Raw genomic sequence first — 60948 nt, 5'->3', positions numbered from 1 at the left:
ACCTCAAGGAATTTCTATACTGTGACATAGAGGATTCCATATTTTCTTGTTTTCTTCTCTTTCTTATGAGCAGGAGCAAAGACAAAAGCATTCTTGTTGAGGCTGATCCTGAACCTGAAAGGACCTTGAAGCGAAAGCTAAGAGAAGCTAAGGCACAACTCTCTGTAGAGGACCTAACCGAATTCTTCAAAGAAGAAGAACACATGGCAGCCAAAAACAACAACAATGACAACAATGCAAGGAAGGTGCTGGGTGACTTTACTGCACCTACTCCCGACTTCTATGGGAGAAGCATCTCTATCCCTGCCATTGGAGCAAACAACTTTGAGCTTAAGCCTCAATTAGTTTCTCTAATGCAACAGAATTGCAAGTTCCATGGACTTCCATTGGAAGATCCTCATCAGTTCTTAGCTGAATTCTTGCAAATCTGTGACACTGTCAAGACTAATGGGGTTGACCCTGAGGTCTACAGACTTATGCTATTCCCTTTTGCTGTAAGAGACAGAGCTAGGACATGGTTGGACTCACAACCTAAAGAAAGCCTGAACTCTTGGGAAAAGCTAGTCAATGCCTTCTTGGCAAAGTTCTTTCCACCTCAAAAATTGAGTAAGCTTAGAGTGGAAGTCCAAACCTTCAGACAGAAGGAAGGAGAATCCCTCTATGAAGCTTGGGAAAGATACAAACAGTTAATCAGAAAGTGCCCCACTGATATGCTTTCTGAATGGAGCATCATAGGTATTTTCTATGATGGTCTCTCTGAACTGTCCAAGATGTCTTTGGATAGCTCTGCTGGAGGATCTCTTCATCTGAAGAAGACGCCTACAGAAGCTCAAGAGCTGATTGAAATGGTTGCAAATAACCAATTCATGTACACTTTTGAAAGGAATCCTGTGAACAATGGAACCAATCAGAAGAAAGGAGTTCTTGAGATTGACACTCTGAATGCCATACTGGCTCAGAATAAAATATTGACTCAACAAGTCAATATGATTTCTCAAAGTCTGTCTGGAATGCAAAATGCACCAAGTAGTACTAAGGAAGCTTCATCTGAAGAAGAAGCTTATGATCCTGAGAACCCTTCAATAGAAGAGGTGAATTACATGGGAGAACCCTATGGAAACACCTATAATCCTTCATGGAGAAATCATCCAAATCTCTCATGGAAGGATCAACAGAGACCTCAACAAGGTTTCAACAATAGTAATGGTGGAAGAAACAGGTTTAGCAATAGCAAGCCTTTTCCATCATCTTCTCAGCAACAGACAGAGAGTTCTAAGCAGAATACCTCTGACTTAGCAACCATGGTCTCTGATCTAATCAAAACCACTCAAAGTTTCATGACTGAAACAAGGTCCTCCATTAGAAATTTGGAGGCACAAGTGGGTCAGCTGAGCAAGAAAATTACTGAACTCCCTCCTAGTACTCTTCCAAGCAATACAGAAGAAAATCCAAAAGGAGAGTGCAAAGCCATCAACATGGCCGAATCTGGAGAGGAGGAAGAGGCAGTGAACGCCACTGAGGAAGACCTCAATGGACGTCCACTGGCCTCCAATGAGTTCCCCAATGAGGAACCATGGGAATCTGAGGCTCAAAATGAGACCATAAAGATTCCATTGGACTTACTTCTGCCATTCATGAGCTCTGATGAGTATTCTTCCTCTAAAGAGGATGAGTATGTCACTAAAGAGCAAGTTGCTAAATACCTTGGAGCAATCATGAAGCTAAATGACAAGTTATTTAGAAATGAGACTTGGGAAGATGAACCCCCTTTGCTCACCAAAGAACTGGATGACTTGTCTAGCCAGAAACTGCCTCAAAAGAGACAGGATCCTGGGAAGTTTTCAATACCTTGCACCATTGGCACCATGACCTTCAAGAAGGCCTTGTGTGACCTAGGGTCAAGTGTAAACCTCATGCCTCTCTCTGTAATGGAGAAGTTAGGGATCTTTGAGGTGCAAGCTGCAAAAATCTCACTAGAGATGGCAGACAATTCAAGAAAACAAGCCTATGGACTTGTAGAGGATGTTCTGGTAAAAGTTGAAGACCATTACATCCCTGCTGATTTCATAGTCCTAGAGACTGGGAAGTGCATGGATGAATCCATCATCCTTGGCAGACCCTTCTTAGCCACAGCAAGGGCTGTGATTGATGTTGATAGAGGAGAATTGATCATTCAAGTGAATGAGGAATCCTTTGTGTTTGAGGCTCAAGGATATCCCTCTATCATCATGGAGAGGAAGCATGAAGAGCTTCTCTCAAAACAGAGCCAAACAGAGCCCCCACAGTCAAACTCTAAGTTTGGTGTTGGGAGGCCACAACCAAACTCTAAGTTTGGTGTTGAACCCCCACATTCAAACTCTAAGTTTGACGTTGGGAGGTTCCAACATTGCTCTGAGTATCTGTGAGGCTCCATGAGAGTCCTCTGTCAAGCTACTGACATTAAAGAAGCGCTTGTTGGGAGGCAACCCAATGTTATATTTTATCTATTCTCTTTTGTTATTTTATGTCTTTTGTAGGTTGATGATCATGAGAAGTCACAAAATCAATGAAAAAAGCAAAAACAGAATGAAAAACAGAAAGAAAAATAGCACACCCTGGAGGAGAGCTTGCTGGCGTTTAAACGCCAGTGAGGCTAGCTGTTGGGCGTTTAACGCCCAGTCTGGCACCATTCTGGGCGTTTAACGCCAGAAAGGGGCACCAGACTGGCGTTAAACGCCAGAAAAGGGCAAGAACTTGGCGTTAAACGCCAGAAATGGGCACCAGCCCGGCGTTTAACGCCAGAATTGGCTCAAAACGCAATTTTGCTTGCCATTTGGTGCAGGGATGACTTTTCCTTGACACCTCAGGATCTGTGGACCCCACAGGATCCCCACCTACCCCACCACTCTCTCTCTTCTTCACCCATTCACCAATCACCTCAACACCTCTTCCCCAAAAACCCTTCACCTATCAAATCCCATCTTTCTCTACACCACTCACATCCATCCTTCATAAAATCCCACCTACCTCACCATTCAAATTCAAACCACTTTCCCACCCAAACCCACCCTCACTTGACCGAACCCTACCCCTCCCCCACTCCTATATAAACCCTTCTTCACTCCTTCATTTTCACACAACCTAAACACCACTTCTCCCCCTTTTGGCCGAACACAAAGCCACTCCCTTCTTCCTCATTTCTTCTCCTTCTACTCTCTTCTTTCTTCTTTTGCTCGAGGACAAGCAAACCTTTTAAGTTTGATGTGGTAAAAGCATTGCTTTTTGTTTTTCCATAACCATTTATGGCATCCAAGGCCGGAGAAACCTCTAGAAAGAGGAAAGGGAAGGCAAAAGCTTCCACCTCCGAGTCATGGGAGATGGAAAGATTCATCTCAAGGGTGCATCAAGACCACTTCTATGAAGTTGTGGCCTTGAAGAAGGTGATCCCCGAGGTCCCTTTTTCACTCAAAAAGAGTGAATATCCGGAGATCCGACATGAGATCCGAAGAAGAGGTTGGAAAGTTCTTACCAACCCCATTCAACAAGTCGGAATCTTGATGGTTCAAGAGTTCTATGCCAATGCATGGATCACCAAGAACCATGACCAAAGTGTGAACCCGGATCCAAAGAATTGGCTTACTATGGTTCGGGGGAAATACTTGGTTTTTAGTCCGGAAAATGTAAGGTTGGCATTCAACTTGCCCATGATGCAAGGAGATGAACATCCTTACACTAGAAGGGTCAACTTTGATCAAAGGTTGGACCAAGTCCTCACAGTCATTTGTGAAGAGGGCGCCCAATGGAAGAGAGATTCAAGAGGGAAGCCGGTTCAATTGAGAAGGCATGACCTCAAACCCGTGGCTAGAGGATGGTTGGAGTTTATCCAACGCTCAATCATTCCCACTAGCAACCGGTCCGAAGTTACTATAGACCGGGCTATCATGATTCATAGCATCATGATTGGAGAAGAAATAGAAGTTCATGAGGTTATAGCTCAAGAACTCTATAAGGTGGCGGACAAGTCCTCTACCTTGGCAAGGTTAGCCTTTCCTCATCTCATTTGTCACCTCTGTTATTCAGTTGGAGTTGACATAGAGAGAGACATCCCCATTGATGAGGACAAGCCCATCACTAAGAAGAGGATGGAGCAAACAAGAGACCCCTCTCATCATCAAATCCCTGAGATGCCTCAAGGGATGCACTTTCCTCTACAAAACTATTGGGAGCAACTAAACACCTCCCTAGGAGAATTGAGTTCCAACATGGGACAACTAAGGGTGGAGCACCAAGAACACTCCATCATCCTCCATGAAATTAGAGAAGATCAAAGAATGATGAGAGAGGAGCAACAAAGACAAGGAAGAGACATTGAGGAGCTCAAGCACTCCATAGGATCTTCAAGAGGAAGAACAAGCCGCCATCACTAAGGTGGACCCGTTCTTTAATTTCCTTGTTCTTTATTTTCCTGTTTTTCGAAAATTATGCTTATGTTTATCTATGTTTGTGTCTTGTGATCATTAGTGTCTTAGTGTCTACGCCTTAAAGTTATGAATGTCCTATGAATCCATCACCTTTCTTAAATAAAAAAATGTGCTTAATTGAAAAAGAAAAGAATTGCATGAATTTTGAATTTTATAACAGTTTGATTATTTTGATGTGGTGGCAATACTTTTGTTTTCTGAATGTATGCTTAAACAGTGCATATGTCTTTTGAATTTGTGGTTCATGAATGTTGGCTCTTGAAAGAATGATGAAAAAGGAGACATGTTACTGAGGATCTGAAAAATCATAAAAATGATTCTTGAAGCAAGAAAAAGCAATGAAAAAAAAAAGAAAATTTCGAAAAAAAAAGAAAGAAAAAGAAAACGAAAAAAAAAAGAGAGAAGAAAGAAAGAAATAAAGTTGTGATCCAAGGCAAAAAGAGTGTGCTTAAGAACCCTGGACACCTCTAATTGGGGACTCTAGCAAAGCTGATTCACAATCTGAAAAGGTTCACCCAATTATGTGTCTGTGGCATGTATGTATCCGGTGGTAATACTGGAAGACAGAGTGCTTTGGGCCACGGCCAAGACTCAATAAGTAGCTATGTTCAAGAATCATCATACTTAACTAGGAGAATCAATAACACTATCTGGATTTTGAGTTCCTAAAGAAGCCAACCATTCTGAATTTCAAAGGATAGAGTGAGATGCCAAAACTGTTCAGAGGCAAAAAGCTAAAAGCCCCGCTCATCTAATTGATACTGATCTTCATAGATATTTTTAGAATTCATTGCATATTCTCTTCTTTTTATCTTATTTGATTTTCAGTTGCTTGAGGACAAGCAACAATTTAAGTTTGGTGTTGTGATGAGCGGATAATTTGTACGCTTTTTGGCATTGTTTTTAGTATGATCTAGTTAGTTTTTAGTCTATTTTTATTAGTTTTTAGTTAAAATTCACTTTTCTAGGCTTTACTATGAGTTTGTGTGTTTTTCTGTGATTTCAGGTATTTTCTGGCTGAAATTGAGGGACCTGAGCAAAAATCTGATTCAGAGACTGAAAAGGACTGCAGATGCTGTTGGATTCTGACCTCCCTGCACTCGAAGTGGATTTTCCGGAGCTACAGAAGCCCAATTGGCGCGCTTTCAATGGCGTTGGAAAGTAGACATCCTGGGCTTTCTAGCAATATATGATAGTCCATACTTTGCCCAAGATTTGATGGCCCAAACCGGCGTTCAAAGTCACCCTCAGAAATCCCAGCGTTAAACGCCGGAACTGGCACCAAAGTGGGAGTTAAACGCCCAAACTGGCATAAAAGCTGGCGTTTAACTCCAAGAAGAGTTTCTACACGAAAATGCTTCAATGCTCAGCCCAAGCACACACCAAGTGGGCCCGGAAGTGGATTTTTATGTCATTTACTCATCTCTGTACACCCTAGGCTACTAGTTCTCTATAAGTAGGACCTTTTACTATTGTATTTTCATCTTCTGATCTTTGGAATCTTTTGATCTTTAGATCTTTTGATCATTGGGAGGCTGGCCATTCGGCCATGCCTAGACCTTGTTCTTATGTATTTTCAACGGTGGAGTTTCTACACACTATAGATTAAGGTGTGGAGCTCTGCTATACCTCGAGTATTAATGCAATTACTATTGTTCTTCTATTCAATTCCGCTTGTTCTTGTTCCAAGATATCACTTGTCCTTCAACTTGATGAATGTGATGATCCGTGACACTCATCATCATTCTCACCTATGAACGTGTGACTGACAACCACCTCCGTTCTACCTTAGATTGGGTGGATATCTCTTGGATTCCTGATACACGCTGCATGGTTGATCGCCTGACAACCGAGTGCTCGCCTGACAAACGAGCCAGCCATTCCGTGAGATCAGAGTCTTCGTGGTATAGGCTAGAACTGATGGCGGCATTCAAGAGAATCCGGAAGGTCTAACCTTGTCTGTGGTATTCTGAGTAGGATTCAATGATTGAATGACTGTGACGTGCTTCAAACTCCTGAAGGCGGGGCGTTAGTGACAGACGCAAAAGAATCACTGGATTCTATTCCGGCCTGATCGAGAACTGACAGATGGATAGCCGTGCCGTGACAGGGTGCGTTGAACATTTCCACTGAGAGGATGGGAGGTAGCCACTGACAACGGTGAAACCCTTGCTTAAGCTTGCCATGGAAAGGAGTAAGAAGGATTGGATGAAGACAGTAGGAAAGCAGAGAGACGGAAGGGACAGCATCTTCATACGCTTATCTGAAATTCCTACCAATGAATTACATAAGTATCTCTATCTTTACCTTTATGTTTTCGTATATCATCATTCATATCCATTTTGAGTCTGCCTGACTAAGATTTACAAGGTGACCATAGCTTGCTTCATACCAACAATCTCTGTGGGATCGACCCTTACTCGCGTAAGGTTTATTACTTGGACGACCCAGTACACTTGCTGGTTAGTTGTGCGAAGTTGTAGTGATCACAATTTCGTGCACCAGGCGGCATAGCTGGCGTTGAACGCCAGCCAAGAGCATAGTGTTAGGCGTTCAACGCCCATAAAGAAGGGCAAGGAATCTGAATTTCCTAGCCTCTCAGGACCAGTAGGTCCCACAACATCTTTACCTACCCCACTTCTTGTCTCTTCTTTTTCACACTTCCCTTTACATTGTTCGCTATAAACCCTAACCCAATCACATCTATATCACTTCCCCAAACCATCATCATAAGTCCCACCAACCCCCACCCACTTCAAAATCAAAATTTTCTCCCATTTACCCCACCCATGACCGAACCCTAACCTAGCCCACTCCTATAAATACCCCCTCTTACTAACCCTTCATACACACACTTCATACACTCTAAAGCTCCCTTGGCCAAATTCCTTTTCTCCTTCCATTTCCATCTATTTTCTTCTTCTTCTTCTACTCCATTCTTCTCTTTTGTTTATTTTTGCTCAAGAACGAGCAAAGTTTTAAGTTTGGTGTGGAAAAAGTGTTGCTTTTTGCTTTTCATTACCACTTATAGCACCCAAGGTTGGAGAACCCTTTAGAAAGAGGAAAGGAATGGCCGTAGACACCACCTCCAAATCTTGGGATATGGAGAGATTCATAACCAAAGCCCACCAAGACCACTTCTATGAAGTAGTGACAGAGAAGAAGGTGATCCCTGAAGTCCCTTTTAGGCATAAGAAGAATGAGTATCCGAAAATCCGAAGAGAGATCCGGAAAAGAGGTTGGAAAGTCCTAACCAATCCCATCAAAGAGGTTGGGATCTTATGGTGCAAGAGTTCTATGCTAATGCATGGGTCACAAAAAACCATGACATTAGTGTGAACCCAAATCCCAAGAATCGGAGCACCATGGTCCGAGGGAGAATCTTAGATTTTAGTTCAGAAAATATGAGGTTGGCGTTCAACTTCCCTTTGATGCAAGGAGACCCACATCCTTACACTAGAAGAGTCAACTTTGATCAAAGACTAGATCAAGTGCTCTCAGACATCTGTGTGGAAGGAGCACAATAGAAAAGAGATTTCCGAGGCAAACCCATTCAACTAAGAAGGCTTGACCTCAAGCCCTTAGTTAGAAGATGGTTGGAATTCATCCAACGCTCTATCATCCCTACTAGCAATCGGTCAGAAGTGAGCATTGACAGAGCCATCATGATTCAATGCATCATGATTAGGTGTGAGGTGGAAGTACATGAGGTGATACCTCAAGAATTGTACAAGATAGCTGAAAAGCCTTCCACCAAAGCAAGGTTAGCTTTCCCTCACCTCATTTATCACCTACGCAATTCAGTTGGAATTGTCATAGAGGGAGACATCTTCATTGAGGAGGACAAGCCCATCACTAAGAAGAGGATGGAGCAAACTAGAGAGCATGCACATGTGCCTGTGCAACCGCCTCAGCAAGAACTCCCTGGGATACCTCAAGGGATGCAATTTCCTCCTCAAGGCTATTGGGACCAATTGCATAATTTTCTTGGAGAATTGAACACTAATATGGAGTAATTGTGGTTAGAGCATCAAGAGCATTCCACCATCCTCAATGAAATTAAAGAAGATCAAAGGGCTATGAGGGAAGAATAAGAGAGACAAGGGCGTGACATTGAAGAGATCAAGCACTACATTAGATCCTCAAGGAGGAGTAGTAGCCGCCGTTATTAAGGTGGATTCGTTCTCTTAATCCCCTTTTCTTATGTTATTTTTTTGTTTTCTGTTATGTTTTATTGTCTCTTCTCTTGTTCTTATTGCATGATCATTTCTATCTATGTCTTAAAGTTATAAAATGTTCCATATATCTCTCACCTCACTTAAAAGAAAATTTTATTTGAAAATAATTGAGAGATACATGAATTTCAAGTTTATCTTAAGAATAGTTCAATTATCTTGATGTGGTGGCATTGCTTTTGTTTTCTGAATATATGAATGAACAGTGCATATTTGAAATTGAAATTAAGAATGTTGGCTCTTGAAAGAATGATGATAAAAGTGAACTATTATTGGTAATCTGAAAAATTAAAAAAAATTGATTCTTGAAGCAAGAAAAAGTAGCAAAAAAGTAATAAAAGAATATATATATATATATATATATATATATATATATATATATATATATATATATATATATATGCTTGTGAAAAAAGAAAGAGAAATAAAAAGCAGAAAAAGCCAATAGCTCTTTAAACCAAAAGGCAAGAGAAAAAAGCCAATAACCCTTTAAACCAAAAGGCAAGGGTAAAAGGATCCAAGGCTTTAAGCATCAATAATTAGGAGGGCTTAAAAGGAGTAAAATCTTGGCCTAAGCACTCCAAATGGACAATGTCCCTAACTATATGCTTGTGGTGTGAAGGTGTCAAGTAAAAAAGTTTGAGACTGAGCAGTTAAAGTCGTGATTCAAAGTAAAAAGAGTGTGCTTAAGAACTCTGGACACCTCTATCTGGGGATTTTAGCAAAGCTGAATCACATTCTGCAAGGGTTCACCCAGTTAAGTGTCTGTGGCATTTATGTATCCGGTGGTAATACTGGAAAATAAAGTGCTTAGGGTCATGGCCAAGATTCTAAAAAGCTGTGTTCAAGAATAAAAAAGAACTGAACTAGGATAGTCAATAATATCATCTGGATTCTAAGTTACTAAGGTGCCAACACTTCTGAGTTTCAATGGATAGTGAGATACCAAAACTATTCAAAAGCAAAAAGCTACTAAGTCCCTCTCATCTAATTAAAACTGAGCTTCATTGAAAATTCTGAGATTTATTGTATCTTACTCTTCTTTTTATCCTACTTTGTTTTTAGTTGCTTGGGGACAAGCAACAGTTTAAGTTTGGTGTTGTGATGAGCGGATATTTTATACGCTTTTTGCCATCATTTTCATATAGTTTTTAGTATGTTTGTTTAAGTTTTATTAAGTTTTCATAGGTTTTAGTACAAAATCCATATTTTTGGATTCTACTTTGAGTTTGTGTGTTTTTATGCAATTTCAGGTATTTTCTGGCTGAAATTGAGGAGCTAAAGCTAAAGTCTAATTCAGAGGTAGAGAAAGCATTGCAGATGCTATCAGGATCTGATCTCCTTACACTCAAAAGCACTTTTCTGGAGCCACAGAAGTCCAAATGGAGCGTTCTCAATGACTATGGAAAGCTAACATTCACTGCTTTCCAGAAATGTATAATAGTCCATACTTTGCTTCAAAATTGAAAGCCCAAAACTGGCGTTCAACGCCAGCTTCCAGCCCTAGTCTGGTGTCCAATACCCAAGGGAGAAGAGACCAGTGGTCAACGCCCTAGAGGCCTCCTAGCACGTGGATCTCAATCAAGCTCAGCCTAAACACTCACCAAATGGGCCTTAGAAGTGGATTTTAGCACTAAAAGACTATTTTACCCTTCTTATGTAATCCTTAGTCATCAGTCTAGTATTTATTTGAGAACTTTTATTCTTTTAGGGGATTCGGTCATGGATCTTAGACACTTTACATGTTTTTCATTGTATTTTATATCAGTATGAGTTTCTAAACCTCCTAACTTGAGGGGAGGAGCTCTGCTGAGTTTTATGGATTAATAAAGTATTATTGTTTTATCTTCAATCCATGTTTGATTCTCTATTCTAAGATGTATCTTCGTTCTTCATCCTTATGAATGCATTGAACTGGCATAATGTTATCTCATTCTACATGGGTTCAGAGTGAGTCTTTCATCGGACAATGATGAAACACTAGCTTGATTATACATCTCTTAGACGGCTAATCCACGACTTCGTTGGGGACTTCTCGAGACACCAGTTCAGCCGAGGTATGGGGAGATTAGAGTCTTTGTGGTAGAGGCTAGAACCAAAGGCGCAGCATTCTCTGATCCGGAAGATTCAACCTTGTTTGTGGCGTTTTGAGTAGGATCACTAAGGGGAATAGACTGTAGGAGCTTCACCCTCAATCAAACTGGATCCGCACTAACCCTGGAGTTCAGATCTCACTACAAGAAAAAGCAATATTTGTAACAAAAAAATAGTTACAAAAAATCGAAATTTTGAAACAAAAGGATTTTGTAATAAAAAAAAGGGTCGTTGCAGTATGTCCCGTTACAAAAAGTTTTTGTAACAAAAAACAGAACTGTTACAATTCAAAGTGATATTTTGTAACAAATTTTTCTTATACAAAAAATCAGAAGTCATTACAAAAGTGGTAACAAATTTTGATGTTCAAAGTATTTTTCGTGACAATCTATTTTTTTCTATCATAAAATTTTGTTACAAAATATAACTTGATTTTGTAACATTTTTTTCTTTAGTTACAAAAGTAAAATAATTATTTTGTAACAATTTTTTAATACAAATTGCATGCATAATTTACTAAATTATTTTTTTAATTAACTAATATATTAATTATTTTACTAAGCAAGTCTACATTTATATAATATGTAAAAACATACTTAATTAAAACATGTCTCATTTAGCTAAAATTGTTTTAAAATAAAATAACATTAGTGAGTACATTGATTAGTTCTACAAGTTATATGTCTTGCACAAGTTCAACCAAAAGTTAAAAGTTCTAACATAGATTAGTGTCTCTATAAATCAAAATATTCTTGAGTCATCAAGGTAGCATGTGGTCACCATTTCAGCACTCCTGTAAATAAGAAAAACCGAAACAAAAAATTAGAAACAAGATATAACACTAATTATAATTTTTTTTCATTAAGTTTTATCCAAAATATTTAAAAAATTTTAGGCAAAACCTTTCCTAAAACTTGGATATTTCTACCATCTACGGTTTCAACAAAAACAACCAAATTTATCAAACCAAATAATAAGACATTTGTCATTTATCAACTATGACACAAGTAAAATGTAATAAATAGAACCATGAGTAATGCATAAACTAAGTTTTGCCAACATTCAACACTACAAAAGCCACACAAAGTTATAACAAATTACTCAAAAAACAGTATGACTAAGAAAATACTAGTTCAAAGATTAGACACAGGCAGCTAACATAAACTGGCCATGGCTAGGTGAGCAACCTTGAAATTTTGTAGAATGAAAAAAAATTACAAACACTAGTATGGATTGGGTAATTTTGTTATTGTCCCTTTCCCTTAGCCACTCTCCTGTTTATGATGTGTCATTTATTCCCTTCCATCATCACTACAACTGTTGAACCATATCCCTCTATTTTGAGAGAATAGATGATAATCAGCAAAAGAAAATACTGTTGAGGGACAGCACCACACCGCAACTTCTCAACATCATAAGGTTTAAACAAAGGGGAACAAGACTTCAAATGACAAGGTAACAAGGGAAAATAATATATCTCCATTTTCCTGATTAGAAATTTGAACTTAAAGAGTCACAAAACTAGACAAAAAGCAAATAGAGCTTCAAATTAATCAACAACAAATGCACACACAATGCAATCACTATAAACACAAGTAACTATTCGAAAGGTATTTAGGTCATTTCCAACAACATATTACACCAATTGAAACTATGATAACATTAAATGAATTCAAGGACTGAAACCATAAACAATTAACTTTAGAATCAGAAGTTCAGATCTTAACACCATAATCAAATTATTTACCCCAAAAACAGGCACTATTGAGAATGATATATACAAAACACTAGTATTTGCTCTCGGCAGTAGTGGGCTTTGGTGATGGCTGAGCAACGGGCAGAAAAAATGGAGACAGAGCGAGTTGTACGAAACCTGAATAGCAACCCCAGCAGCCCGCTCTGGCAGCAACAGTAATCGCAGTTTCGATAACTGACAAAGAGTGGAAGGAAACAAGGTAGCAGAAATAGGATAACATAGCGTAAAAGTGGAAGTAGAACAAGTTAAAGGAGCGAAGGACCTAAACCGAAAAGGTAGCAAAGACACCTCCATCAGTGACTCCATAGACAGCGCGAAGCTCAGTGGTGGTCACGACAGCTTCCAACGAGCCCAGCAATGACAGTAGCAACGGTGGTAGCCTCCGTCATTCTTCTTCGCGTCTCTTTTTGTCTCATTCTACTTCTTGACAATGACAACGCGGGGCAGCGGCGAAGGCACAAAGAACACCCCTCCTCCTCTTCTTCGCGGCTGAGACGAGGCCTTCGGTGGCATTAGCGGCGTTGGAGGCTTCAGTGGCGAACGAAATGGCCTTCTCCTCCTTTCCTCATTGCGGCTCCTCTCTCTCTCTCTCTCTCTCTCTCTCTCTCTCTCTCTCTCTCTCTCTCTCTCTCTCTCTCTCTCTCTCTCTCTCTCTCTCTCTCTCTCTCTCTCTCTCTCTCGCACCGATGCCTTCTCCATGGTGGAACTCAACAGAGACGACGGCGACCTCAACCGCATCGGCTTGGTCGCGATGGAGGCGGCCCCCTTCCTCCCTCGTTTCCCTCACGCTCTTTCCTCTCTCTTCCTTCCTCTTCTCCGTTCTTCTAATTTCCCCTTTCTCCCTCTCTCTCTCTGAGTGTGCGTGTGTTAGTGGATTTAGGGCACAAATTAGAGATTTTGTGTATTAGGGTTTGAATTAGAAATGTTCATAATAATTTTATAAAATATTTAAAATAAAATACTAATTTAAAATTTAAATATGATATTATAAAGATTATTTTTAAAAAGTATAAAATTTTATTTATCAATAAATCAATATACTTAAATAATTATTTTTAATTTAAATTATACAGTAAACATACTGATCACATTTTACAAAATACAATTTAAATTTGAAAATGTCTTAAATTAAATTATACAGTACTTTTATTACTGAATTTTAATTTCAAATTATAAGAAATAACTAATAATAAGATCTTTAATAATAATTATATAAAAATATTATTTAATTATAAATTTTTAAATTATTTTTAAATAAATACTCTAATTTTAAGAATTAAAGATAATTAAATTAATTATTCTTCAAATGCTATTTTATTATTGATTTATAAATTATTTTTAAATAAACACTAATTAAGATAAAATTGGAGATAATTAAATTAATTTTTTTATTCATAAAATTAAAAGTATTTAATTTAAAAATTTTAAATATTTAAATCAAATCATATAAAATTTTATATTTTTTTCAATTACTAAAAATTTCAAAAAATTTATTTTGAATAAATATAATAAATTATAAATGACTTATTATTTAATTTTTGAAATAATTTTAAACTTAAAGTATGTTAGTTTGACTTTAATATTTTTAGTAAAATAAATTTTTGAATATAAAATCTTAAATAATATAATAAATTATAAATTATTCATTATGTTAATTTTCAAAAATTTGAATTCTTATATTTAATATGTTGAAATAAAATTTTTTATTAGTTACAAAAATTTTTTGAATTTTGTTACAAATAAATAACTTGTTACAAAAATATTATATTTTGTGACAAATTAATGTTTTGTTATAAAATATTTAGAGCTTTTGAAACAAATATATATTTTGTTACAAAATATTTTGAATTTTTGTAGCAATATAATCTTTTGTTACAAAATATTATAATATTTTGCAACAAAACAACAATTCGATACGAAAGCCAACATAATTTGTAACAAAAAAAATCATATAGTTACAAAATATTAAAATATTTTGTAACAAATTTTTTTGTTGTTACAAAAAAAATCATAATTTGTAACAATTTTAAATTTCATACAAAATTTTTGTTACAAATGCTCTATTTTCTTGTATTCTGGAGGAGCATTGGTGACCTCTCAAGAAAGGCGTTGATCACATACAGCCTGTCATAGAAGAAATCATTTACAGTTGGAGGAGACAGTGAAACCGAATTGATCTAGAAGAACAAGGCATCTCCAAGCCTTAACCATCTTTATATCATTGCATTCACTATCAACTGAGTAACGTTTTATTTATTTTCTTTTTATGCGTCTAAACAATCCAACAACTTTTCTATCTGTCTGACTAAGATCTACAAGATAACCATAGCTTACTTCAAATCACAATCCTCGTGGGATCAACCCTGACTCACTCAGGTATTACTTGGACGACTTAGTGCACTTGCTGGTTTAGTTGTGCGAAGTGTAATTCCGCACACCACATTGTTATTAGTTTCATATTGAAAATTGGGTTTCCATGGTGCAAAAGGTTATTAGTTGTGGTATTCTTTAGTTTTGCTGGAAACTTTTATAAATGGCATAACTATTTGTTAATATTTGTTATTTGTCCAAGTTGCAGCATAGCTAAAAGAAGAAATATAATTATCAGGTAGTAGTAAGTAGTAACTTTTGGTAAATAGAGAGTTTGCACTTACTAAGTTAGTGCTTTGTCTCATGTATCCTGTGTTCTTTATTTTAGAGGTACAAAAATATACAAAAATGTATCATGTATCATGTGTTCTTTAAATTTATTTTATTTTCAGGTACATATGTCTGTGTATGTGCAACTAATAATCTACAATTCTACATGCATGCTTACTTGATGCCTTCACAATTTCACCTGTCATTTCCTGCATGCGCTAAATAATACTTATCCACATAAATCAATTTTCCTAAGTGCATTGAAAACGATTTTAGTAGAAGGACTCATCTTTTAAATATCCTTATTTAATGATTTTTCCTCATTTTAAATAGATTGATACAGTAACCTTTCCCACAAGAACCAGAATTTAATGGCCAACGAGTGGTTACGTTTCACTATTAGAGAGACTTCATATTCTTCCGACATTATCGGTATGTATCCCTTTATATTAGACTTTTGCTCTGCCTCTTTAGCCCATTCTGTCATTCCATATACACACCACATATATACCACTAACAATATTTATTTTTCTCTTAATAATTTTATTTTTTAATTCAATTCCTATATTATTTTTTAATTTAATTCCTAACCAAAATTTTGTACTAAAGATATGATTATCCTTCCTATCTGCTTCTGCCACATTGCTTGTTTAAATTTTTAAATTCTGACATACATTTTCATCGAGATACGGTTTTAACAAAAAGGAATATATATGTATGTGCATATCCTATAACTATTTCTCATACAAATTATATAAATCATCTAATAAAGTCTTTTACTAGCCTTGCTTCAGGCTCCTTTGATCTATGCACTTACTTCCTTTGAATTTTCAGTTATTAATCTGTAAATAAAAATTGTTGAATATACCTTGTTACCTACTTACTAATTTGCTTATGAAAATTGTCTCATTTGTGTTATTTTCTGCTTATTAATCTATAGAGAATGGAAGAGAATTATCGACCTAATTCAAAACAAGCTAAGCGTCAATGGACACCACATGAAGATGCAAAACTAGTTCAATGTTTAGTGAAGCTTGCAACTACTTGTTGAAAGTGTGACAATGGCACATTTAAATCTGGTTATGGAAAACATTTGAAAAAAATGCTTCATGAAAAGATCCTTGGATGTGATCTTTAGGTACAGTTTTTTTTTTTTTACATAATACTTGTTTTCTTTGTTTATAATTGTATAGTTGTATTATAATTGTATAGTTTGTTAATTAGATAATTTGAATCTATTTATTAGGTAAATCATTTATAGTTTGTTAATTTATAATAGAAGAATGCCTTTTTGTTAATTCAGTTTATTGAATTTAATCTTAGTAGTAATAATTCTAAATTGTTATGCTATGTTTAGGTTAATCTACACATTAAATCAAGGGTGAAATTGCTAAAAAAGATAATATTTTACAATAGTTGAGATGATGGGCACGGCTAGGAGTGGATTTGGTTGGAACGACAAAGATAAAATGATTGTGGTGGAGCGACAAATTTTCAATAAATGGAAAAGTGTAAATTCTAAATAACTTTCTTAATACAAGTATATTTATCTTAACCTTTTAATATGTATTGCTTATTTATTTTTCTTTTAATTCCAGTCCCATCCTAATGCTAATTGTAACAGTCCAGACCACCCGCTAGCACGATATTGTCCGCTTTGGCACACAAAGACTCACAGTTTTGTCTTTGATGATAGGGATGATAGCCAAAACCCCCACATTCACTCGTCAAAATGCGTCATGCTGGGAGAGGTATCCACACCCTTATAAGGCATGCTTCGTTCTCCTCCCCAACCGATGTGGGACCTTACAATCCATCCTCCTAAGGAGCCCAGTGTCCTCGCGCTCTGATACCATCTGTAATAGCCCAGACCACTCGCTAGCACGATATTGTCCGCTTTGGCACACAAGGCCTCACAGTTTCGCCTTTGATGATAGGGATGATAACCGAAACCATACACACTCACTCATCAAAACACGTCATGCTAGGGAGAGGTATCCATACCCTTATAAGGCATGCTTCTTTTCCCTCCCCAACCGATGTGGGACCTTACACTAATGGCTTCTGCAATAAACCATTTCCACATTTTGAAGAGTTAGGAATAGCATTTGGTAGAGATAGGGCTCAAAGAGGTAGTGCAAAAAATGTAACTCAAGCAGTTGCTACAATGGAGGCTGAGCACAAAGCAACCTTGAGTAATCGGCAAGTGAATGAAAACACCCAAGTAAATTTGGAAGAGACCGGAATGGAATATGAAGCTGATTCTCAAGTACGTAAGCAATTGACTTTAAATCATGTACATAAATTCACTTATTGTTGACCCTGCTGCTGTGTATTTTCTTGGATTCTTAAGTGATTGTTCATTAGTTCAATAGTTACTATTTTTTTTTATTCTTCATTAGTTCAATAGTTACTGTTTTCTTGATTCTTGATTCACTTATTCATATATTATTCATATAATACTCGGTTACATTTACTTTAACCTGTGACTGTGACTAGCCTTAACTATTTCCATCATTTTGAGCATTTAAATAGAAATACTGATCTTCATTTCTGTTGAGTATAATAACAAAAAAGAAAAGAAAATGAATGCAATTATGCAAACAGAATTAGAATCAGGGTAGTTAATATTCTATTAGGTTCTGTTTAGTTAGTTAGTGTTGTTAGTCTTACTGGCCAAGGCAGAGGTAACACTTGTATATACAAGTATAGAGCATGTAAAATCAGTTAGGCTACTTGTTCTTCATTTCTACCAATATTTGAATAATCTTCTTCAAGTTTATAGTTTTATCATCTCGAGCTTTCTTCTTTCTTTCTTTCTTTCTTTTTCTTGCAACATACTCATCCGTGTTGCTTTCAATTTTTAAGAGCCTCTAACTCCTGGTGTTCCTACTGTTCTCGGTGTTCCTGCTGCTCTCGGTGCTTGTGCTGCTCCTAGTTTTTCATCTATAGAAAGGAATAAAAGAAAAATAGGGAGCAAAAATAAGGAAGTGATTGACATAGTAGTAGAATCAATGAGAAATATGAAAGGTACTTATCAAGAACACACAACCGTTTTAGTTGATATGGTTTCTTGTTTTAAACATGAGAAAGAAGGAATTGAGCGCATAATGAAGCTAATGACACTGTTGAGAGGGATGTTTCTAGTTTGAGCATTGATGATAGAATGAAGGCTGACCTTAGCATTATAAGGGACAATAGTCTGATCGACATGGTGTTCCAACTTCAACCGGAGAAACTTTTGCCATTTTTAAAGAAATTGATTTAAATCTTGCTATTTTTGAATTTTTATAGATTATATTAAATTTCCGATTTTTAAATTTTTAATACATGTGTTTAGATGTTGAGATTTGTTTTGTATAAGTTTAATTATGAATTATGGATTTTTTGAAAATTTAGATAAGTATTTTGTATTAATTTAATTGTGATCTTTGTTATTAGGGATATTTTAGTAAATTTAATTGTGATCAAATTAATTTTAATTAAACATTTGTTATTAGGGGTATTATAGTAAATTTATTAGTAGAGATATTTTTGTAAATTCACAAAACATTTCAATGTAAAAAAAATCGATTAGTTTTATATTTAATTTTTAAAAAAAATTAAAAAATTTGATATTAGAGATATTTTTGGAAATAAAAATAAATATTTTTATCTTAAAATAATTATATTGAATTTTTCTTGAAACATTTTTATATGTAAATTTTTTTATGTATTTATTAAGTTTAGTTATTAACCTTTTAATTTGAATGAGTAAAAGTAATTTGACATATTAAACATATTTAATATTAGGGATATTTTAGTAAATTTTAAAAAATTAAAATCAATAATAATTTTAACTAAAATTTACTAAAATATTTAGTTAAATATTTTAATTTTTTTAAAATTTTTTAAAAATACCCCTAATAATTAAATTTACTAAAATATTTTTTTTAAAAATATTTAGTAGATTTTAATAAAAATTTAAATCAATAATAATTTTAACTAAACATATTTATTATTAGAGTTATTTTAATAAATTTATTATTAGAGATATTTTGCAAATTAAAAAAATCAGTGTAGCAAGTAATATTTAATTAACTTTATATTTAATTTTTAGTTATTAATATTTTAATTTAAATGAGTAAGATTAATTTTAATATACTACATAATATGACTAAGAAATTTAAACTCAACCAAACAAAAATTTATTCATTCCTAGAATTATTACATAATATTTCAAAACATTAAATTTTATAACCAAATATAGAAATATTTCAAGTAATATTATTACTGAGCATTATATTCCTAAGAATAATATTTTTAGTAATAAAATTTAATCTTTCAACCACACACTTAATATATATATGTGTTTTGACAGTTCATAAACAGGCTCTTTTTTTTATATGGAAGTATAAGTAGTGATATATCTTAACATTATAATTTTTGGTGTTTTTTAAAAGTGTGGAAGATACACAAATTAGAGGGTCCGATTTCTATACTTCAAATTTTTTTATTTTTTTTAGTAGAAATCCCTCGATCCGATTTCTGTTCTCTCACAAATTTCTCGGTCCAATTTCACAAATCTCTTGGTCTGATTTCTGTATCCTTACAAATCAGACGGTCCGATTTCGGTACTTCTCACAAATCAGACGGTTCAATTTTTATTTATCTAATTAAACGGTTCCATATTTAAAAATAACATTCTATCAATCCACATTTTAAAAAAATATCATTATTACTCTAATATCAAAAACAAAATCTGTCATAATCACACTTGTCAATTTTTTAAATCTTTTAAAAGATCATTCTATTGAAAACAGGTAGCATTTCGGCACCTATTTACCTCTTTTTTGTTTTTTTTTTAAAAAAAACCCTAGCTGAACGAAGCCCCACCCAACCCCCAGCTTTCTCACTCGCTCGCTCACACTCTCTATAGTCTCTAACGGAGGCAGAGCTGGGAGTTCAGCTCGGTTCACCGCCATCGAATGCTCGCAGCCGTCCCCGCGCGTCTCGCCGGATCCTCCACGTCATATGCTCGCGTCTGGCCTCTCTCCTCCATCTGAGCTCGGCTGCTTGTCCCTCTCTCGCCTCCGCATCTGCTCGAGCGGTGCTTCCTGCTCGTGTCGTCGCCGCGCCTCCCTCGCCTCTCTCCCTCCTCACATCTCTGCTCGAGCTTTGTGGTCCCTCGCGTGCTCGTTGCCGGCGGTCTTGCTCCCTATCGTTCATATTCTGCTAGTTCTCCGCGTTGTAAACATAAGACGGACTGCCGCAGTGCCGCCAGCTTCTCCGCGTCACATCCTTGCTCCTTTTCCTTCATGCTCTTCTTTTTGGAAGACCACCGAAGGTTACTTAATTTTTCTTGCTTACTTTTTTCGTTTTTAATCGGTTGTTCATAAAAAAAATGTGATTTGGTGAATTTAGTTTTTAATGTGATCAAAATGATTTAGTTAAAAATAATTAGTTAATTTTGTGCGTGTTTGTGACTGATTTCTTATGATGCTATATATGTAATGTAATTGACTAATTGCTTGGTTATGAATTTATGATGACACTTGAATTTGTCAATTTGTTGAATGGTAGAATTGAATTTGTTGAATGGGAGGCTTGCTAATTACTAATTTAGTTATGCCGCCGAATGCTGATTTTGAGTTGGTCTGCTAATTTTGAATTTGGAAAGAAAATGTTTGGAGATTGGTATTTAGTTATTTAGTTTTACTTTGTGGTTATGATATTATGATTCTTCTCATAAAAATAATAGGGATGCACCTTATTTTCAATTTTAATTTTGAGGGCTCTGAAATTGTCATATTAGAATTGATTGTTAATTGCCTAATTGATTGTCAATGTGATAGTGTGATTAGAATTAGATAATAGGCTTTGTTAGAATTGATTGTTAATTGCTAATAAAATGTTAGAGTTTATTGTTAATTGCCTAATTGATTAATTGTTAAATGTTAATAGGCTCCAATGCTGCAGTGTGATTGTTAATTGCTTAATTAGAATTGATTGCTAATTGCCTAATTGATTGTCACTATTATTGTGTCAAATTAAGATATTATTGTAGTATTGAGTAATAATGTCTATTTTCGTATTAGTTATTTTAGAAATTGTGACTTGATTGTTGTTAAAGTGTTGGTGAAGATATACATTTCAAAATTTAATTTTATTTAAGTAGGACCGGGTCAGTCGGTTCAACCCGTAACCTACTGGTTGAACCAATGACCCAGTAGTCTGACTGGTTTGATCACCAGTTCGGTTCTGGCAACTATGGTTATTTGTTTGGTATCAATATATAACAAAAACTATATGGAGTTTATTTTATACAAGTTAAATATATTCATGAATAATTTAAATTTATTTTAGAAATATATTTCAGACATAAATACAAAGAAATAGACATTCTTCGTTGCACGGGTACATTGTTTAGTAAAGTAGCAGTAGTAGTAGTAGTAACTAACAAGGAGGCAGGTGTGATGCTAAACAGAGTGGTGAGCTGCTATCATTTCCACCTCATCATGCCTCATGTGATGCTACTCAACGGCGATGATCGGCTACAAAGTTTGTAGCTACCACCACCACCACCACAAGCACGTTGCTTTCCTCAGCCTCATACTCTTTGGGTTTTCACTTCTCCATCACCTTTGCCACGGACCTTGTGATTCATATGAACATGTCCCGCAGTGAGTTTATCTTTCATTGGATTCAAGGTTTGTAAATACTCCTTTTATGCCTCAATAGTGTTTGTATTAATGCTAGTGAATGTAATAGCTTTTTTGTTTGACTATTATCTCTAGAGATTTATTTATTTATTATAAATATTAGTGTGAATGTGCTGATTAATTTTAGAGTCACTATTTCTGATTTGGTGAGTTAGTTTTGTAAATATCTGTAAGTATTGATGATGCTATTGTACGTTTTGATTCATGATTATGAAGATTTGAAGAAATTTGAGGTATGGGGATTTTGAGCTTCGTTACCCATGTGGATGAAATCATTCAATTCTGGCGTGTTTAGTCGTTCGATAAGGATGGTTTGGGCTTGGAGACAGTCCAAAATTTTTTTTATGATGGTTCTTTGTGAAAATGGGATGCGGATGCCCAATTGTTTGTTCTCTGTTCTCAAATGTTAAGTTAGCACTTTGTAACGAGATTTTGTAATCTTTGGGATCTCAATTTACTTCCTTGACTTTCGAAATATGTTGATATCGACTGCCGGCTTGTACTTTGTACTTTGTAGTATTTTATTTTCTTTTCTTTTCAGTGGATTTGGTACTGTTTAATATTGATTAATTGTAGTGAGAAAGTCTATGTGTGCACTGTGTTGTGCTTACTTTTCCATATTGGAGATATCCTTTACATTTATTCCAATCTTAGTAGCAGGTAGCACTTCTAGTAATGCTAAGACTTTGGGTTAAGCAGGAGTATTATCATAAGTAAGGCAAACATCATATGATTTGTAAATTGGGTAAACAATTTTGGGTCCAAGAAGTCTTGTAAACAATTTAGTAACAGAAAATTTACCATGTCATGGTTTACTTTTATTTCTATGAAAATGATTATATAAGTGTTCGTCTGATTAGAAGATTATCAATCATAGATTTTGTATTATTTTGGCGGAAGTTACCACTTAATGCAATGATGAAACAACTTTCAATGAAACCTATGGTGAGTTACTAACTATTGGCAAATAACAAGATAGTGGCCTGATGCGTGTTATGTGCTGTGCACTTATTTGTGTTTCTTATTTTACCTTATTGCTTCATATTTTGGTGCGAATCATGCTGTTGCATTTGGTTCTTCCTTTGTATCACGATTCACAAATTTTCTTGAGAGTGGGACTATATATTCTGAATGATTCTTGCATGTGCATATATTTAGGAATATCTGATTTGCTCCAAGGAATAAGTCTCTACATGAATGAATGGTCTGTTACACCCTTTGACCCATTTTCATGGATTACACCATTTCTTAGTTCTTAAATTATCAAATTATTCACTGATGCGAATAGTAATAGTAATGCCAATGCCGAGACCCAAGAGAAACAAGAGCATGGGCCTAATGAAGCCATTATGCAGAATAACCCAAGTAACAAAAGGGTGAGGAAATTACCCATATGAAAGACTACGAGAAGTCAGTATGAGTGCGTCACAGGGAATTATTAGCTTGTGCTGAGGTCAGAGTTAGTCACAACAGATTGGAAAATGGGTTGTGATATAAAAAGGGAATTATAGTGTAAGAAAAGAGGTTAGATATTATGTTGCTATTTGATAGTGCAGACCTCCCTTGAGCTTAGGGTGGTATTGGTATACTGTTTCATTGATTTTTGCCTTATATATCAATTGAGTACTTCATTGGTCAATTAAGTACACTTATTTTACTTTGCCATATTGCTGCCGTGATTGTTGTGATTTGTGAATTGCTATGAATGTTTGTGGTGACTATTATTCACCCAACAACACTTTATCCTCCCTTCTGCTTTTCTCCAATTCACACCAATTTCTCATACTTCTCAGTGTTTAGAACCTTACATCAAAACACAGTAATCTAATCATGTATTGCCACATTAATCAAAATATTTAATTTACAATAACCACGTTAAAGGTGACATAGGATATAATCAGCATACGAAAATTAATCTCTTAAATAATACCTTGTATTTATGTACACATAGATTAACTTTTTTCAATATACCAAATTATTTAAAGCAATCTTGATTTTGCAATTAAAGGAGTAATGCTTTTCTGATAGTGTTTCTGATATGAGATTTGTTTATTTTCACCTTTACAGATATCTTAGTGGGTTCAATCTATCTAAACTAAGGTAGACTACAAATTTCATGGCAGGCAGTGGCCTGACATCTTTGGGTCGTGTGAAGCTCACTGATTTAGTTCCTTTGGAAGGGTTGCCATCTGATGCCTATAAAATATCAGTTTCAATTTTGTCACAATCATTGGCTCAGTTTTCAGCTGTCATTGTCCAATTTCCAGAAAGTGACGGGTCTCTTCTAAGATCTGGTTTAGAATCTGCCCGCCTCTATTTCCATCAAAGAGAATCATACCCCCCTGCAGATATAATCCATACCGCTGAGTCTCGGGAGTGGTGCAAAACATCTGGTTATTATGCAGATCCTCATTTGTGGCAAGAAAGCTATGATTATAGACCGGGATTAACTCCTTCAGAACCAAACAACTCCATTGAGTTCCCTCCTGCTGGTTTGCAAGATATGTTTGCTTCATTTGGAAAAGCAGCAAGGCATATTCTGGACGCAATTAGCTTCCATTTGAATTTGCGTAGCTTTCCGTTTGCTGAAATACTGGATAATGTTCCCCTTAGAAATAGGGAAATTTCTTCTTCAGTCTTATCTGTTTGCTGTCATGCTAGGCCATCATTTCAGGAGCCACAGCATCATAATATAGCTACTCAAGAGGATGGCCAAATTGTTATGTATCCTGACCAGGATCACCATGTTGATAAAGGCTTGATATCTATTGTCAAGTCTGACAAGGCTGGTTTACAGGTAAGAGACTTTCAAGGTCGATGGATTCTTGTGGATGGAGATCTTGGACCTCAGGAAGCTGTTGTTTATCCTGGTCTTGCTCTCTATCAAGCCACTGCAGGGTATGTAAGCCCTGCATTGCACAAAACTGAGATTAACATGGAGCCTAATATGTATGGACGATGTTCTTTAGCCTTTAAACTTCTGCCTAAATCAATGGCCAATCTTGATTGTTCAGAAATGAGAGCGGCAGGTTATGGAATTGAAGCTCAGTTCCAGCTCCCCGTTCCAGTGGATGATTTTATGCAAAGATCTCATCAAACTGATCATATTTTTAATAGGCCTGGTTTCCAGTGCTTCAATTTTCCACCAACAAATGATGGTATGTAGCATTATAACTATTTGTAATCTGGTTTTTAATTTTCTTTTTAATATACATACATACATACATACATACATACATACATACATACATACATACATACATTGTTTATATTCTTCAAAGCAATTTAAGAACTTGCTCAACTTTGAATTATTTTACTTTCATTTTGAAAAGGTTGCCAATTCAAGCTATGCTTTCCATTTTCAAATGAGATTGTGCAAAAATATGTTGATTGCATTTCCATCCGCACTGGAGGAACTTGAATGAGTGAATTGAAAGGGCATGCATAACATATTTTCTGGGAGAAGTAGCATAGCAAAATAAATTGTTCTTAGGCTGTTTTTCTATTTTATTTTATTTTTTTTAAATATAATCCACAAATATTGCACTTTGGTTATTATACTTGTAGAACTTTATATCGTCATTAATAGTTGGTCTCAAATATGAACATAGGTGTCCAGATTGTGTTTCTTAAAATTTATTATTATTATATTATTATTTATTTGTGACAGAGTTTGACTGTATTGATGTTGATATGGTGTCACTTCTGCTTTGCAAGTAGCCCTTAGTTGAAGGGTTTTAACAGTAGGTCAATTAAATGCTGGAACAGGATCCGGGAAGACTATAAGGAGGAGGAAGCAAAATCCTAAAAGCAAACCTCTGCCACCTTCCAAGCGACTAAGGCTTGAGGCACAACGAGTTTTGAAAGAAAGGGTCCAAGATATTGCAGATAAAAAAGGCATCAAGCTGCGTTTCTGTAATCTCAAGGAATGTGAAAATCACATCCATGCCTTAGACAGCCCATGTGCGAATATACGATTGGAGATAGGGTGGCCACCTGGAGTTCCATTTGTCCACCCCCATGATTTGCCTAACAAGGCAAAGTTGGGTTTTCTTGAGGCATATGAACCTGGTTGGACAGAAGCCCATCAAAACTTGGACAGGCTAGTCAACACTCGGCTAACTTTAACAGTAACTCTCCTTTTGCGATTTTCATGTCTGGATGCTCATGCATATTTTATCCTGTACTGCATCTGTCAAGTAAAGTGTTTCTGGTGCATTTTAAGCTAGTGACCTATATACATTATCTTCATAATAATCAAAAGGTTGAGGGGTTATTTTTCTTTTATTTTTTTATTTTTTTTAAAAAACATGAATGAATAATTCAGGTAGCGGGAGTGACCAGAACCAAGCAAGGGATGATATTCATAACTAGCCCATCGTCGTCATTAATTAACCCCTCTGTAGTCGAAGAATCAAACTTCTAGCAACATAGAAGCATGTTGAGAACAATTATTAGATGTAAAAAGGAGCAATGGACATTAGGAATGAAAGTGTTGGATCAATGCAAAGACCAATAGAAAGATAGACTCTTATCTCTCTCTTGGTTTGTGCATGTGTTTCCATGGTTTGTCAGAGGTTTGCTAATCCTTTTTCATGTCCTCTTCTTTGCTTAAGTAGTTATATGATTAATATTTTCATGAATGATATATTTGCAAGATATCTTGTCTTTTGTTATCTGGGAGTGCACCAATTGGCCCTGGATTAATATCTCCGTATATGGAGCTAGAAACATCAAGTGTGTGTAGACTATGGAAAGTGAAAGATCAAAAACAGCCAGTGGAAGCCTGTATATGAGCAATTGAGATCTGTTATATAATGTTCAATGACCGATGGAACTAGCGCAAATGTGGTGGTACAGTAACTTTGACATGCATTAACTAGATTTAAATTCAATGGACGGCTGTCAGTATGAGCACTATCTTAGGATTCTGAGACAACTATGTTGCATTCACTTGAATCATTGCAGTTTGAGACATGAAATATTGCAGTTTCTTGAACTTTTATAGATTAGTAACTGTTGTGATGTATTTGATGGTGTTTTTGAGGTCTACTTAACATCTTCGAAGTTTACAAGTTAATCGATCATCAAAGTTATGTTGTATTTGGTTGATACTGACATTTCATGTTCATGTTCATGTTCTGGTGTATGCAGGAATCAATCACCCTGATTTCCAGCATATGGGGAACATGTGATCAGGTTGTGAGGTTCTTGGGAGGATAATAAGCTTTTAGTTCTCAATGCTTTGCTGGATCCATTTTTGGCTTGGTTCAAGTTTTCAAGTGGCGAAAAATAAATGACCATTTTGTATCTTCCTAAACTAAGAAGTGGGTATCCAAAATATTTAACTATTAATTAATATGTACTGACTATGTAAAATTATTTCACACAATTAATCAATGAAATTCAAAGATTTAAATGATAATATGACGGTATATATAAACAAATTCAGAGGCTCATTTTTTTTTATATGAGAAGCATGTGTGTGTTGTGCATTATTATGGAGGATGTAGGTGTTAGACATGGATGTGGAATAGTTTTTTCTGAAACAAGGAATGAAAAAATCGGTCTATCCAATTTTTTTATTAAAAAAAGATTAAGCCTATTAATTGGACAGTCCGATTAGTGTGGGAGAGAATTTAAATTTTGGCAAAAATAATCGGATTCTCCGATTTGTATACCCAAAAATTGGATGGTTCGATTTTTACTCCTGACACCATAATTGCGCAAAGTACTTATACACTTTATAATTGTGTTTTACACTATTTCTTTTTCCACATTTAAATTAAAAAGTGCAAATTCAGACATTGGTATTTCACAGATGTTGCACGCGTGAAATAAAAATATAAATACATTACATAGAAGATAATAATAAAATGAATTAATTAAAAGTCAGTACTCACACTACTCAGTAATGCAGTGCTTCTATGACAAAAAAAAAACGCTTAAAATATGCGACGTTAAAATGTACAAAAAGATAATAGAAATGAATATGCATTGAATTGACTTATCAATTATCATGATATACACATGATGTATCTATATTATACTATACGGAAAGTGTTCACATATGGCAGTGCATTTGTGCGGAACGTGATGTTCCGCATTCTTGAATCGTTCAGATATAGTATAAAATAGTGGCATGGTTAAGATTAGGGGCACTAGGTATTTGGTGAAAAAGGGTCTGCAGTACTCACGGTGGGGTGTCAACGGGATGAAAAGTTATTCATTCAATAAGCAATAAGTTGGCATTTATGTCCAAAGGTGAGCTGTTGCTGAGAAGTTATAATGGCGTGGTATGTGGAAGCCGAGCCGAGTGGAATTGGCTTGGGCCAATAGATTTTTTTTATTCCTTTTTCGCATGGTTTGGGTCTTATTGCATGGTTTGGGTCAGTTAAATTTTATAAAAGAGAAATGATGTGTTGCATGGTTCTAAAAATGGTGCTTCCCAAAAATTAGAATGTGAACATGGTTTTATTGTTGTTGCTATTTAGAAAAAGACTACGTAAAATTGGCTTAGCTAGTAAGTGTTTTTGTGCTGTTATTATTTATTGTCTTGTAATTAGTTCTTAAATAATTATTAGTGCTTAAATAATTAGGAATATTTAAAATAGAGTGATTAATACACAGTAAAAAATTATTTCGTTGAGTTACCATCAAATTTTGGAAGAGATGGGTGGTTAGTATGAACTATATTGAATAGTGTGAGCCCATAATAAAAATATTTTGTTATTTTATGTTAAAGCCAATTTTTTGTAATGTAATTGTATTATGATAAAATTTGTGAGTGACTTATGTATGTAATATGCCTATATGCATGTTAAAAATTTGGTTAAAGTTATGAGAAACAATTTTTTCTTACGAAAATAATGTTTTAAGTATTGTATGGAAAAAATAAATTTGAAATCCAAGTTCTGTCCGCAGATACACACCGTATGGAGTCCTTCACACATCAACAACCCTCCGCTGGACCAGCATGATCTCCCTCTCACTCTATTTTACCATCTCTTACTTTGGTGTTGCACAAATATTAAAACAATTGTGTTACTGGGCAGAAAAATGGTTTGGGCCCAAGCCTCTAGAGTTGCTCTATCATTACCCTTTAAGAAGCCACTCACCAAGTCCAAAAAAAAAAAAAAACAAAAGGAGCCACTCACCTTTTGTGCATTTTTTCATAGTCATTTTCAAAGTTATATTCGTCTTTTTATCCTTCACTAACAAACAAAATTCAAGAGAGCTACTTAATCGTAAGCTGAATTTCATGTTCCGCACTTTTTGACCGACATATGGGATAATTTTCCTATACTATTTATTTGTTCATAACTTGGTTGCCAAACCTAAAATAAGTGAAATTCAATTAATATATAAGAGCTTTATTGACTTTACGGGGTCAGATTCGACGACCTCATCATCAGTCCTATTTATTTGAATTAATAACTAAATTTTACAAGGCTATAACTTTTTTTATTCATCTAAAATGGAAATTTTAATAATTTTTTAATTAAAAAAATAATTATCAACTATTAAATATGGAACTATTTTAAAAAATGGTTATTCACTTTACATCTATATTTATAAAATACTTTACAAATATCACTCTTATTTTTATAAAAAAATTAGACGTCGGACAAATCACCTAAAAGTATTTAGACATTACGTTATTATATCAGCAAAAAACGTTAGACAAATCACCAAATTGTTTAGAATTAGACCTTATATTCAAATTTAAAACAATCCAATTTTAGATAACTCTCAAAAGTCAAAACACTACTATATATTAATTTTATCATTTTTTCATATAACTTATTTTTCTTATTATACTTCTATTGCAAATCTACGTTACACTGCTATATGTAATTTTAAATTTTTATTTTAATAGTTGATTACTTAGATAAAAATATCTCTCTTAAATATTTAATTAAGAATAAAATACATTTTTTTCTGAAATTAAAAAAAATAAAAATATCCTTAATTTTTAATTTAATTCAATTTTGTATCAATATCAAAACAAATTTTAATTTTATCTTTGTCATCAAATTTGTTATGGTCAAATATTAATCAACCATTCCTTTTCCATTTTTGCACTTAATCTCATCTCATTAAATCATCATCCATAAGGAAAAGTATATGAAACCAACTAATAATCAGCCAAGAATAGAACAACATAATTAATTATAATTAGTTTTATTAATTTATAATTTAATTTGTTTTTTAAATTATTGTTGACCACGTTCAAAACATGAGAGAAGATATACTAGTGATAGGAGAGAATCACGAAACAGATGCTTTGATCATTAATTAGTTGGTTCCATATAAATTATGTTTTATTAATGCGTAACACATAAAATATAGAAATCATATCTAAAACCATCCAATTTACAAGAAACATCCGTGTGCCTATCAGTAGCAACATCCGGTTAAAGTCACCGGTGCCTCTGATTTACCAGTTGGCTGATTCTTAGCTTATACAGAGTTGTTGGTTGCCTAGCATTATTGCATCCATAAATCACCGTCTCCTACTCCCCCAACCCCATCCCAGCATCCCTCCCATCCCCATCTCCTACCCCTAACCCCAACTGATTCCACCGCCACCAATCACCACCTCTCATCCCATTGTCATCTCCCTCAGCCCCAATCACCCGCTCGTGTCTCATTGTCACGGGCTCCAACTCCAACGGCTGTTGCTACCATTGTCGCTTGTGGGTCTTCCTTGCTACTGCTGTCTTAGCCAACCAATACACAGTCTTAAACGCCATCTCTCCTTCTCTGTTCTTGATCTCTGGATTGTTTTGAAAATTTTAAATTGAGGGATTTCGGTTGTTGAATCCTCCTTTTCGCTGTTGTTGTTGGTGATGTGGTGGCGGTTGTGGTTGTGATTGAGTGACGCGAGGAGAGGTGGGAGTTACAGATGGGCTACTGGCGGTGGTAATATGGAGAGAGAGAGAGGATGAGGCATCAGAATTTGGGGATGTGAGAATGTTGATGGTGATGGTGATGTGGGAGTGAGAGATGAGGCAGTGAAGTGGGGTCGTTAGTGAGCGTGAGGGTGGAGAGAGGACGATGAGTCACGGGTATGGAGGCGGAGAGATGAGTTGCATAAGGTGGTGGGGATAGGTGAGGGCTGGTGAAGTTGATGTTGGAGACAAAGAAGTGATGGTGGTCGGGGTGGAGATGGGTGAGGGCATCGTAGAGTTGATGATGTGAGAGTCGGTGAAGACACGGTGGTGTTCATGATGGAGACAACCGGGGGGGGGGGGGGGGGGGTTACTACCGTTAACAGGGGTTAATGAATTAAAAAATGTCCCCTTTTTTTTGGGGTACTTAGGCTGCACGAATTGGATTAGATATATCCTATAATTCTATTTGATTCGTATTGCACTCGTTGGATCGGATCGAATATAATATCTACAATTTTTTTTTAAGTTAGATCGAATCGGATATTGGGTATATTCGCATAATTCAAAAAAATTGTTTTAAGGCTCTTTTTGACTCTAGAAAATCTATTTTTTTCAAAGTTCTGAAAATCCGACCGGATCGGCCGGTTGAACCGGTTCAACCAGAAATTGACGGTGCAAGTGGTCCAATCCTTCCTTTATAATCGTTCGAAAGAAAACCGGTGAAAAACCGGCAAATCGGCCAAGAATCGGTTGGTTGGGCCGGATCAGTAACCGGCCGGTTCGGATAAAACGGCGCTGTTTTTAAACTTGTAAAAAAAAAAAATGGATCCACCGATCCAGTGATCCCTCGTGACCCAACCCTCCTCTTCCCCCGATCATTCATTCATCCATGTTCTGGAGAACTCTGAATTAAAGAAACCCTAGCCGCGTTGCCCTCCGCCTAACCCAGCTCCTCAGCGTTGCCTTCTAACCCAGCTCCTCTTCGGCTCTTCATCTTTGCTGGCTTCTCGGCACGGACCCAGGTTAGTGGCTTCTCTTCTTCATCTTCACTTTGGTTACTACCGTTAACAGGGGTTAATGAATTAAAAAATGTCCCCTTTTTTTGGGGTACTTAGGCTGCACGAATTGGATTAGATATATCCTATAATTCTATTTGATTCGTATTGCACTCGTTGGATCGGATCGAATATAATATCTACAATTTTTTTTAAGTTAGATCGAATCGGATATTGGGTATATTCGCATAATTCAAAAAAATTGTTTTAAGGCTGTTTTTGACTCTAGAAAATCTATTTTTTTCAAAGTTCTGAAAATCCGACCGGATCGGCCGGTTGAACCGGTTCAACCAGAAATTGACGGTGCAAGTGGTCCAATCCTTCCTTTATAATCGTTCGAAAGAAAACCGGTGAAAAACCGGCAAACCGGCCAAGAATCGGTTGGTTGGGCCGGATCAGTAACCGGCCGGTTCGGATAAAACGGCGCTGTTTTTAAACTTGTAAAAAAAAAAAAATGGATCCACCGATCCAGTGATCCCTCGTGACCCAACCCTCCTCTTCCCCCAATCATTCATTCATCCATGTTCTGGAGAACTCTGAATTAAAGAAACCCTAGCCGCGTTGCCCTCCGCCTAACCCAGCTCCTCAGCGTTGCCTTCTAACCCAGCTCCTCTTCGGCTCTTCATCTTTGCTGGCTTCTCGGCACGGACCCAGGTTAGTGGCTTCTCTTCTTCATCTTCACTTTGGTTACTACCGTTAACAGGGGTTAATGAATTAAAAAATGTCCCCTTTTTTGGGGTACTTAGGCTGCACGAATTGGATTAGATATATCCTATAATTCTATTTGATTCGTATTGCACTCGTTGGATCGGATCGAATATAATATCTACAATTTTTTTTTAAGTTAGATCGAATCGGATATTGGGTATATTCGCATAATTCAAAAAAATTGTTTTAAGGCTCTTTTTGACTCTAGAAAATCTATTTTTTTCAAAGCTCTGAAAATCCGACCGGATCGGCCGGTTGAACCGGTTCAACCAGAAATTGACGGTGCAAGTGGTCCAATCCTTCCTTTATAATCGTTCGAAAGAAAACCGGTGAAAAACCGGCAAACCGGCCAAGAATCGGTTGGTTGGGCCGGATCAGTAACCGGCCGGTTCGGATAAAACGGCGCTGTTTTTAAACTTGTAAAAAAAAAAATGGATCTACCGATCCAGTGATCCCTCGTGACCCAACCCTCCTCTTCCCCCAATCATTCATTCATCCATGTTCTGGAGAACTCTGAATTAAAGAAACCCTAGCCGCGTTGCCCTCCGCCTAACCCAGCTCCTCAGCGTTGCCTTCTAACCCAGCTCCTCTTCGGCTCTTCATCTTTGCTGGCTTCTCGGCACGGACCCAGGTTAGTGGCTTCTCTTCTTCATCTTCACTTTGGTTACTACCGTTAACAGGGGTTAATGAATTAAAAAATGTCCCCTTTTTTTTGGGGTACTTAGGCTGCACGAATTGGATTAGATATATCCTATAATTCTATTTGATTCGTATTGCACTCGTTGGATCGGATCGAATATAATATCTACAATTTTTTTTAAGTTAGATCGAATCGGATATTGGGTATATTCGCATAATTCAAAAAAATTGTTTTAAGGCTCTTTTTGACTCTAGAAAATCTATTTTTTTCAAAGTTCTGAAAATCCGACCGGATCGGCCGGTTGAACCGGTTCAACCAGAAATTGACGGTGCAAGTGGTCCAATCCTTCCTTTATAATCGTTCGAAAGAAAACCGGTGAAAAACCGGCAAACCGGCCAAGAATCGGTTGGTTGGGCCGGATCAGTAACCGGCCGGTTCGGATAAAACGGCGCTGTTTTTAAACTTGTAAAAAAAAAAATGGATCCACCGATCCAGTGATCCCTCGTGACCCAACCCTCCTCTTCCCCCAATCATTCATTCATCCATGTTCTGGAGAACTCTGAATTAAAGAAACCCTAGCCGCGTTGCCCTCCGCCTAACCCAGCTCCTCAGCGTTGCCTTCTAACCCAGCTCCTCTTCGGCTCTTCATCTTTGCTGGCTTCTCGGCACGGACCCAGGTTAGTGGCTTCTCTTCTTCATCTTCACTTTGGTTACTACCGTTAACAGGGGTTAATGAATTAAAAAATGTCCCCTTTTTTTTGGGGTACTTAGGCTGCACGAATTGGATTAGATATATCCTATAATTCTATTTGATTCGTATTGCACTCGTTGGATCGGATCGAATATAATATCTACAATTTTTTTTTAAGTTAGATCGAATCGGATATTGGGTATATTCGCATAATTCAAAAAAATTGTTTTAAGGCTCTTTTTGACTCTAGAAAATCTATTTTTTTCAAAGCTCTGAAAATCCGACCGGATCGGCCGGTTGAACCGGTTCAACCAGAAATTGACGGTGCAAGTGGTCCAATCCTTCCTTTATAATCGTTCGAAAGAAAACCGGTGAAAAACCGGCAAACCGGCCAAGAATCGGTTGGTTGGGCCGGATCAGTAACCGGCCGGTTCGGATAAAACGGCGCTGTTTTTAAACTTGTAAAAAAAAAATGGATCCACTGATCCAGTGATCCCTCGTGACCCAACCCTCCTCTTCCCCCAATCATTCATTCATCCATGTTCTGGAGAACTCTGAATTAAAGAAACCCTAGCCGCGTTGCCCTCCGCCTAACCCAGCTCCTCAGCGTTGCCTTCTAACCCAGCTCCTCTTCGGCTCTTCATCTTTGCTGGCTTCTCGGCACGGACCCAGGTTAGTGGCTTCTCTTCTTCATCTTCACTTTGGTTACTACCGTTAACAGGGGTTAATGAATTAAAAAATGTCCCCTTTTTTTTGGGGTACTTAGGCTGCACGAATTGGATTAGATATATCCTATAATTCTATTTGATTCGTATTGCACTCGTTGGATCGGATCGAATATAATATCTACAATTTTTTTTTAAGTTAGATCGAATCGGATATTGGGTATATTCGCATAATTCAAAAAAATTGTTTTAAGGCTCTTTTTGACTCTAGAAAATCTATTTTTTTCAAAGTTCTGAAAATCCGACCGGATCGGCCGGTTGAACCGGTTCAACCAGAAATTGACGGTGCAAGTGGTCCAATCCTTCCTTTATAATCGTTCGAAAGAAAACCGGTGAAAAACCGGCAAACCGGCCAAGAATCGGTTGGTTGGGCCGGATCAGTAACCGGCCGGTTCGGATAAAACGGCGCTGTTTTTAAACTTGTAAAAAAAAAAAAAATGGATCCACCGATCCAGTGATCCCTCGTGACCCAACCCTCCTCTTCCCCCAATCATTCATTCATCCATGTTCTGGAGAACTCTGAATTAAAGAAACCCTAGCCGCGTTGCCCTCCGCCTAACCCAGCTCCTCAGCGTTGCCTTCTAACCCAGCTCCTCTTCGGCTCTTCATCTTTGCTGGCTTCTCGGCACGGACCCAGGTTAGTGGCTTCTCTTCTTCATCTTCACTTTGGTCGTCTTCTTCAATTTTTGCTCCATTTCTGATTTTTCTTCAAGTCTGCTTCAATTTTTGTTCAACTCTGCTTCAATTTTTGTTCAAGTCTGCTTCGGTCTTGGTTCAAGTCTTCTTCAATTTGTTGAAGTTTTGATGGTCCTTGAAGTTTGGTTCTGAATATTTTGTTACTCTGTTTTCTAATTGCTGTAAATGTTTGAAATTTTGTTACTCTGAAAGTTTGGTTCTGGATCTGTTATTCTGATGGTTTGAAGTTTGCTGTGAATGTTTAAAGTTTTGTTACTCTGATGGTTCTTTTAATTTTTCTTTGGTTACTGATGGCTTTGTTTAGTTTCTGAATGCTTGGTTCTTCTTCTTACTTTTAATTTCTGATTTTTTGTTCAAATAATGTTGCTAAGTTCTTTTTCTTCTTCCTTGCTAATGTTCTGTTTAATTTAGTGTCATCACTATTGAGTCTGTTTCAGTGTTTTGAATGTCTAATACTCTAATTTGTGATTTTTGAATCTGAAATTAATTAAATCATTGATTTTGTGTTGTTGAAATTGTTGATTAAAATGGATTTGTTATGCTGCTGTTGCCGTTTTTTAATTTTTAAGTATGATGTTTCTTAATTTTTGTTGAAATAGTTGTTGATTTCAGGGTTTAGAGTGATTAGTTGTTGGTGGTATTTAACTTTTGTTGCTGCTTCTTTTTTCTTTCTTCTTTTGTTTCTTACTGATTTTCTGCATTGCATTTATGTTTGACATTGTTATTGCTTTAGCTGTTGAGCTTGTATCTTGATAATGTGCTTCTGTTGCTTTAACTCTTTCTAATGCTAACTTATAACAAAGTTTTCTTCTGGCAGGTTTATCTTAGACACTTTTGAGTTGCATTGCGGAACACATCCATGCACAAATACTGGAGGTATTACAAGCAACCTGCTTGGAGGTTTATCCAGCTGTTTTAGGAGATGCATATTCAGCATATTATCTATGGATCCTATGCTACATCATATTGCTTTTATCATGGATGGAAATCGAAGGTTTGCAAAGAAGAGTAACTTGGCTGAAGGGATTGGTCATAAAGCTGGATTTTCATCTCTCATTTCCATTCTTAGGTATTATTATGAATTAGGAGTGAAGTATGTAACTGTCTATGCATTCAGCATCGATAACTTCAAAAGAAAGCCTAAAGAGGTGCAATCCTTGATGGAATTGATGCGAGAAAAGATTGAGGAGTTGCTTCAAGATGAAAGCATTATCAATGAATACGGTGTTAAACTACGTTTTATTGGAAACTTGCAGTTATTGGCTGAACCTGTAAGGATTTCAATGGAAAAGGCAATGAAGGTCACTGCCCACAACAAACAGAGAGTATTGTTAGTTTGTGTAGCCTTAACTACCTCATTTTTTGGTGTCATTCCTTTTATACTATTTAACTTGAGTTTGTATATTAATAAGATTATATGAATTTGATTGATCACATTTAATGTAGTTTTTTAAATTTGAAAACTATTTTAATATTTATATTATACTATAATTATATTTTAGGATGTTTATTTATAATTTATTTATTATTTTATTTTAAAACGGTTTTTCCGGTTGAACCATCGGTTAGACCAGTTGGACTAGTAAACCAGTGAACCAGTAGTTAGAACGGTTTGATGACCGGTCCGGTTTTTCAAACTTGATTTTTTTCACTTGTTTAAATCTATTTATTCCTAAAATATTATCAATAAAAGTACTATTGAATAACAAAAAAAATAATAATAATAACACAAGATATAAGTTTAATTATTTTAAATTAAAGTACAACATAAAAAATAAAAAAAGATATCATAAAATTCATAAAACAACACACTAAAATTCATATCACATTAGGGTTTATTTTCTTAAACTATGTTATTTATATGAGACGTGCGGATATGCGGATCTGCGGATCGGATCTGCAGATATCACTGCCAAATCCGCAATCTGATCCTACCATAATGCGGATCGGATAATATCCGTAAAATTCAGATCGGATACGGATAATTACTGCGAATATGCGGATATTATCTGATCCATATGCAGCCCTAAAAGTACTCGATGAAAAATGGAGGATAAGTACTCAATATAAAATTTCAGTTCAAGCTTCAAAATTTTAGTATCTTAATATTTTTAAAAAAGTAAAAATTACAGAAGATAAACAAAATTTGAATAGGGAATTAAAATTTTAATATTTTATACTTAAAATATTTTTATTTTAATTAATTAATTTTAACTTTATCTTTCATTTAAATTAAATTTAAACTTTATTCTTAGTCGTCCTTCACTTCTTCATCTTCTCATTCTTTTTTAAAGGCATCCGATTGTAATTTTTGTATCGCCAGTGTCAAGACAGCTACCTCGTCGTCGTCATCGTAACCACTGCTAGGTAGGTGAGTCACCGTCGAAATTCATTTTTCTAATTGTTATATTCTGATCTCCTCATTTTCTCTTACATAGAACAACATTCGAGGAAACTAGTTGCAACCTCACAGTCGAGATCAACCACCCCTTTATCGTCATCATAGCTTTTGCGACCTAGGTTAGTTATAGCCATTTTTTTTCTGATTTTATTTATTTTTCTTTTGTTGTGACCTAATTTTTGTGAATTTGGTTGTTTGTTCTAATATATAAACTATAGCCAGTTTGAAAATTTTTAATAGTATAGAATTGAATTTCAATCTGGATTGAATTGGATTCTATTGTTTGGAATGAATTAGTAAAACTATAAAATTGAATTAAATCCCAATGTTTGAAATGTTTATCAAATAAATTAAAATTTTATAATAAACAACTTTACTCTTTATTAATATAATATTATATTTAAATAATAAATATATTTATTTATTTATTAAATTATATAAAATAATTAAAAAAATTGCATTTTTAACTAAAATTTTCTTCAACTAAAATTTATTCACATCATTTTAAAAATAAAAAATTATATTGATCTAAAAATATTAAATTTAAAAAATATTGTTATTAATTAAAAAAATTAAATGATTCTTCATAGTTGATTCCAATGACAAACCAACAACCAAAAAGTAAATATGAACTATCAAAAACTAACTTGTTGAATGGTTTAATAACATAGCAACAAGTAAAAAAACTAGTTATTAATAGTAAATTATAACAACTAATTTATATTTATTAAAATAGAATAAACTACTTTTTGCTAATGTCATGATTAACCAAGGTTCTAAGAACCAGACCGGTTATTAAACTGTTCTAATTACTGGTTTACTGGTCTAACTGGTTTAACCGTGGTTCAACTAAAAAAAAGTTTTAAAATAAAATAATAAATAAATTATAAATAAATATCCTAAAATACAATTATAGTCTAATATAAATCTTAAAATATCTTCCAAAATTAAAACATTACATAAAATGTTATCTTCCAAATTAATAATCAACATAGTCTCAAGTCTTAAAAAATGTCAGTACAATTAACCACTCAGAAAAAAAATGATCAATTATCATGTTCTAGCCAAACAACTTAAGGAGCAATCACACGAACACATATCTAGTTTTGGATTAATATAACTTCTTAAAAACTTGAAAACTATGAAAGAATGACCATAGGAAGCGCAAGACATGAATCATCATCATACAAATATTTTCACTCTTCTTGTTCTAGGATGATAGTGTAGTCTGAGACCTTTCAAGGTTAATCCGAGCCTCTTTCTCTTGAACAAGAGATTTTGTTGCAGCCTTGGGTTTACAAGGAGAATAAAAAGTATAAGTTTGAGATTAAAAAATGTCCTTTGCAATTTATATAAAACAATTTACTCTTGAAATTTCGCTGAGAGGAAAAATCTAATTTACTGATCTTCCTGTCTCTTCCTTTATTAACTTCTCTTGCAAAGAAGTGCAATTCCTTCTCATTTCCACAATAATTGAATTCAGTTCTTCTTCCTTGATTTAGTGTGAATACACATTGATGATTACCAAAACAACTAAGAATCTTGGTTCCATCTTTGATCTCAAACTCAAATAATTAACCGAAACAAGCATTGATGCCAACATATAACAAACCAACTCAAGGAGCTTGAAACAACAGGATCTTAACTAACCTTATAATTGAATCTGTCTTTACTCTTGGACTTCTCATTTAGCAAGGCTTCAACATCCTCTCTAGTGAACTCTATTACACCATAATCCAACCCAGCATTGCTAGGTGAAAAACTACTAGGGCCATGTTGTTGATCATTTCCACCATTTGCAACTGCAAAAGCTAGCCTTGCTCTTCCATTAACAGGAGTCCACACCATTTTTCTTGAACTCTTTTTAGCTCTACTTGCTCCTCTTGAAACCAAAAACAATCAGCAACAAAAATTAAATACCAGCAATAAATAATTACCCTAACCCTCACATCAATAACTATTTTAACAAAAATTCAGAAACATCATATTAAAAAAATTTAAAAATTGCAGCAGCAGGTCAGTAGCATAACAAATCCATTTCAACAATATAATTTCAACAACACAAAATCAATGATTTACTTTATTTCAGATTGAAAAATCACTATTTATCAGACATTCAAGTTTCAAAACAAACTCAATAGAGCATAAAAGGAAATCACTAAATAGTGCCACTAACACTGCGAGCAAGATGATGACGGACGACGAAGACACGATGGTGAGCAGCTCGAACTCGAAGCCTCAAACAGCAAAGCTAGAAGACGATGCGACGATGATGTAGAAGCTAGCGTGTGTTTGGTTGGTGTCCATGTACACCAAAGACATAGACACGATGGTACATGTCCATCGTTTGTTTGCTGAGACACAAATCTTTAAGACACAGTGACCTACAAGTGTACATGAAATACATGTTTTCAGTGTCTCTCATTTGAGCTGAGACATTGAGACACAATTAATTAGACACATAATTTTACATTTCTATCCCTTTTTTTTTGAAATACCAATTATGTACCTTGACCCTAACCCCCTTTTTCCCCATTATCTTCTTCATTTTGAGTTTCTAACACCAGAAAGGTAGAAACCTTCCAACATCCAGGTACATTCTTCCTCTTCCGTTATCCTCCCTACATCTTTCTTCTTCCATTGTTGTGTCCCTCCCTCATCCCTCCTCCCTCTTTCATCTTCTTTTGTCACTATCCTCTTCCCTCCATTATTCCTCCCTCTGCCACCACCGCTACCTCCATTCTTTGCCACTCATCCAGATCTGTCACCTACCACTGCAGCTCACGGCGCCGTCATCGTCCACCTCTTGCGACCCAGCAACTCATAGCGTCATCGTCATCCACCTATCGCGACCCATGATGACAAGTCATCTTATACTAGTTTTACAAGCCTTTTTCATCTATTTTTACTTGGTTTTCACGCATTTCTTATGCAATAGGTAAGTATTTGGATGAGAAATTCATGGTTGTCTTGATTCAATCAAACATTGTTAAATTAGTGCATTTGCATAAGATTTATGCAAGAATTGTTAGATGATATGAATGATGCAAAATCTTATGATTATGCCAAGGCTTTGATGTATTTGTTTGGTTGATGATAGGTAAGGAGGAGCAGAAGAAAGGGTGAGAAAGAAGCAGAGAAGGCAACGTTGGTGGCCAAAGTTGGCCCACCAACATTGCCATCCATCATTCCAAGGCTTGCTGGCAAAGTTGTAGAAAAGGGTGCCAACGTTGGATGGAATGTTGGTGAACCAATGTTACCCCCAACGTCTTCGATAAAAGCCTAGAAATTGAAGTTGGAAAATTAGCAGCGACGCGCACGCGTGGGTGACGCATACGCATACGTTCCACGCCGACGCGTACGCATCGCCCACGCGTGAGCATCGCTGCTAATTTTTTAACTTCAATTTCTAAGCTTTTATCGAAGACGTTAGGGGTAACATTAGTTCACCAACGTTCCCTCCAACATTGGCACCCTTTTCTACAACTTTGCCAGCAAGCCTTGGAACATTGGATAGCAACGTTGTTGGGCCAACTTTGGCCACCAACGTTGCCTTTTCTGCTTCTTTCTCACCCTTTCTTCTGCTTCTCCTTACCTATCATCAACCAAACAAATACATCAAAGCCTTGGCATAATCATAAGATTTTGCATCATTCATATCATCTAACTATTCTTGCATAAATCTTATGAAAATGCACTAGTTTAACAATGTTTGATTGAATCAAGACAAGCATGAATTTCTCATCCAAACACTTACTTATTGCTTAAGAAATGCATGAAAACCAAGTAAAAATAGATGAAAAAGGCTTGTGAAACTAGTATAAGATGACTTGTTATCACAACACCAAACTTAAATCTTGCTTGTCCCCAAGCAAGTAGTAAAACATAAGGAGAATGAATGAAAACAGAGAGAGGTATAAGCCTTTATTGGAAGACATTCAATTTCGGTTAATGGGGTTTTTATGCATGATATTCTTAGTGATTTTTTTTCTATGGCTAAGGTATAGACACCCCTTTGGATCCTTACTTGAATTATACAAAAAATGAGACTTGTTTTGGCTTGGTCCTTAGTTTTTCTTGCTCTCTTTCATGACTGAGATTTATTGCTTGCTAAGGCTAAATGTTATGTGTTAAGACAGCTGGTGCACGGAATTGTGATCATCAATGGCGCCATCAACATGGTACGCTCAATTGCAATCCCAACTCTTTATCACAACTTCGCACAACTAACCAGCAAGTGTACTGGGTCGTCCAAGTAATAAACCTTACGCGAGTAAGGGTCGATCCCACAGAGATTGTTGGTATGAAGCAAGCTATGGTCACCTTGTAAATCTTAGTCAGGCAAACTCAAATGGTTATGGATGATATACGAATAAAGCATAAAATAAAGATAGAGATACTTATGTAATTCATTGGTGAGAACTTCAGATAAGCGAATGGAGATGCTTTATCCCTTCCGTCTCTCTGCTTTCCTACTGTCTTCATCCAATCCTTCTTACTCCTTTCCATGGCAAGCTGTATGTAGGGTTTCACCGTTGTCAGTGGCTACCTCCCATCCTCTCAGTGAAAATATTCAACGCACCCTGTCACGGCACGGCTATTCAGCTGTCGGTTCTCGATCATGTCGGAATAGAATCCAGTGATTCTTTTGCGTCTGTCACTAACGCCCCACAATCACGAGTTTGAAGCTCGTCACAGTCATTCAATCATTGAATCCTACTCAGAATACCACAGACAAGGTTTAGACCTTCCGGATTCTCTTGAATGCCGCCATCAATTCTAGCTTATACCACGAAGATTCCGATTAAGAAATCCAAGAGATAAACATTCAAGCCTTGTTTGCTTGTAGAACAGAAGTGGTTGTCAGGCACTCGTTCATAAGTGAGAATGATGATGAGTGTCACATAATCATCACATTCATCATGTTCTTGGGTGCAAATGAATATCTTAGAACAAGAATAGGCTGAATTGAATAGAAGAACAATAGTAATTGCATTAATACTCGAGGTACAGCAGAGCTCCACACCTTAATCTATGGTGTGTAGAAACTCCACCGTTGAAAATACATAAGAACAAAAGTGATCATTGACTTCGGCCCCAGAGAGGGAACCAGAAGAACCAAGATGAGAATACAAGAGTAAAATGTCCTATATATAGAGAACTAGTAGTCTAGGGTTTACAAAGATGAGTAAATGACATAAAAATCTAATTCCGGGCCCACTTGGTGTGTGCTTGGGCTGAGCATTGAAGCATTTTCGTGTAGAGACTCTTCTTGGAGTTAAACGCCAGCTTTTGTGCCAGTTTGGGCGTTTAACTCCCATTCTTGTGCCAGTTCCGGCGTTTAACGCCGGGCAATTTTGAGCTGATTTGGAACGCCAGTTTGGGCCATCAAATCTCGGGCAAAGTATAAACTATTATACATTGCTGGAAAGCCCAGGATGTCTACTTTCCAACGCCATTGAGAGCGCGCCAATTGGGCTTCTGTAGCTCCAGAAAATCCACTTCGAATGCAGGGAGGTCAGAATCCAACAGCATCTACAGTCCTTTTCAGTCTCTGAATCAGATTTTTGCTCAGGTCTCTCAATTTCAGCCAGAAAATACCTGAAATCACAGAAAAACACACAAACTCATAGTAAAGTCCAGAAAAGTGAATTTTAACTAAAAACTAATAAAAATATACTAAAAACTAACTAAATCCTACTAGAAACATACTAAAAATAATGCCAAAAAGCGTACAAATTATCCGCTCATCAAAACACCAAACTTAAATTGTTGCTTGTCCCTAAGCAACTGAAAATCAAATAAGATAAAAAGAAGAGAATATGCAATGAATTCCAAAAACATCTATGAAGATCAGTATTAATTAGATGAGCGGGGCTTTTAGCTTTTTGCCTCTGAACAGTTTTGGCATCTCACTCTATCCTTTGAAATTCAGAATGATTGGCTTCTATAGGAACTCAGAATCCAGATAGTGTTATTGATTCTCCTAGTTAAGTATGATGATTCTTGAACACAACTACTTTATGAGTCTTGGCCGTGGCCCAAAGCACTCTGTCTTCCAGTATTACCACCAGATACATACATGCCACAGACACATAATTGGGTGAACCTTTTCAGATTGTGACTCAGCTTTGCTAGAGTCCCCAATTAGAGGTGTCCAGGGTTCTTAAGCACACTCTTTTTGCCTTGGATCACAACTTTATTATTTTTTTTCTTTTTCTTTTTTTTGTTTTTCTCTCTTTTTTCTCTTTTTTTTTGAATATTCACTGCTTTTTCTTGCTTCAAGAATCATTTTTATGATTTTTCAGATCCTCAGTAACATGTCTCCTTTTTCATCATTCTTTCAAGAGCCAACATTCATGAACAACAAATTCAAAAGACATATGCACTGTTTAAGCATACATTCAGAAAACAAAAGTATTGCCACCACATCAAAATAATTAATCTGTTATAAAATTTAAAATTCATGCAATTCTTCTCTTTTTCAATTAAGAACATTTTTCATTCAAGAAAGGTGATGGATTCATAGGACATTCATAACTTTAAGGCATAGACACTAAGATACTAATGATCACAAGACACAAACATAGATAAACATAAGCATGATATTTCGAAAAAAAAAATAGAAAAATAAGGAACAAGGAGATTAAAGAACGGGTCCACCTTAGTCATGGCGGCTTGTTCTTCCTCTTGAAGATCTTATGGAGTGCTTGAGCTCCTCAATGTCTCTTCCTTGCCTTTGTTGCTCCTCTCTCATGATTCTTTGATCTTCTCTAATTTCATGGAGGAGAATGGAATGTTCTTGGTGCTCCACCCTTAGTTGTCCCATGTTGGAACTTAATTCTCCTAGGGAGGTATTGATTTGCTCCCAATAGTTTTGTGGAGGAAAGTGCATCCCTTGAGGCATCTCAGGGATTTCATGATGAGAGGGGTCTCTTGTTTGCTCCATCCTTTTCTTAGTGATGGGCTTGTCCTCATCAATGAGGGTGTCTCCCTCTATGTCAACTCCAACTGAATAACAGAGGTGACAAATGAGATGAGGAAAGGCTGACCTTGCCAAGGTAGAGGACTTGTTTGCCACCTTATAAAGTTCTTGGGCTATAACCTCATGAACTTCTATTTCTTCTCCAATCATGATGCTATGAATCATGATGGCCCGGTCTAGAGTAACTTCAGACCGGTTGCTAGTCGGAATGATTGAGCGTTGGATAAACTCCAACCATCCTCTAGCCACGGGCTTGAGGTCATGCCTTCTCAATTGAACCGACTTTCCTCTTGAATCTCTCTTCCATTGAGCGCCCTCTTCACAAATGTCCATGAGGACTTGGTCCAACCTTTGATAAAAAGTTGACCCTTCTAGTGTATGGGTGTTCATCTCCTTGCATCATGGGCAAGTTGAATGCCAACCTTACTTTTTCCGGACTAAAATCCAAGTATTTTCCCCGAACCATTGTAAGCCAATTCTTTGGGTCCGGGTTCACACTTTGATCATGGTTCTTGGTGATCCATGCATTGGCATAGAATTCTTGAACCATTAAGATTCCGACTTATTGAATGGGGTTGGTAAGAACTTCCCAACCTCTTCTTTGAATCTTATGTCGGATCTTCGGATATTCACTCTTTTTGAGTTTAAAAGGGACCTCGGGGATCACCTTCTTCAAGGCCACAACTTCATAGAAGTGGTCTTGATGCACCCTTGAGATGAATCTCTCCATCTCTCATGACTCGGAGGTGGAAGCTTTTGCCTTCCCTTTCCTCTTTCTAGAGGTTTCTCCGGCCTTGGATGCCATAAATGGTTATGGAAAAACAAAAAGCAATGCTTTTACCACACCAAACTTAAAAGGTTTGCTCGTCCTCGAGCAAAAGAAGAAAGAAGAGAGTAGAAGAAGAAGAAATGAAGGAGATAGAGATGGCTTTATATAGGGGTGGAGAGAGGGGTAGGGTTCGGTTATGGAAGGGTGGGTTTGGGAGGGAAAGTGGTTTGAATTTGAATGGTGAGGTAGGTGGGGTTTTATGAAGGATGGATGTGAGTGGTGAAGAGAAAGATGGGATTTGATAGGTGAGGGGTTTTTGGGGAAGAGTGGTTGAGGTGATTGGTGAATGGGTGAAGAAGAAGAGAGAGGGTGGTGGGGTAGGTGGGGATCCTGTGGGGTTCATAGATCTTAAGGTGTCAAGGAAAATTCATCCCTGCACCAAGTGGCGAGCAAAAATGCCCCTTGTGCCAATTCTGGCGTTAAACGCCGGGCTGGTGCCCATTTCTAGCGTTTAACGCCAACTTCTTGCCCTTTCCTGGCGTTTAATGCCAGTCTGGTGCCTCTTTCTGGCGTTAAACGCCCAGAATGGTGCCAGACTGGGCGTTAAACGCCCATTTGCTAGCTTCACTAGCGTTTAAATGCCAGCAAGGTCTTCCTCCAGGGTGTGCTATTTTTCTTTCTGTTTTTCATTCTGTTTTTGCTTTTTCAATTGATTTTGTGACTTCTCATGATCATCAACCTACAGAAAACATAAAATAACAAAGGAAAATAGATAAAATATAACATTGGGTTGCCTCCCAACAAGCGCTTCTTTAATTTCAGTAGCTTGACAATGGGCTCTCATGGAGCCTCACAGATACTCAGAGCAATGTTGGAACCTCCCAACACCAAACTTAGAATTTGAATGTGGGGGTTCAACACCAAACTTAGAAGTTGGTTGTGGCCTCCCAACACCAAACTTAGAATTTGAATGTGGGGGCTCTGTTTGACTCTGTTTTGGGAGAAGCTCTTCATGCTTCCTCTCCATGGTGACAGAGGGATATCCTTGAGCCTTAAACACAAGGGATTCTTCATTCACTTGAATGGTCAATTCTCCTCTGTCCACATCAATCACAGCCTTTGCTGTGGCTAGGAAGGGTCTGCCAAGGATGATGGATTCATCCATGCACTTCCCAGTCTCTAGGACTATGAAGTCAGCAGGGATGTAATGGTCTTCAACTTTTACCAGAACATCCTCTAAAAGTCCATAAGCTTGTTTTCTTGAATTGTCTGCCATCTCTAGTGAGATCTTTGCAGCTTACACCTCAAAGATTCCTAACTTCTCCATTACGGAGAGAGGCATGAGGTTTATGCTTGACCCTAGGTCACACAGAGCCTTCTTGAAGGTCATGGTGCCTACCGTACAAGGTATTGAGAACTTCCCAGGGTCCTGTCTCTTTTGAGGTAATCTATGCCTAGACAAGTCATCCAATTCTTTGGTGAGTAAAGGGGGTTCATCCTCCCAAGTCTCATTACCAAATAACTTGTCATTTAGCTTCATGATTGCTCCAAGGTATTTAGCAACTTGCTCTTTGGTGACATACTCATCCTCTTCAGAGGAAGACTACTCATCAGAGCTCATGAATGGCAGAAGTAAGTCCAATGGAATCTCTATGGTCTCATTATGAGCCTCAGATTCCCATGGTTCCTCATTAGGGGACTCATTGGAGGCCAGTGGGCATCCATTGAGGTCTTCCTCAGTGGCGTTCACTGCCTCTCCCTCCTCTCCAAATTCGGCCATGTTGATGGCCTTGCACTCTCCTTTTGGATTTTCTTCTGTATTGCTTGGAAGAGTACTAGGAGGGAGTTCAGTAATTTTCTTGCTCAGCTGACCCACTTATGCCTCCAAGTTTCTAATGGAGGACCTTGTTTCAGTTATGAAACTCTGGGTGGTTTTGATTAGATCAGAGACCATGGTTGCTAAGTCAGAATGGCTCTGCTTAGAATTCTCTGTCTGTTGCTGAGAAGATGATGGAAAAGGCTTGCCATTGCTAAACCTGTTTCTTCCACCATTATTGTTGTTGAAACCTTGTTGAGGTCTCTGTTGATCCTTCCATGAAAGATTTGGATGATTTCTCCATGAAGGATTATAGGTGTTTCCATAGGGTTCTCCCATGTAATTCACCTCTTCCATTGAAGGGTTCTCAGGATCATAAGCTTCTTCTTCAGATGAAGCGTCCTTAGTACTGCCTGGTGCAGCTTGCATTCCAGACAGACTTTGAGAAATCAAATTGACTTGCTGAGTCAATATTTTGTTCTGAGCCAGTATGGCATTCAGAGTATCAATCTCAAGAACTCCTTTCTTCTGATTTGTCCCATTGTTCACAGGATTCCTTTCAGAAGTGTACATGAATTGGTTATTTGCAACCATTTCAATCAGTTCTTGAGCTTCTGCAGGCATCTTCTTCAGATGAAGAGAGCCTCCAGCAGAACTATCCAATGACATCTTGGACAGTTTAGACAGACCATCATAGAAGATACATATGATGCTCCATTCAGAAAGCATGTCAGAGGGAGACTTTCTGATCAATTGTTTGTATCTTTCCCAAGCTTCATAGAGGGATTCTCCTTCCTTCTGTCTGAAGGTTTGGACTTCCACTCTAAGCTTACTCAATTTTTGAGGTGGAAAGAACTTTGCCAAGAAGGCATTGACTAGCTTTTCCCAAGAGTTCAGGCTTTTTTTAGGTTGTGAGTCCAACCATGTCCTAGCTCTGTCTCTTACAGCAAAAGAGAATAGCATAAGTCTGTAGACCTCAGGGTCAACCCCATTAGTCTTGACAGTGTCACAGATTTGCAAGAACTCAGCTAAAAACTGATAAGGATCTTCTAATGGAAGTCCATGGAACTTGCAATTCTGTTGCATCAGAGAAACTAATTGAGGCTTAAGCTCAAAGTTGTTTGCTCCAATGGCAGGGATAGAGATGCTTCTCCCATAAAAGTCGGGAGTAGGTGCAGTAAAGTCACCCAGCACCTTCCTTGCATTATTGGCATTGTTGTTGTTTTCAGCTGCTATGTCTTCTTCTTCTTTGAAGATTTCTGTTAGGTCCTCAGAGAGTTGTGCCTTAGCTTCTCTTAGCTTTCGCTTCAATGTCCTTTCAGGTTCAGGGTCAGCCTCAACAAGAATGCTTTTGTCTTTGCTCCTGCTCATATGAAAGAAAAGAGAACAAGAAAATATAGAATCCTCTATGTCACAGTATAGAGATTCCTTGAGGTGTCAGAGGAAAAGAAAAATAGAAGGAAGAAGTAGAAGAATTCGAACTTATCAAGAAAGATGGAGTTCGAAATGTGCATTAAGGAATAGTGTTAGTCCATAAATAGAAGGATGTGAAAAGAGGGGAAGAAATTTTCGAAAATAAATTAAAAAGATTTTAAAAACATTTTGAAAAAGACTAATTGATTTTCGAAAACTAAGAGTGAAAAAGAAATCAAATGATTTTTGAAAAAGATTTTGAAATTAGAAATTAAAAAGATATGATTGAAAAGTATTTTGAAAAAGATGTGATTAGGAAGATATGATTGAAAAGTTATGGTTTTAAAAAGATGTGATTGAGAAAATATGATTTGAAAAACAATTTAAAAAGATTTGATTTTGAAAAATTAATGACTTGGCTAACAAGAAAAGATATGATTCAAACATTAAACCTTTCTCAACAGAAAAGGCAACATACTTGAAATGTTGAATCAAATCATTAATTGATAGCAAGTATTTTTGAAAATAGAAAGAAATTGATTTTGAAAACATATGATTGAAAAGATATGATTTTAAAAAGATTTGATTTTAAAAAATTTTGAAAACCTGAAAAAAATTTGAATTAAAAACAGAATCTTCCCTCTTATGCCATCCTGGCGTTAAACGCCCAGAATGGTATACATTCTGGCGTTTAACGCCCAAAACACTACCCTTTTGGGCGTTAAACGCCCAACCAGGCACCCTGGCTGGTGTTTAAACGCCAGTTTTCTTTCCTCACTGGGCGTTTTGAACGCGCAGCTTTTTCTGTTTAATTCCTCTGCTGTATGTTCTGAATCTTCAATTTTCTGTATTATTGACTTGAAAAGACACAAATTAAAAATATTTTTGGATTTTTAATAATGCAACTAAAATCATGCAAGACACCAAACTTAGCAGTTTGTATACTACTGACACTAACAAGTTGAAAATGCATATGAGAAACCACAAAACACTCAAGACAAGAGAATTTAAAGATCAGAGCAAGTAAATCATCAAGAACAACTTGAAGATCACTGAAGACACATGAAAAATGCATGCAATTGACACCAATACTTAAAATGGGACACTAGACTCAAATAAGAAACATAAAATATTTTTGGTTTTTATGATTTTGTAATTATTTTTTTGGATTTTTCGAAAATTAAGTGGAAAAGAAAATAAAGATATCAAAATTCTTAATGAGAATTCCAGGAATCATGCAATGTTAGTCTAAAGCTTTAGTCTAAAGGAATTAGACATGGCTAGTCAAGCTTCAGCAGGACATTACATTCAAGAGTTAAATTGATGAAGATCAATCAGCTTTGGTGATGATAAGAACATCACCTTGAAACACTAGAATTCATTCTTAAGAACTCTGAAGAAAAATGCCTAATCTAAGCAACAAGATGAACCGTCAGTTGTCCAAACTCAACAATCCCCGGCAATGGCGCCAAAAACTTGGTGCACGAAATTGTGATCATCAATGGCGCCATCAACATGGTACGCTCAATTGCAATCCCAACTCTTTATCACAACTTCGCACAACTAACCAGCAAGTGTACTGGGTCGTCCAAGTAATAAACCTTACACGAGTAAGGGTCGATCCCACAGAGATTGTTGGTATGAAGCAAGCTATGGTCACCTTGTAAATCTTAGTCAGGCAAACTCAAATGGTTATGGATGATATACGAATAAAGCATAAAATAAAGATAGAGATACTTATGTAATTCATTGGTGAGAACTTCAGATAAGCGAATGAAGATGCTTTATCCCTTCCGTCTCTCTGCTTTCCTACTGTCTTCATCCAATCCTTCTTACTCCTTTCCATGGCAAGCTGTATGTAGGGTTTCACCGTTGTCAGTGGCTACCTCCCATCCTCTCAGTGAAAATATTCAACGCACCCTGTCACGGCACGGCTATTCAGCTGTCGGTTCTCGATCATGTCGGAATAGAATCCAGTGATTCTTTTGCGTCTGTCACTAACGCCCCACAATCACGAGTTTGAAGCTCGTCACAGTCATTCAATCATTGAATCCTACTCAGAATACCACAGACAAGGTTTAGACCTTCCGGATTCTCTTGAATGCCGCCATCAATTCTAGCTTATACCACGAAGATTCCGATTAAGAAATCCAAGAGATAAACATTCAAGCCTTGTTTGCTTGTAGAACAGAAGTGGTTGTCAGGCACTCGTTCATAAGTGAGAATGATGATGAGTGTCACATAATCATCACATTCATCATGTTCTTGGGTGCAAATGAATATCTTAGAACAAGAATAGGCTGAATTGAATAGAAGAACAATAGTAATTGCATTAATACTCGAGGTACAGCAGAGCTCCACACCTTAATCTATGGTGTGTAGAAACTCCACCGTTGAAAATACATAAGAACAAAAGTGATCATTGACTTCGGCCCCAGAGAGGGAACCAGAAGAACCAAGATGAGAATACAAGAGTAAAAGGTCCTATATATAGAGAACTAGTAGTCTAGGGTTTACAAAGATGAGTAAATGACATAAAAATCCAATTCCGGGCCCACTTGGTGTGTGCTTGGGCTGAGCATTGAAGCATTTTCATGTAGAGACTCTTCTTGGAGTTAAACGCCAGCTTTTGTGCCAGTTTGGGCGTTTAACTCCCATTCTTATGCCAGTTCCGGCGTTTAACGCCGGGCAGTTTTGAGCTGATTTGGAACGCCAGTTTGGGCCATCAAATCTCGAGCAAAGTATAGACTATTATACATTTCTGGAAAGCCCAGGATGTCTACTTTCCAACGCCGTTGAGAGCGCGCCAATTGGGCTTCTGTAGCTCCAGAAAATCCACTCCGAATGCAGGGAGGTCAGAATCCAACAGCATCTACAGTCCTTTTCAGTCTCTGAATCAGATTTTTGCTCAGGTCCCTCAATTTCAGCCAGAAAATACCTGAAATCACAGAAAAACACACAAACTCATAGTAGAGTCCAGAAAAGTTAATTTTAACTAAAAAATAATAAAAATATACTAAAAACTAACTAAATCCTACTAGAAACATACTAAAAACACTGCCAAAAAGCGTACAAATTATCCGCTCATCAACAGCTCTTTAAAGTAAGCTTTCTGCCAGTTTTCGCATCCCAGTTGGTTCAAGATGCTAGGTGTTGAGACACCCCTAAGGACTTACTTGCTCAAGCCTCTCCTTAGCACATACACATCACAGGCATTTAGCTTGTTTTATTCTTTGGACATTGGTGCCCAGCATCTCTTTGGGTCGCTAAATGCTTTGTCTCAAAGTAGCTTTTGATGGTGGACTTTCGGTTGGCAATCCCAGGTTAGTTAACCCAAGTTGTCAGGCGATGAAGCACCCCTTAGAACCTAGTTGTCCAAGCTTATCTTTGTACAAAAACATCACAGGCATTGATGACCGGAATTCACACCTCACAAAATTTTGATTATGAATCCGTTCTTTTGGCAAGCGCACCAAAATTATCGTCAATTAATAACCCACAATGGAGTGGGGTCGTATCCATAGAGATTGGTATATTTGAGCAATTTTAATCAATTGGTGAATTAGTCAAGCTGAGCAATATAGAGTATGGTTGCAGAATTGTAAATGAACAGGAAAGTAAATGACTCAAAAGTAAAGAGAAGCAATAAAGTGCATAAAAGGAAATGGTGAGAATGTAAAGTGCAGAATCATAAATGACTTAATTGTAAATGGGAATGGGGATTGACAGAATTGTAAAGAAAGCTATAAAGAATGTAGAAGATAAAAATAGGAGAATTAATTGAGATTGGGAGACATTGTTCTCTTTGGATTAAATCTAGTTCATCTCATCTTCAATCATGCAACTCATTGACCTCTTGGCAATCATGATTGATTGAGCCCCAATCCCTTGGTGACTCAATCTCTCAAATCTTGATAATCAGCCAATTCCTTGGTCTAATTGCTCATGAAGAGAGATATGCTTGGTCCCTGATTATACCACACATCATCATTGGTCCAAGTAGTGGGTGGATCATATATCACCATATCTAATCACCAAAACCCAGATTCTACTCAAGTGTGAGAAGGGATTTCAAGCATGGTTTCATGTTTCCTCTTCCAAGGTTCCTATGAAATCCATTTTGCATTCAACCTCTTTTCCAAGATGATTGAACACTAATCATTAAAACAAAAATCCTTCTAGCAAATCAAAGAGATGATGAAGAGAAGAAGATATTCACTATCATTAATCCATCAAGTACAACAGAGCTTCCTCTCTCAATGAGAGGGAAGTTAGCTACTCATAGCTAAAGGAAAAGTACAAGAGATGGAAGAAGATGAAAAGTGAATCTAACTATGCTTTCAACAAAAGCTACTACGCAACTCCAATAGCAACCCCCTTCTCAGGGGATCAGGAGGAAAAACCAACTACATGGGAACTCTATGTAGATGGATCCTCCAATAAAACAGGAAGCGGCGCAGGCATAATATTGGTAGATGAAAGAGGAACCTAGATAGAGGTTTCCCTAAAATTTGAATTTCCAGCTTCAAATAATCAGGCAGAATATGAAGCCTTGATTGCTGGATTGAAGTTGGCAGAAGAAGTCAGTGCTACAAAGGTGATGATATACAGCGACTCACAAGTGGTGACCTCCCAGATAAGTGGAGAGTATCAGGCAAATGACCCAAATATGAAGAGGTACTTGGAGAAAACTCTGGAGCACCTTGGGCGCTTTGCAGAAACCGAGGTCAAACACATAACTCGGGATCTAAACAGCAGAGCGGACGTCCTATCCAAGTTAACAAGTACCAAACCAGGAGGGAACAACAGAAGCCTGATCCAAGAAACCCTCCAGGAACCCTCAGTAGTAAAAACAGAAGACAAACAAGAAGTACTTGAGGTAGTCGGTTTAAACCTCGGATGGATGAACCCCTTGGTCGAATACATGAAATTTGACATCCTCCCTAAAGAGGAGAAAGAGGCAAAAAAGATCCGAAGGGAAGCACAACACTACACCTTGGTGAGAAATATTCTCTATAGAAGGGGGATATCAACGCCATTATTAAAGTGTGTACCGACCTCAAGAACTGCCGAGGTATTAGAGGAAGTACATAGTGGGATCTGCGGAAACCATCTCGGAGCAAGGTCACTAGCCAAGAAAGTAATCCGAGCTGGATTCTACTGGCCGACCTTGCAGAAAGATGCCACAGAATTTGTGAAAAAGTGTTAACCATGTCAGATGCATGCAAATTTCCACGTGGCTCCACCAGAAGAGCTCATCAGTATCACTTCTCCATGGCCCTTTGCAAAATGGGGAATGGATTTGTTAGGTCCTTTTCTCCAAGCACCAGGACAAGTCAGATACCTGATCGTGGGAATAAATTACTTCACAAAGTGGATAGAAGCAGAACCATTGGCCACCATCACCGCACAAAGAAGTCGGAGGTTCCTCTACAAAAATATCATCACAAGGTATGGGATACCTCATTCCATTACTACAGATAATGGAACCCAGTTCACCGACTCTACCTTTAGAAGCTTAGTAGCCAGTATGAAAATCAAGCATTAGTTCACCTCGGTGGAGCACCCGCAAGCCAATGGGCAAGCCGAGGCAGCCAACAAAGTCATACTGGCAGGGCTAAAGAAAAGGTTATAAGAAGCAAAAGGAGCCTGGGCTGAAGAGCTCCCACAAGTGCTATGGGCTTACAGGACAACGCCCCAATCCGCCACTAGAGAAACACCCTTCCGACTAGTTTATGGCGTGGAAGCCATGATACCAATAGAAATCAATGAACAAAGCCCAAGGTTAATTCTCCACGACGAGATCGGAAATATACAGGGGCACAAAGAGGAGCTCGACTTACTCCCAGAAGTCCGAGAAGAAGCCCAGATAAGAGAAACAGCGTTGAAGCAAAGGATGACTACAAGATACAACAAAAAAGTCATTCGAAGAGCATTCACCCCAAGTGACTTGGTCTTGATCAGAAACGACATTGGAGTCAACAAATCAGGAGAAGGAAAGCTCGCCGCAAACTGGAAGGGACCATACAAAGTCAAGGAGGTCTTAGGAAAAGGTTATTACAGAGTGACCGACCTGAATGGCACTGAGTTCCCAAGGTCGTGGCATGCTTGTAATATGAAAATGTACTACAGCTAAAAGCGAACTCTACTCCCTGATGTACTCTTTTCCCAACTTCATGATTTTTTCCTAATATCAAAGGGTTTTTTCTGGAGGTGGGTTTTTAACGAGGCATCATAGTAGAGGCTAAGGGAAAATAGGCTATTAAAAACCCTTAGTAGCAAGAAGGTACCTCCCCAATCAATAAAGATCTTTTTTCATTTACAATATCTCTTATAAACTCCTTTCTATTTTCTAAATCTTTCTACGAAACGCGCCGACTTAAGCTCGACAAAATGTGAAAATCCCATGAACCGATCTAGATGGTCGTCAGGATAAAACAACATGAAGCTCGGAAACACTTCGACCCGTAAATCGGAGTGAAGAACCGAGTAGAAGAAAAACGCATCGCAAAAATAACCTAAGTCATAAGAACTCAATAAAGCAAAGTTGAGTATAAGGAATAACAAAAAAGAGATTGAAAAACCTAGGAAAAAGTTTAAAGGCTGCCCTAAAGTCCTTAAACAAAAAGGCTCAGAAAAACAGACATGCCAAAGGGAAAGGTTTTCAGAAAAAGATCAAGGGGACTTCAAAAAATCAAAATCAGAAAAGCATACACGCATAAGGTAACTTAAACCCTTATCCAAAAAAGGGTATTTAATTTAAAACCCTTATTAAAAAAGGGTATTTTTAAATATTTTGTTTACGGCCTTGAAAGGCCAAAAGAAATTGTTCAACAAATACCACCAACAAACAAATATAAAGAGTTTAAAAACAGGGGGACCCACAGGCCGAGCCCCCACATAGCCACATAAATTATTTCTGCAGAGGAGTAGACGGATCACCACCACCAGAGTCAGGAGGAGCGCCACCAGGACTGGAAAGAGAGGCATCCACAGGAGATGAAGAGGAAGTCGGAGGAATAACAGAAGAGCTCGGAGCATCCTTAGAACGAGGAGGGGACTCAATAATCCTCTGCCCCCGGGTCTTCAATTCTGACTCGAAAACGATCCCGGGGGCAGGAGGATCCACAATTGGACCATCGATGACGACTTTGTCAGGATCTAAAGGAGAAAGATCCAAGTCGGGAGCAATAACTCCGACTTGCTCCTTAAAGATCCTCCAAGCCTCCTCGGCACCATCAGCAATAGAGTCCTCCAACTCAGTATATGCCTTCCGAGAATTCAGCAGATCATTCTTCACAGACACAAGATCTTCAAATAAACTTTGATAGCTAGCCTGCGCTGTCTTCCTCAAATCCATCTCCATGTTGCATCGAGCTTGCAACTTCCTCTCCTTTTCCCGGAGGTTATCTCTCTCCCCCTTCAACTTGGCAACTTCCTCCTTCAACTCCTTCTCATGCTCTTGAAACATACGAAGCCTCCCTTCCAGCTCTTCGACCTTCGAGGTCATTCTCAAAGAGCTGAGGGGAACCTTCTCAAAAATGTCTAAGAGTTTACCGCAAACACCCGCCGCCTTAAGGCTCTCCTCAACCAGAGTGGTAAGGTGGCTCCGAACAGAAACATCATCCATGCTTATGCGAACATGGGGGTAGATGTTCTTTCGGACGAATGCAAGAGCATCCGCCTTAACCTCGGAAGAGCCAGACTCTAAAGTCTTGCGCTTCTTCTTCTCTGGTTCAGGGGAAGGTCGGGCGGAGGGGCGGCTGAGAGGAAACCGAAGAAGAAATCACAATGGGCTGGGAAGAAGTCCCAACATCCCGAGGGGGAGGAGGAGGAGGAGAGATAACCGCCCTAACACCACCAGTCCTGGCGCAAGACCTTGCTCTAGCCTCCTGGACTCTCTGATAAGACTCCTAAGCATTTGTCTTCGCTATCTCTGAAAAAACAATAGATGATAGATTAAGCCAAGTCGGAAAAGTCAGTCAGACAAGTCGGAACCCTAAACAAACAAATGAAAACTACCTATCTGTGCCTGAACAAAGGTCGGAGACCCCTGGAGAAACTTTTTAGTGTCCAAATATGGGGCCCTCCCCCACGCTTCTCGGAGGAACCCCACAATGGCTGCTTCTACCTCATCCAGGTCGTCCAGACCATATTTCTCGCAGGGGGAGGCCTCCAGCCAGTATAAAGGAAAATGGGGAGTAGAATTATCATCCAGGAAAAAGGGGTGGTGACCCTCTACAGCTTGCACTTTGAAGAAATAATTTTTGAAGTCATGGAAAGATTCATCAAAAAGGGTGAAAACTCTCCGACCTTGTATGGCTCGAAAAGACACCCACTATTGTTTATTGTTTAGCCCACTAAAGGGTTTGGTCATATGAAAAAGATAGAAAAAAATCTTCAAAGAGGTCGGGAACTCCAAAGCATGGCTAATAAATTGATAAATTTTCAAAAAACCCCAAGAGTTGGGGTGAAGCTGAGTAGGGGCAACTCGACAGTGATGCAAAACAGACATCTCGAAATCTGAAAAAGGAAGAAAAACACCTAAACGGGTGATCATACACTCATACATAAAGAAAAAATGAGGGGTCGCCTCGTCGCCCCTCCCAAAACAAACCCGGTCTTCTGGACCCGGGACCACCAACTCATACTTCGGCTCATCTTCCTCAGAGGTACAAATTCTGTGGCGAGTACGAAGATGAATGATAAACTCGGTATCGACCAAAGGTTCCTCCCCTAGGACCGTGACATCAACCCACAGAGAAAGAACATCTACGGAAGCCATTTCTTTTCTTAAAAAAGGTGACAAAAACCTACAAAGGAAAAGAAAAGAAAAATAAAAAACACGGTCTCTAAAGGGAGGGAATACGGAACTAAAATCCACAAACCAACCTATCTATCTACAAATAAAAGCATGCAAATAGAAAAGCATGTTACAGAAAGAGCTAACCTTTATCCGAAAATGAGGGTTGGAGGAGGAAAAAAGCCTTCGAAGACACGAGAATGCAACACGAACGAGTGAAGGGGAAAATTTGAAAAATCGCAGAAACGAAACAATGAAAGAGAGGGAGAATATTTATAAGTATGTGGGGGGTACAATGGTAAAAAGGGGCAGTCATTAATGAGAATGCACCGTTACCAAGACCATCACTCCCTACGCACATCCCTAAATGGACACGACGCTTGATTAGACGTAACCGTCAGAACCAAAAGGCTACGAAAAGTCACGTCGGTTTCGGACCATCACGTCGGTCCTCCTACAAGTCGGCTACGACCCCGAGTAGAATACTCGAACCCAAATCTTGAAAGGAAAATTGGGCTCGAGTAGGGGCACTGTTCATACCCTGACCCAATAACAAAGGCCCAGGATCAAGCAAAAGACCTAATCCAAAGGGTTGGGCCTCACCAGTACCAATCTTCATCCTATGAAGTCGGTACTCACCACGACCTGTTCTAAAGAAGTCGGGCACGAGATTAGCTGGCGGATAAACACTCATTCAAATGAGTAACTGCCCCTAGAATCTCTCTAGCCACTTCCACGAGCCATATCTTAACCTCCCTAAGATAATGGGACGATTAACACCATAAAAATATGGCACTATTCCAACGGTGGTTATTGGTTCACCACTATAAATACACTGACACCCCTCAGGTATCTCTAAGTCCAATACTCTCTAGACCTGCTCACACCCTTGCTAACTTAGGCATCGGAGTGTCTTTGCAGGTACCACCCCCATCTCTTCGTACAAACAAGTCGGACGGAGCCTCCCGAGTTGCATATCCATTCGGAATCCTCCTCCTTCACACATTTGGGCCAATCAACGCCATCCAGCCCATCAATCTCTGGTTACCCACCGTAACAATACCATTTCAATTTCTCAATATGGGTGTTTTCTTGAAAAAACACTGATATTTCATAAGAAACATGTGATTTTCTTATGAAAAATTGGTTGTCTTTTGACAAGATACAATAACTATCAATGAATACACAATAGCTTTAAAAGATCACTATGAATACTCATGTCATTATAATGCTATATTGTGTATGTACTACACCTTGTATACTCGGTTAATTATTGTTGCAAAGTTATTGGTTATATAATTGTGGGGGAGCTAGACGCTTTACGGTCTAGAATTCGCGTATGGTTCTTAACTAATAGTTTTATTAACTAGAGTAATCTGTTTTATAGTGAATTATTTTCAGATTGCAATTTATGGCTATAGTTATTCAATTTGAGAGTCACTTTTAAAGTATTTTTTAATTAAATAAAATCCAATCAATATTGTCCAACTAGGAGAACGTTAGAATTTTTTGTGGTGGACATCTATTGATTGTTGGCTTTTGTCTTTGTGAAGATGGACTGAATGTTAAATCTTGACATTCCTGTAAGCCCATGAAATAATTAACTCACTTTAGATTTTGGATGTTATCATTTATTATTGGACCTTGGGGCCTAATAATTAGTGTACATAATAAGATAAAATAATAGTATAAAACTGATAAATCACAATTTTATGATTTATTTTGTGAATTCTTCTTAAATTATGTTTAAGATTAAAAATATGTTTTTTTTCTTAATTTGCTAAATTTAATTCACTTTAATTCCATTTGATGTCTTAATGTGTTTGTTAAGTAATTTCAAGTTTAGAAGGTAAGGATGAATTGAAGAAGTAAGGAAAAAAACATGCAAAAGTGGAGAATTTATGAAGAATTAGAGTTTGGAGCCCTTTAGGATTGTGCGTACGCATGTTTGTGCATGTGTATGCACGTTTTGAAGTTCGTGCAACCTTGCGTACACATGGTCAGTCGTGTGCACGACTACTGCAAGGACGTGAGTTCACTTAAGTGAACATGTGGGTCGCGATTTTAGGGCTTTTCAGACCCAATCCAACTCATTTATGAAATTATTTGAAATCAAATTCAAGAAGGATGACAGGAGGAAGCAATTAGGGTAGCTTAGGAATGTGTTTTAGGATTGTTTTTTAGAGAGAGAAGCTTTTTCTTCTAGAATTTAGGGTTTTAGATTTAGTTTTCTCTATAAATTTAGGTTTTGAACTTGCTTTGATTTAGTCTTAATTACAATTTCTTGTTTTAGCATCTTAATTCTCTTATTATTAATTATTTATTTCTCTAATTTTTTACTTTTATGTTTCATGAACTCTTGTTAAATTTTGATTTTCTTTAATACAATTTAGTATTTTTCATGTTTATTGTTGCTTAATTGAGTTATTATTATTGTTTTTTTGTAATTGGTAGTTGTAGATTTTGTTAATTCTTGTTATTTTACTATGTTTTTATTTTATACTTATCAAATGTTTGTGAAAATTCCCCTTTTAGTTTTAGTGTAGTTTTTCACACTCTTGGCTTGGAATTGAAGAATTAGGTGATCTTGAATCATTGATATCCAATATTAATTGGTGACTTAAGATTATTAGTTGATTTGGTTTCCACTAATCAGACAGACCCAGACTTAGAGGAGGGGGGACAGTTGCCCCCACTAAGTATAAGAAAAAAAATCTTATATAAATTAATATATTTATTCTAATCATATTTTTGTCCCACAAAAATCTACAAAATTTTATTTAAAATTCATGTTAAAAATATTTTTTTTATTAAATTTAACGTGTAATAATATTTATTTTGTTAAATTTGATTTAATATCAAAATTAAAAATAAGTAAATACAATTAATAAAAAAATTAATAAACATTGATAATATAATTTTTAAAATTTAATTAACTAATTAATTATCAAACTAAATCTCAATTTTTTAAATATAAGTAAAATTATGAGTGTTTTTTTGTCTTCAAAAATGAATTAAGATAAGATAAAATAGTATTTATTTATTAATTAACATTCTTTGTTTTAAAATTATATAATATTTTTTAATTTTATCTCTTAAATAATTTTGTTGATAATAACTATTTTGAATTAAAAAATATTTTATATCATAAATATTTTAATAAATAAATTTTTTAATTGAATGTGAGGTAATTAATATTTGAAAATTATAAGGAGTAGTAGAATAATTATTTAAAACTTAAAAGCATAGAAGTTAATTTTAATATATTAAAATATGTATATTTTTTACATAGTCATTTGATTATATTTATTATTTTAAATAATTAATTATGTGATGAATGTAAAAGATATTTTATTTTTTAATTATAACACATAATTAAATAGATGCATAAATTCTTTAATCTAATAGTATATTAAAATTACTTTAAAAAATGTATAAAAAATTAATTATTTAAAAAAGAGAG

General features: G+C 36.8%; 2 protein-coding genes and 1 non-coding gene across 14 annotated transcripts; 2 read left to right on the top strand and 1 right to left on the bottom strand.

Annotated features, from left to right (window-relative positions):
- Positions 1-608: 608 nt before the first annotated feature.
- On the bottom strand, positions 609-716 carry LOC112704757 (small nucleolar RNA R71). The gene has a single exon (XR_003155365.1). It is a non-coding gene; the product is annotated as a small nucleolar RNA R71 (small nucleolar RNA).
- A 19273-nt stretch (positions 717-19989) lies between these two features.
- On the top strand, positions 19990-27311 carry LOC112703397 (uncharacterized). Of its 12 annotated transcripts, none has more exons than XR_011864125.1 (6): positions 19990-20511; positions 21652-21874; positions 23954-25044; positions 25655-25988; positions 26214-26463; positions 27041-27311. XR_011864125.1 is itself a non-coding variant. In XM_025754820.3 (5 exons), the coding sequence occupies exons 3-5, from the start codon at positions 24003-24005 to the stop codon at positions 27054-27056; spliced, it is 1392 nt and encodes a 463-aa protein (XP_025610605.1). In that variant the 5' UTR covers positions 19990-20511; positions 21652-21874; positions 23954-24002; the 3' UTR covers positions 27057-27311. The 12 variants fall into 12 exon arrangements, 6 of the variants coding, with proteins under 6 accessions (XP_025610605.1, XP_025610604.1, XP_072055719.1 ...); XR_003811211.2 differs by having other exon boundaries at positions 26214-26740; XR_003154594.3 differs by having other exon boundaries at positions 25655-26016.
- An 8931-nt stretch (positions 27312-36242) lies between these two features.
- LOC112701586 (dehydrodolichyl diphosphate synthase 6-like) lies at positions 36243-37818 on the top strand. Its single transcript, XM_072198854.1, has 2 exons — positions 36243-36628; positions 37737-37818. The coding sequence occupies exons 1-2, from the start codon at positions 36243-36245 to the stop codon at positions 37816-37818; spliced, it is 468 nt and encodes a 155-aa protein (XP_072054955.1).
- Positions 37819-60948: the final 23130 nt, after the last annotated feature.

The sequence above is a fragment of the Arachis hypogaea genome, chromosome 7 (assembly GCF_003086295.3).
Source record: "Arachis hypogaea cultivar Tifrunner chromosome 7, arahy.Tifrunner.gnm2.J5K5, whole genome shotgun sequence".
Classification (NCBI taxonomy): Eukaryota; Viridiplantae; Streptophyta; class Magnoliopsida; order Fabales; family Fabaceae; genus Arachis; species Arachis hypogaea.
The sequence above is the reverse complement of the archived record's forward strand: the minus strand, read 5'-3'. Positions and strand labels throughout refer to the sequence as shown.

Excerpts from the sequence above, each read along its gene's own strand:
- LOC112703397 (XM_072199615.1), top strand. The coding sequence starts at position 24,003 with ATGGCAGGCAGTGGCCTGACATCTTTGGGTCGTGTGAAGCTCACTGAT. Across the intron at positions 25,045-25,654 it reads TTTTCCACCAACAAATGATG|GATCCGGGAAGACTATAAGG; the intron begins GTATGTAGCATT and ends ATGCTGGAACAG. Across the intron at positions 26,017-26,213 it reads ACACTCGGCTAACTTTAACA|GTAGCGGGAGTGACCAGAAC; the intron begins GTAACTCTCCTT and ends TGAATAATTCAG.
- LOC112701586 (XM_072198854.1), top strand. The coding sequence starts at position 36,243 with ATGGATCCTATGCTACATCATATTGCTTTTATCATGGATGGAAATCGA. Across the intron at positions 36,629-37,736 it reads CACAACAAACAGAGAGTATT|AACAACATTCGAGGAAACTA; the intron begins GTTAGTTTGTGT and ends TCTCTTACATAG.